Source organism: Eucalyptus grandis, chromosome 5 (assembly GCF_016545825.1).
Source record: "Eucalyptus grandis isolate ANBG69807.140 chromosome 5, ASM1654582v1, whole genome shotgun sequence".
In the NCBI taxonomy this organism is placed as follows: domain Eukaryota; kingdom Viridiplantae; phylum Streptophyta; class Magnoliopsida; order Myrtales; family Myrtaceae; genus Eucalyptus; species Eucalyptus grandis.
In genome coordinates this window covers 24,520,459-24,583,057 of record NC_052616.1, presented here as the reverse complement: position 1 = coordinate 24,583,057, position 62,599 = coordinate 24,520,459, and the positions used below count along the sequence as shown (strand labels likewise).

Genomic DNA, 62,599 nt, shown 5'->3' with positions numbered 1-62,599 from the left:
GAGGCCGGCAGGCTGGGCTTGCGTCTTTATCTGCTGATAAGCTGAAGGGGAGTGCTAACAAGCTGAATGGTAAGGAACCAGATAGCGAGGAGGGGATAGTGAGGAAGAGGAGGAAAGCGAATCTTCAGATTCTGATGGGACTCGGAGATTGATAGGTTAATTGCCAAACGCGGGGGAAAAAGGTCAGCAGTAAGGCTAGCAAAGAAATTTCATCAAAGAAGAAGAAGAAGAGGGATGATTCAGAAGATGAGGATACCGACAGTGATCCTGGGGAGAGAAAGAAAAGAGGGAGGTCAAAGAAGAGAAAGAGTGGAAGGAGAAGAAGTAGTCTCTGAGGATGAGGATGAGGATGAAGTAAGAAAGAAGAGGAGGAAGGGAGAGAGAGAAGGAAGAGGGATGAGTCATCAGATGAGAGGAGCATAGATGAAGGCGCAGGAAGAGTAAAAAGGAGAAAAAGGGAGGAGGAAGAGCCATAGATATTCAGATGACTCCGACTCTGACGAATCAGGTGATTCCTGGTAGGAGGCACAGGGCCGAAGAGCCAGAGGAGGGTAGCCGCATCTCCTCATTCTGGAGCGAGTAGCCTTGATGACTCACGTGTTGGTAGGGATGCAAAGCGATCTGGGAAGAGTAGCAGAAGGTATCGTCATAAAGAGGATGGGTCTAGCTAAGACAGGTAATAACATGCACTTGGCTATTTAGTTTAATTGTTATAATGCCACTGTTATTCCGAGAATCTGATGCTAAGAACAAGTCCATGCAGTAGAATGTCTTTTTTATAATAGAACGTGATCAAAGTGTTACTATGACGCGTTTGGTAATATTTCCGTTTAAAAATTATTCCAGAAAACAAGAAATAGAAAGTGTTTGCTCCGGGAACCTGCTCGGAATAATTTTTGAACAAAAACGGGTTTGATAAACTTATTCCGTGAATAAAATGGCAAGAGAAACACGTTGGTAAATTTGTATAATTTTTTTTTAATATTTTTAATTTTCTTTCCTATTTTTCCTATTTATTTTTCCTTATTTTTGCTTTTTATTTTTCCTTTTGTTTTCCTTCTTTGGCTCTGCCGCTCCGGCCATGGTCGGCGACCGCCGACGAGGGCTGGCGGCCTCGCCCAACCACGACGAGGCTTGCCGCCCGCGAGGCTCGGCCCGCCTACCGGGCAAGCCCGAGCTCACCCGCATCCTAAGTGAGGCCGAACTTGCCTGGGGCCAAGCGAGGCTCATGTCGCCAGCCACCTAGTACGCCGACTGGCGGTGGCCCAACGAGGTCGAGCCTCGCCGCTGTTGGGTGAGCTCGGCCTTGCTCTGATCCGGGCGAGATCGAGCTCGCCTAGCCCGGCGTGAGGTCGCCTAGCCAAGGCGAGGCCGAAGCCGTGGGCCGGCGACGCCGGCCTGGGGCCAGCGATGCTCCGGTGAGGCTGCCGCCCTCGATGGCCGGTTGCTAAGCTCCCCGCCGAGGCCGGCGACCGGCCAAAGAAAAAAGAAAGAAAAAAGAAGAGGGAAAGAAGAAGAAAAGAAGAAGAAAAGAAAGTGTTTCTAAATTTTGTTTCAAAAACAAGAAACAACTTTTTTTTTTTTTGTTTCTTGTTTATGTTCCAAATGTGTTTTGGGAACAAAAATAATTTTGGAACAAAATGCACACAACATGCTTCTGTTCCCTTTTGTTTCCAGGAAAAAAACAAAAGTTGTTTAAAAACAGAAAAAAAGAAATGCAAACAAACGCAGCCTAAGTGTTTTCTGCCAATGAAACATGGTAAAGTTATTTCACCTTTAGAAATCCACCTTCTCTTTGGATACTGTACTATAAAAGCTTTAGTTCAAGATCTCCTTATCAATTGTGTCCTCACTTTAACAATATAGTGCTAGGCTGTGCAGTTTATTGCCTAACTAGCAGTTTTTTCCTCTGAACATGCACGGGTTGGTTTAATCTTATTCCTTTTAAAGGGTGATCATAATGTTCATTTGTAAAGCCACAGTGGCGATTCTCGTCTCCTTAACATGAATTTGATTGTTGCATTTTGAATGTAAAGTACAGCTGTAAGGATTCTCAGTATGGCAAATGAATATAATGATGGCTATTACTCCTCAGATAGTCTGTAGAGACTCCTTTTAATCTGAAGAATGCGGTCATTGGGGTTAATAAGTCACTTGGCTTGGCGTACAGAAGCCAAAACTTAGTCTTGCTTTGTGATGGGTAGCTTGGGGTGTAATAATTGGGATTAGTCCTTTCTCTTGATTCTTAGGCACCCCATCAAGCATTAAGACATTCTGGAACTCGTAGTCTCAGGGCATGTATTCCAATTAGAGAGAGTCCACAGAGTTTGCACTTTTTTTAGGAGCCACACTTTTGTAGTACATAGCAATATTTAACATAACAGCTTCTTGCTGTTGCCAAGAAAATCATAATAGCATCTTGCCTAATGATACTGAAAATTTCATATCTCCATGCAATTGAATCATTTGCTTATGTTGCTTGATAAAGATAAAAGAAATCATGCAGTGGATTCAGTTTAAGGCCCGAAAGACTTGGACTCCTCGTTGAATCTTAGAAATCAATGCAGCATCACGTCTCACTAAGTCTGAACATATGATATTCTAGTGGATCCTGTAGAATTCTGGTAAGACAATTGCAAGAAAAATGAATATCTATTCTTCTTTTTCTAGGCGTGTGAGCAATTTCAACTCTCAGTGTTTAACTAAATTTTTGAAAGATGTTATTCAATTCTAATAATCTCCAATGGCATACTTAAAGGTCATAATATGTGTTGTATTAATGTTATGTTGTGCCATTTGTATAAGATAATAGCTTGCAACTTACAAATGAATGTATTGCCTTTTAGATAAGCTAAGTGAATGAAATTGTTTTATTCATGATGAATATACGACAAATGGGATAAAAAAAATTAAGATTGGGACAACCAGAATATAACCTATTTCAAAGCTAGCTCTGCCTGAATTAGCTAGACATTAATGTTTATGTACTTGATTCATAAAGTTGTCCTAGTTTTGGATATGTTTTGGACATTATGGTTCAGTACATTCACCAGTTTTGATCAATCAGTGAAGCTCTGGACATGAACCAATCAACTACGTAAACACTGTATTTGAGACATACAGGGCAGTATAGTTATACACCTTTTTAACTTAAATTCTTTACTGTGTTGGCATCTAAACTTGCTGCTAATTTTATTTATAATGTGATTTTCGACAAAGGTTTGGAACCTTTGGAATTATTCTTTTTGATACCTGCAATTCTATGTTTGCCTATGATAATGGAACCACAAGATCATCATATCTGATACTATAATCGAGTTTATTATATGCTGCAGGGCATTAGAAAGCTTTGTTGTGAACTCTTGGAACTCAAAGATGCAGTCGAAAACTTATGCGATAACGTGCGCACAAAGTACCTGGCTTTCTTAAGGCAAGAGTTGTGGTTTTTTGCCTTTTCCCCGCTTTGCAACTATTTAGAGACTTTGTTCTGAGATTCTTTTTTCTAGTTTTTTCTCTCTCATTCCTCCTTTTAGTATTTTTTGTAATCATCCCATTGACCTTTCAAAGTTGATTTGAAATGCATGTGTTTCTTGAAAGAATTAGGCCACCACTGACGTCTGCCTAAAAGTTTATTTCTTGCAAAGAGCTAACTCGGTTTATGTATGGCTTAAAGAATGTCTACTATCTAGCTAGAGCTATCTTGGTGCTTTATATAACATGTTAGCTAAGTTGAACTTGGAAGGAAAGCTGTATGTTGCATCTACCTTTTCATCTCCATTCTAAAAGAGGTAAACCTGGCCTTATAAATTCAGTTTTTTTTTTTTTTTGGTCAAACTTATAAATTCAGTTAAATGTGTAAGTGATGTGATGAAGCATTCAATTTTGTCCTATTTGGAAATGCCATTAAGTATAAGCAATCAAACATATCAAAATCCTAAGGATTCCCAGTGAACTAGGAGAGTTTTTCTTTTAGTTTGTGATTTCATATTAAGCTTGTTTTGTTCAGGTTTTGCGAAATACTTACCTTATTTGTAAATTCCATTGCTTTATTGTACTTAAGTTTTCACTGATCTTTTAAAATGTAATTGCAGAATTTCAGAGGAAGTTGTGGAGATGAAGCATGAACTAACTGAGATGCAGAAACACATATCTTCCCAAGGTCTGCTTGTGCAGGATTTGGTGACTGGTGTCTGTAGTGAATTGGAAGATTGGAATAAATCTTGCGGCCTGAATGATGTTGCTGAGGAAAACCCTCAGGTTTCTGAAGAGCAAGATTTGACACTAAGTGAATTACATAACCAGAGGATGATACTCTTGGACAACATTGATGTTCTCCTGGCTGAGCACAAAGTGGAGGAAGCAATGGAGGCTCTAGTTGCAGAATAGAGAATATCCAGAGTTAAAGGGCTCTGCTGACAGTTTATCTGAGGAGGCAAACTCATATAGATTAGCTTTCTTGGAAAGAAAGGCAATGGCTGAGGGTCAACTGGTTGAACTTGTGGAGCAACCTTTAGTTAATATAGCTGAACGTAGAAGAGCACTTTCTTGTTTGATTAAACTTGGGAAAGGTCCTTCTGCTCATCAGCTGTTGCTGAAATCCTTTGGAGACCATCTCCAGAAGAGCATTGACGTTTTTCTTCCTTCATCTTCTTTCTACCCAAGAATATTTTCAGCCACACTAGCTAAACTAGTATTCTCCAGCATCTCTGCCACAATTAAAGAATCAGGTTTGATATTTGGCGAAAATCCTGCTTATACCAACAGAGTTGTTCAATGGGCAGAATGGGAAATTGAGTTTTTCATCTGTCTGGTTAAAGAAAATGCGCCATCCTCTGAAACAGTCTCTGCATTACATGCCGCATGCGTCTGCATACAGGCAAGTCTTAGTTACTGCTCGTTGTTGGAATCACAAGGCCTTAAACTGTCAAAGTTACTCCTGGTGCTCTTGCGCCCGTATATTGAGGAAGTATTGGAGCTGAATTATAGACGGGCTAGGAAAGCAGTTCTTAACTTGGTAGAAAGCGAAGAGAACTTGACAGTGTCACCTCGCTTTGTCTCTCCACTGTCTGCCTTTGCAACATCATCTGATGATGCCCTCATTGACAATGGATTGAGATTTATGTACATCATTGATGTAAGTAATTTAGTTTGTCCCTCCTCCATTTGTTTTTTAGGACTATTTCTATCTTCATTCAAAACTCACAGAAGTTGTCATAAGTCTGTAATTGTTAAAGCTCATAAAAACAACAATCAAAACAGAAAAATTTCTGTTGTTTGAGAGAGAGAAGATAAAAAATAGAGCATAACACTTCATATGTCTTGTGCAAAGAAAAAAACTGTCAAGTACAACAACTAAATACAAAGTAGAAACTGCTAATACAAAGTAGAAACTGCTCATGTACGTGCAACTCATAACTGCACACAAACGTGCTATTAATTTCCTAGAAAATAGCAAAAACACTAAATGCATAACTAAATGAACTTGGTTGTTTTTTAATAAAAAAAACAGAGGAAAACAAAGGAAAACATGACAGAAAACAGCAGCTGAACAATTCCAACAAACCCCTCATTGGATCAATTGCTGCTGCAGATTCCTATTTTCTCTCTTAACATCTTAAATCTTCCAAATGAAGTGCTTTTGTGAACATATCTCAAACCGGGATCTTGATTTGCAATAGACCAACTTAATTTTGCTACTTTGTTGCACCTCATGCGAAAGAAAAATTGACTTTGAAATGCTTGGTTTTGCCATGGAAAACTGGATTATGAGATATTGTTAAAGCAGCCCGATTATCCACATTAACTTCAATGCACCAGTAGAATTCAACCACAATCCTTCATTATTTTTTCAGCCACAAAGCTTGATTTGCGGTTGTAGTAGCTGCTATAAACGCAGCCTCTGCTGTGGACTGAGCTACAATCTCTTGCTTTTGGGAACACCAGGAGAAACAAGTAGAACCAAGATTGAAACAATACCCAGATGTACTTTTCATATCATCCACTGAACCAGCCCAGTCAATTTTAGAAAATCCTTGTAAATTAAATTTCTGACATTTCTTAAACTTCACACCAAAGAACAATGTTCCTTTGAGATATCTCAAGACCATTTTTTGCTGCAATCAAATGTAACTCACTAGGACTACTCATAAACCTGGATAAAACACTCACAAAGAAATAGAATATCCGGTCCGTTGCTATAAGATACATGAGACACCCAATAAGACTTCGTACATAGAAGCATCTACCGATTTGTTCCATCATTCTTCAACTTCTCTTTAGCAGCCATAGGAGTGCTTACACTTCGACAATCTTCCATCCGAAACCTCTTTATAATTTCCTTCATGTATTTTTTTTTTACAGATGAAGATTTCATATGAAGCATGTTTGACTTCCAAATCCAAAAAATAAGCCATCTTTCCCAAGTCTGACATCTCAAAAACTGCAAATAGATCTTGCTTCACCTTCTATCAATTCCATATCATTCCCGTCACTAATAGATCATCTACATAAAGTGACAGAATTACAATACCGTGATTCACCTTCTTGACATAAAGAGTGAACTCACTTAAGCTTTTACAAAGCCAAAATCCCGCAAATATCGATCTATCTTCCCATACCAAGCTCTTGGAGCCCGTTCGATCCATATAGAGATTTCTTTAATTTGTATACACTCTTTTCTTGCCCTTTGATACGAAACCTTCAGTTGTTCAACAAAAATCTCCTCCTCAAGCTCTCCATTCAAATGCGGACTTGACATCTAACTGAAATATAGGCCACCCCTTCTCTCGTTGCGATAGCTAACGGTAACCTTATTGTATTAAGTCGTGCAATAGAGCAAATGTTTCAGAATAGTCTACTCTCCATATTTGTGCATAGCCTTTCACCACTAGTCTAGTTTTGTGTTTATTGTGAACCATCGGATTAAGTTTTTTTCTAAACACCCACTTTAATCCCAATCACATTCTTCTCAGATGGTTTGTCAACAAGCTCCCATGTGTGGTTTTTCTGGATCATTGCAATCTCCTCCTGCATTGCTGCAATCCACCTTTGATTCTCCTTAGCTTCCACAAAGTTAGATGGTTTGAGCATTGCTACATTGCTTCTTTCATAGATTTCAGCAAGTGATCTTGTGCCTCTCACTGGTAAATCATCCACACTATCTTCCAATCCATCTATAACTTCATCAACCTCTACATCCGTTTGCGGTTTTTTTTTCGAACTCTTTTGCTTTTGCACTCTTTCCTTCCATCCAATTCCACTCATCTTCCCTAGAAAAATAACATCTTTGCTTACAAATCACCTTCCCCCGTCATAGGTGAAAAATTCTCGTAAGCCTTTGATTGGAGATTGTACCCAATGAAGATTCCAAGCTCTGATTTCTTATCCAACTTGTCCCTCTTGACCTTAGGAACATGAGTGTAACATAAACACCCAAAAACCTTCAAATTTTTCACAGAAGGTTTAACACCATACTAGACTTCAAAAGGTGTTGACCTCTCTAAGGCCTTTGTGGGCAATCACTCAACAGAACATTGCGGATATTAGCCGCTTCAGCCCATAACTTCTTATCCTTCTTATCATACATCTAGCCATCTCCATAATGCTTATGTTTTCCTCTCACCGACTCCATTCTATTGAGGTAAATAGGGAGCAAGAACTGCTGCACAATTCGCTTGCTCACAATTCAACTTAAACTTGTGAGTAGTATACTCGAACCATTATCGACATGAGCATTTTAATTTTCTTTCCACTCCGATTCTCAACTAAGGCTTTAAACTTCACAAACACATCAGCAACTTCAGACTTGGCTTGCAGAAAATAAATCCAACTCATTCTAGTCATATCATCAGTGAAGGTAATGAAATACCTGCTACCATTGAGAGAAGACTTAGACATAGGTCCACATAGATCTGTGTGGACTAATTGCAACTTCTCACATGCTCTTCAGCCTCCTCCTTTGAAAGGAAATCTGGCTTGCTTGTCAAGAAGACAAGTTCTGCACTGTGGAAATTCCTCCTCCAAACTTGGCAAGTCATCTGTCAAGCTATTTCTCTGCATAAACGACATGCTCTTCCTGTGAACATGCCCAAGTCTTTTATGCTATAGCTCTGCATTTTCTTCTTTGCACTTTAAAGCCATTTGTTGCATCTCTTGTGGCTTGAACATGAAACTCTTGTCCTCATTGGGATTCTTAGCACTTCTTTGCTATCTCGCATTATTAATAAGACATTCATTCCCTCCGAACTTCACTTTATAGCCCTTCTCAACTAATTGACCAACACTTAATGATTCTCGGTCAATGTTTGGCACAAAAGAACATCACCGATCAGCTTCACCTCATGATTTCCTTCAATAGCCACTGTACCATTCCCTTGCACTTTGATATACTGTCCGTTGCCAATTCTGACTCTAGACCTAACTGACCTGTCTAGACTCCTAAACAGCTTCGAATTACCAGTCATATGATTGGTACAGCCACTATCCACCAGCCATGCATCATTCCCAACAGAAGATTCAGAAAAAGAACTACAAACAAGTGCTCTTCCTAAGTTTCATTCACTACTACCTGTGCTTTTCCTGCTTGCTGGTAATTTTTTTCTTTGCAGATGGCTTCCATGTGACCCAACTTGTGACATCTTCTACATCTAGCATCAGGCTTTCTCCAACATCTAAAAAACTAATGATTAGTTCCACCACAGTATTGACAAGGCTTTTTGTTCATCTTCCATTTACTAGACCCACCAGAATTTCCTTCTTTTGCTATAAACTTGGAGTCACCAGCATTTTCTCTGGACTGAATCCATTTCTTCCTTTTGCCTCCACCATTTGACTTCACTTTAGCTTGTAGTGCACCCTTTACAAACTCTTCTCTTCTCATCGCCTTCAGGTGCTCCCATGCTGCAGAGCATTTAACAATTCTGCAAGCTTTATATTAGCTAAGTCTCTTGTATTTTCCAGAGAAGCTATGGTGGCTTCGAACTTCTCTGGAAGAGACACCGGGATCTTCTGAACAAGCCTTTCATCCTTCAAGTCAGTCCTTAAACTTTGATTTTTTCAGCTATCCCAACCAACCTATCGAGTACTCCTTCACCGACTCGAATCCTTCATCTCGTTGTCTTTCAAACTCCCTCAAGAGATTCAGCACCTTCATGCCTCTTATCTTCTCATCTCCCTCGTATTCATCCTTCAAGAAATCCCATATTGCCTTTGCAGAATCACATCTCATGATCCTTGTGAAGATAGTGGGTGAAACAACAAAGATACATGCAAGACTTTGCCTTGGCCTTCCTTGTGATTATCTCTTTATGGTACTTTATCTGATTCAAGGTCGGATTGTCTGGAAGTGGAGCAACCTCATAATCATTCTTCATAGCCTCCCATAAATCATGACCCTCCAAGAATGCCGTCATCTTGACAGCTCAAGCCTGATAATTTCCCCCGGTAAAGACTGGAGCAGCTATTGTAGAGAATCCACTTGATCCTGCCTCCATCAGCTTTTTCTTTGTAGATTGGAAGCAATCCTCACTCACTTACCCTCACTTCACAGTCCCTTAAGATCCCACAAACGCTCTGATACCAATGTTAAAGCTCATAAAAACAACAATCAAAACAAAAAAAAATTCTGTTGTTTGAGAGAGAGAAGATAAAAAACAGAGCATAACACTTCATATGTCTTGTGCAAAGAAAAAAACTGTCGAGTACAACAATTAAATACAAAGTAGAAACTGCTCACGTACGTGCAACATATAACTGCACACAAACGTGCTATTAACTTCCTAGAAAATAGCAAAAACACTAAATGCATAACTAAATGAACTTGGCTGTTTTTTAATTAAAAAACAGAGGAAAACAGAGGAAAACATGACATAAAATAGCAGCTGAACAATTCCAATAGTAATTGCCACATAAGTACCCAATCGTCGAACAATCCTCTTTCTTCTTTTATTGGTCAAAATGAGTCATACTAAACTACATTGTTATTAAGTTCTTTTTGAAAAGTAATTTTCTTGCATTATGGTTGCTACTTTACTCCTGCTCATGGATTGTTCTTTTGCAGGAGACACTAGGACAGCTGACTCCACTTGCTGTCGTGCATTTTGGAGGAAACGTTTTAAATAGAATCTCACAACTATTTGATAAATATGTCGACGCTATAAACAAAGCCTTACCAGGTCCATCCGATGATGACAATCTTGCGGAACTCAAGGAGCTGTTACCCTTTAGAGCTGAGACGGATTGAGAGCGGCTTGCACTCCTGGGAATGGCTTACACTATAGCTGATGAACTGTTGCCAGATGCCATCATTAGCCTCTGGAAATCACATAATGAAAGCAAGGAGCAAAGGGCTGGAGCCATGGAAAGTACTTCTCCTAGTACAGCCATCCCGGTGGAAGTAAAGGAGTGGAAGCACCACCTACAACTTTCGTTTGACAAGCTTAGAGATCATTTCTGCAGGCAATATGTCTTGAGTTTCATCTATTCAAGAGAAGATGAAACACAATTGCGTGCACAAATTTATTTGAGTGAGAATAGGGAAGATCAATATTGGGATTCTGATCCCCTGCCATCACTTCCATTCCGGGTACTTTTACTTCCAAATAGATGTCCTTGGTTGTCTGCTTGAAAGAGAAAGTTGTCTCTTCTTACATGTGTAACCAATCTATTGCAATTTATTCATGGTGGCTTGTGCTTCTGTCTGTGTTGTCTTTATTTCTTTATGCTCACGTTTGGATGATGCTTGGTAACTACAACTTTCAAGAGAGAACTTTTAGCATGGCCTAAATCATAAACATCATGGTGAAAAAAAACAAAATATCTTGATGATGCTAAAACAAAATATGGCATTTTTTTTTAACCTTATTTTCTTTTCTGATGCTCAAACTATATATCTTGATGATGTTGCTGCAGGCTTTATTTGCTAAGTTGCAGCAGTTAGCTACTGTAGCTGGAGATGTTTTACTTGGAAAAGATAAAATACAAAAGATATTGTTCGCCAGGCTTACAGAAACAGTGGTGATGTGGTTGTCTGAAGAGCAGGAATTCTGGAGTGCATTTGAAGATGATTCATCTGCTATTCAGCCACTTGGTTTGCAACAGGTATCTGATTCATAAATTTTTTTCCTTTTTATTATAAAAAGGATTGCCAAAATGCGAGATGTATTTTAGTCATTCGGGCATATATCTTCTTAGTTTGTGATCTTTGTGGAATAAAAAGAAAAGTATTCCCTGTGTACATGAGTCTTCCTCGAAGATACATGTAATGCCATGGATGTTTGGGGAGAATTGGGACATCTTGTGCCCTCTTATCTTTATAACAGTGGATGGACTTAAAGCGTGCTGAGATGAGCTGCTTGAGAAAAATTGCTGAAGGTCACTATTTAGATATTTTTGCTTCTGTCACCAGAATAACTCCTGCACAAGGATTAGCGTTGTCCTTGATTTCCATCCTTTTGCTGGTGGCACACCTATGGACATTGAATTTACCTCTTGTCTGAAGCCTCAACATAATATTGTTACTTCTGTTTTTGTAACTGATACTGCTATAGTACTAGCATGGCGAAAGCTTATCATTAGGATGTTGGCCAGCTATTATTCTCCACTTAAATACTAGTTTTAACGATCATAAGACTAGCTGCAACGTTGGATAGCTGAGAACTCGTGTTATGTCCAGATGACTGGGAAATTTGATGGCTTCATTCTGTTCATCTGCTGAGCAGCTGATATTCTGATCATGGATCTATTAGATCCCAAATTTTATACTTTCAAACATGTACTGGTCTGTCTCTCTTGTTCTAAATAGGTGATGCAAACTATTTGTTTCTGCTATCTGTTGTTCAAATAGAGCAAAGTCCTTTGCTATTTTGTTGTCATATGTTATTTCCTCTTAAACCTGATTGGTTGACATCCTGACAGTTTCTTTTGATGTTTATGGTTATCTGAAGGTATTATTGTCGTTTCTTATTACCCACTTGGTTCAGATTATTTGGGTTTGAAGATAACGCGATACTAATCTGCTCTGGTCATGTGGTCGATTGGATGCAGTTGATTCACGATATGCACTTCACTGTTGAAATAGCGCGCTTTGCTGGTTATCCGTCTCGGCATGTGCACCAGATTGCATCAGCCATCATTGCTCGCGCAATCAGGACGTTTTCTGCTAGAGGCGTAGACCCTCAGAGGTATCATTCAATGCTTCAAACCTCTCTCTCTCTCTCTCTCTCTCATATTACTTAAAAAAACTAAATAATGCTTCCTCCCCTTCTCCTGCTTTTGTAGTACGCTCCCGGAGGACGAATGGTTTGTTGGAACTGCAAAATTGGCAATAAACAAGCTTCTAGGACCATCAGGTTTAAAACCGGCTCAACAAATCTCAGCCCAAATTGAGATTTGTTATTGAGTTGGGTTGAGCTTGCTTCACGGGCCTCAAGAGGACTTGACTGGCGTGGCCTTTTGTTGGGCTTGGTGGAGATGGGCTGCTGATTTAGCTAGGCTGAGAAAAACGTTTCGTGGGCTGCTGAAGCTGAATTCGTGGAGATGGGCTCGGTGGTGATGAGCCCACGTCGAAGAAGCTAAAGGCGGTCTGCGGGGGCGAGATCCGTGAAGCGCAGGTGGAGAAGCAGCGTAGCTATGCTGAGCTGATCTTCAACGTGGAGAGGGACCAGCGGAGCAGATTTGCTGGTGGAGCCTGCCCTCGGTTGACGACGCTGGGCGAGTGGAGGCTTCACGGTCAACAAATCCACTGAGGGGTTGGCAGGTTGACTGAAACGCGGGGCAGAGGAGAAATCGATGGTCTTCGAATGAGTGGCAGAGAGAGGGAAAGAAGTGAAATTGCAGAGAAATAAAAGATGGCGTGGGGCTGCTGTTTGAGTGAAATGGGAAAGATGGCAAAACCGAAGGAAATGAAAGGAAAGCCACGCGAAGAGATAGGGACGGCGATGGCGTGCTTGATAGCTTGGGAAAGAAAACTGCAAAGTCAACAAGCCTAATCCAAAAACTTAAATGCTTGGTCCCCCTTTGGTCTTCAAGCATATCTTAATGTCCCTTAATACTTTCTTGCTTAGAAATCCATAAATAGTCGAATGTAAATGTAAAAAATGCAGCCCTCAAGCCTAGGTCCGAATTTTACTCAACTTTGGCTTCAATTTCATCCTCAATTTCTCCAATTCAAAGTCAACTTTTGATGAAGAAAAAGCCCACACAATTTTCTGTAAGTCTCCAACACTCAAAGGCTCAACTTGGAAGTCCAAATTTCCTTTAATTTGGCCCATCCAAATTTCCGTTAATTTTCCCACAACGTTCGAATCAATTTTCCATAAAAATCCCGGAATTTCTGAAAATTCTTCGGAGGATGAGCCGATGTTCCTAAAATAGATCGTGACACGACAGAACTTTCAATTTCTGAAATCGGGTTCAAATTCACGGTTAATTTCAATCGGGCGCGATTTTAGCGTGACTTAGTCTACCGGGTAGCTTTTAGAAATTTTTAGTGCAATTGACTCGTGATCGATTCATCTCGAGTCACTATGTACATCTTCGACATATTAGCGACCTCGGTTGTCGTGAAAATCTCGAGGTTTCAATTACGGGCACATGGTACCAAAACGTTAAAAAAATCAATTAAGTGCTGATCGATGAGAATTTTGCAATTTAGTGGATTCATCCACGTTTAGCCACATATCTCAATCAAACCGACCTATCTCTGATTTTTAATCGATCTTACTGTGTCGTAATAATCTCGGCAGATGAGACAATGAGATCGAGCCGATTCTTTGGTCGAATTCTTAAGTCTAATGCACTAAAATCTCCTAATGACTTCCCCAGATAATCTAGTTATCTCACAGTGATCGGTTATGAGAATAGCACTATAGGCGTGTCGATGAAAGGCCCGATTTATTCAATTGAAAACAAAATAAAAAATCCAGGATGTCACACCCACTGGATCTTGTCTTTAGCTTTTAGCTAACGTGACCATAAGCCAATTGCTATATCACAAGGTAGATCGATCAAGATCCCTTGAGTTCTGAAACTTGAGACTGGCATTCATCGCCAGGAATGGTGAAGCAGATTGAAATTCGTGAAGGATTCTATAGGATTTTAGAGTAGAAGTTGGTGCTCGGTATAGTGCTGAATTCCTGGTGATTCGACGGCTGAGCGGATAGCGTATCTAGGCACTGTTTTACTACTTTCACTACTCGTTACTGTCGAATAGCGCAGCCTCTCGCTCTATCTAATAACGATACGGAATTATATAATGATACGGTCCTTTCCATTCTTTCTCCATACAGAAATGCGGTAATTCGTTTGTAGAAGGAAGGAATATCAGCAAAAGACGTGAGTGCAGCGGCTTGCTTGCAACTCGATCGATATTGGAATCCTCGTGATGGTCCGACATTAGTTAGAATCATTCTTCAGAGTGGTTTTCTTTTTTTGATACTTTGCCTTAAACATAATTTTTTGTTAATCGAAAGTTAGTTCCTCAAGTTGCGATGCTGCCGTGTTCCGCCCTCATTCTAGCAATAGTACATAACATTTCATCCATTCCTACGACTTGCCAATCGCAGAATTTCAAGAACCTGGGGAGAGATTTGCAGAAAGGCCCTGCTTTAGTAGAACCTTTTCTTCAAGGCCAATCAAGGAACATGGACTTTTTCTCCCCCTGAAGATGTGCTAAAGATGGAAAACAAAAAATGCGTTTATTCCCTTTCAAATTCATCCGCAAGAAGGGAATAAAATCTACTAAAATTCATTTTCTTTTTAAAAACTTTCTCATCACAACAATATGCTATATATGTTACGGTGGAGCAAGAGGGAGTTTTGCGGTATATCGTAGAGAAGATGGAAGCAGGGTTGTCCCAAGAAGATGGCACGGAGAGAGAGATCATAATTGGAGAGAATTCCCAACCAGAGAGACAATCAGAAGCCAAACAAGAAGAGGGCCATCCACATCAGCACCAATCCATTTTGGGCATGACTCATGCACCACCACCAATTCATGATGAGCTCTCTACTGGTGTATTCTTGAACAATAGGACCATGGTAAGTCCACTCCACTTCATATTCTTCCTACCCCTTATTCCTATTATTGATATATAAATCTCCGTGTGTGTATGTATGTATGCACACATGTATAATTATATCTTACATCATTTACACATACACCGAGAATTCACTTCTTACAATAAGATAGTGATTGTGAATAGTAAATGAACGTGGAGAATCTCTTGATTAACTCCCTACCAATCTATAGCCTTCACCTATATATATATATATATTGCAAAAAAATAAAAGGTATTTTCTTTGATCAAATCCATGTCGAAAGACAGGTGATCGTTAGAAGTGAGAATACTAAGCCACTTTCTCAAATAAGGGATTTCTTATATGAAATAGAAATACCTAGATTTTGGAAAAAACTGTTGCTGCCGGAAAAACTTCATGTTTACCATTGTCACGGATCTCGATACAACGGTTTTGCAACCTAATTTGCTTGCGTTTTGTGTATGAAATTTCAAAAATTAAAGTTCACTACTTGGATGGTGAATTGATTCTTCGAATTAACTTTTGATTTGCAATTAGATAGGAGAAGTAGGTGAGCATATTCGATGTGTAATGTCGTCCTGATAATTCAATATTATGGCAGAAACAGTGGGTGGAAAAGGAATCGAACAAGGATTCCTTCATGAAATATGCACGAGGCCTCTCCATCACATGGGCTGAGAACAACTCTTACTGGCAATGGTTGACCCAAAAGGATGCACCCAGGTGAAAAAGCATAAATAAATTTCACCAATACTAAAGAACTCATGTCGTTCCATGCTCCGCTTAATCACGTCAAAATTTTTGTAGCGACGACGCCCCGGTGGAAATGGCCGAGCTCCTCAAAGTGTGCTGGCTGGATGTGCATGGTAGGTTCGACGTGTCGAACTTGTCCCTGGGGACGACATACGAGGTAGCCTTCGTGATCTTGATCAGATCATCGGGTGATGGGTGGCAAATTCCGGTGAACATCCGGTTGACATTGTCGGACGGGACCAAGCAAGAGCACAAGGAGAATCTTATGGAGAAGCCGAGGGGGGATTGGATAGAGATCAAAGTAGGAGAACTGAGCACAACAAAGCATAAGGAGGGAGAGATGGAGGTGTCCATGTTTGAGCACGGTGGGCATTGGAAGAGTGGGCTTGTCGTCAAAGGAGTTCTCATTAGACCCAAGAAGAGGACCGTGGTAAGTCCACTCCACTTCATATTCTTCCCACCCTTTATTCTTGTTACTGATATATATATATCTGTGTGTGTATGTATGTATGTTCACACACATGTATAATTATATCTTACATCATTCACACGTGCACTGAGAATTCACTTCTTACAACCGTTTTGTAACCTAATTTGCTTGCTTTTTGTGTATGAAGTTTCGATAATTAAAGTGCATTATGTGGATGGTGAATTGATTCTTTGAATTAACTTTTGATTTACAATTAGATAGGAGAAGTAGGTGAGTAGATTTGATGTGTAATGTCGTCCTGATAATTCAATATTGTGGCAGAAACACTGGGTGGAAAAAGAATCGAAGAAGAATTGCTTCATGATATATGCACGAGGCGTCTCCATCACATGGGCTGAGAACAACTCTTACTGGCAATGGTTGACCCAGAAGGATGCAGCCAGGTGAAAAAGCACAAATAAATTTCACCAATACTAATGAACTTATGTTGTTCAATGCTCTGCTTAATCACGTCAAAATTTTCGCAGCGACGACGCCCTGGTGGAAATGGCTGAGCTCTTCAACGTGTGCTGGCTGGATGTGCATGGTAGGTTCGATGTGTCGAAGCTATCCCTAGGGACAACATACGAGGTAGCCTTCGTGATCTTGATGAGATCATCGGGCGAGGGGTGGCAAATTCCGGTGAACATCCGATTGACATTGCCGGACGGGACCAAACAAGAGCACACGGAGAATCTTATGGAGAAGCCGAGGGGGGATTGGATAGAGATCAAAGCAGGAGAACTAAGCACAACAAAGCATAAGGAGGGAGAGATGGAGGTGTCCATGTTTGAGCATGGTGGGCATTGGAAGGGGGGGCTTGTCGTCAAAGGAGTTCTAATTAGACCCAAGGATAGGACCATGGTAAGTCCACTCCACTTCATATTCTTCATACTCTTTATTCCTGTTACTGATATATATACATATAAATATGTGTGTGTGTGTGTGTTCACACACATATATAATTATATCTTACATCATTTCCACGTGCACTGAGAATTCGCTTCTTACAGCGGTTTTGCATCCTAATTTGCTTGCTGTTTGTGTATGAAGTTTCGATAATTGAAGTGCATTACGTGGATGGTGAATTGATTCTTCGAATTAACTTTTGATTTGCAATAAGATAGGAGAAGTAGACGAACAGATTCACTGTGTAATGTCGTCCTGATAATTCAATATTGTGGCAGAAAGACTGGGTGGAAAAGGAATCGAAGAAGAATTGCTTCATGATATATGCACGAGGCGTCTCCATCACATGGGCTGAGAACAACTCTTACTGGCAATGGTTGACCGAAAAGGATGCACCTAGGTGAAAAAATGCATATAAATTTCACCAATACTTATGAACTTATGTCGTTCAATGCTCCGCTTAATCACACGTCAAAATTTTCGCAGCGACGACGCCCCGGTGGAAATGGCCGAGCTCCTCAACGTGTGCTGGCTGGATGTGCATGGTAGGTTCGACGTGTCGAAGCTATCCTTGGGGACGACATACGAGGTAGCCTTCGTGATCTTGATGAGATCATCGGGCGATGGGTGGCAAATTCCGGTGAACATCCAATTGACATTGCCGGACGGGACCAAGCAAGAGCACACTGAGAATCTTATGGAGAAGCCGAGGGGGGATTGGATAGAGATCAAAGCAGGAGAACTGAGCACAACAAAGCATAAGGAGGGAGAGATGGAGGTGTCCATGTTTGAGCATGGTGGGCATTGGAAGAGCGGGCTTGTCGTCAAAGGAGTTCTCATTAGACCCAAGAATAGGACCGTGGTAAGTCCACTCCACTTCATATCCTTCCTACCCTTTATTCCTGTTACCGATGTAGATATATATCTGTGTGCGTATGTATGTATGTTCACACGCATGTATAATTATATCTTACATCATTTACATGTGCACTGAGAAATCACTTCTTACAACGGTTTTGCATCCTAATTTACTTGCTTTTTGTGTATGAAGTTTCGATAATTAAAGTGCATTACGTGGATGGTGAATTGATTCTTCGAATTAACTTTTGATTTGCATTAGATAGGAGAAGTAGGCGAGCAGATTCGATGTGTAATGTCGTCCTGATAATTCAATATTGTGGCAGAAAGACTGGGTGGAAAAGGAATCGAAGAAGAATTGCTTCATGATATATGCACGAGGCCTCTCCATCACATGGGCTGAGAACAACTCTTACTGGCAATGGTTGACCGAAAAGGATGCACCTAGGTGAAAAAACACATAAATTTCACCAATACTTATGAACTTATGTCGTTCAATGCTCCGCTTAATCACGTCAAAATTTTCGCAGCGACGACGCCCCGGTGGAAATGGCCGAGCTCCTCAACGTGTGCTGGCTGGATGTGAATGGTAGGTTCGACGTGTCGAAGCTGTCCCTGGGGACGACATACGAGGTAGCCTTCGTGATCTTGATGAGATTATCGGGCGATGGGTGGCAAATTCCGGTGAACATCCAATTGACATTGCCGGACGGGACCAAGCAAGAGCACATGGAGAATCTTATGGAGAAGCCAAGGGGGGATTGGATAGAGATCAAAGTAGGAGAACTGAGCACAACAAAGCATAAGGAGGGAGAGATGGAGGTGTCCATGTTTGAGCATGGTGGGCATTGGAAGAGCGGGCTTGTCGTCAAAGGAGTTCTCATTAGACCCAAGAATAGGACCGTGGTAAGTCCACTCCACTTCATATCCTTCCTACCCTTTATTCCTGTCACAGATATATATATGTGTGTGTGTGTGTGTATGTATGTATGTTCACACGCATGTATAATTATATCTTACATCATTTCCACGTGCACTGAGAATTCGCTTCTTACAGCGGTTTTGCATCCTAATTTGCTTGCTGTTTGTGTATGAAGTTTCGATAATTGAAGTGCATTACGTGGATGGTGAATTGATTCTTCGAATTAACTTTTGATTTGCAATAAGATAGGAGAAGTAGACGAACAGATTCACTGTGTAATGTCGTCCTGATAATTCAATATTGTGGCAGAAAGACTGGGTGGAAAAGGAATCGAAGAAGAATTGTTTCATGATATATGCACGAGGCGTCTCCATCACATGGGCTGAGAACAACTCTTACTGGCAATGGTTGACCGAAAAGGATGCACCTAGGTGAAAAAACGCATATAAATTTCACCAATACTTATGAACTTATGTCGTTCAATGCTCCGCTTAATCACGTCAAAATTTTCGCAGCGACGACGCCCCGGTGGAAATGGCCGAGCTCCTCAACGTGTGCTGGCTGGATGTGCATGGTAGGTTCGACGTGTCGAAGCTGTCCCTGGGGACGACATACGAGGTAGCCTTCGTGATCTTGATGAGATCATCGGGCGATGGGTGGCAAATTCCGGTGAACATCCAATTGACATTGCCGGACGGGACCAAGCAAGAGCACACTGAGAATCTTATGGAGAAGCCGAGGGGGGATTGGATAGAGATCAAAGTAGGAGAACTGAGCACAACAAAGCATAAGGAGGGAGAGATGGAGGTGTCCATGTTTGAGCATGGTGGGCATTGGAAGAGCGGGCTTGTCGTCAAAGGAGTTCTCATTAGACCCAAGAATAGGACCGTGGTAAGTCCACTCCACTTCATATCCTTCCTACCCTTTAGTCCTGTTACTGATATATATATATATATATGTGTGTGTGTGTGTGTATGTATGTATGTTCACACCCATGTATAATTATATCTTACATCATTTACACGTGCACTGAGAATTCACTTCTTACAACGGTTTTGCAACCTAATTTACTTGCTTTTTGTGTATGAAGTTTCGATAATTAAAGTGCCTTACGTGGATGGTGAATTGATTCGTCGAATTAACTTTTGATTTGCAATTAGATAGGAGAAGTAGGTGAGCAGATTTGATGTGTAATGTCATCCTGATAGTTCAATATTATGGCAGAAACACTGGTTGGAAAAGGAATCGAAGAAGAATTGCTTCATGATATATGCACGAGGCGTCTCCATCACATGGGCTGAGAACAACTCTTACTGGCAATGGTTGACCCAAAAGGATGCACCCAGGTGAAAAAGCACAAATAAATTTCACCAATACTAATGAACTCATGTCGTTCAATGCTCCGCTTAATCACATTGAAATTTTCACAGCGACGACGCCCCGGTGGAAATGGCTGAGCTCCTCAACGTGTGTTGGCTGGATGTGCATGGTAGGTTCGACGTGTCGAAACTGTCCCTGGGGACGACATACGAGGTAGCCTTCGTGATCTTGATGAGATCATCGGGCGATGGGTGGCAAATTCCGGTGAACATCCGGTTGACCTTGCCGGACGGGACCAAGCAAGAGCACAAGGAGAATCTTATGGAGAAGCCGAGGGGGATTGGATAGAGATCAAAGCAGGAGAACTGAGCACATCAAAGCATAAGGAGGGAGAGATGGAGGTGTCCATGTTTGAGCATGGTGGGCATTGGAAGAGAGGGCTTGTCATCAAAGGAGTGCTCATTAGACCCAAGAATTAATTAAATTAATCAATCAACTTATAAGATTATGTAGAAGTGCTTTTTCTGGTATATATTTCTTATTCATTTCATTAATAATAAGTTGTCTCTTTGGGTTAAATGTTAGTAAGAATAAATTTCTTATTCATCTCATTAATAATAAGTGGTCTCTTTACTGTTTTCTTTTCTCGTGTCTACTGCTTTCTGGATTCGTGTATCTTTAATGTGTGCACGGAGCTGTGATGGTGTGATGGTCTTGCTTCGATTTCTTCAGCGGGTTCTTCCTTTGATGCTTCCTCTTTTTTTCTTGTCCCTGTTTAGCCCGATTTCCATGAACCTTTTCACCTTCTGGGTACTTGCGTCTGTTTGTGTCTGTCTCTGCTTGCTGTTCTTCTTCTCGAGGTTTAGCTTAGCTAAAGATCCCATTTTCATTGCAAGATATGGTCGAGGTTTCAGTTTGCTTTCACGAGTGCTGTTTCTGCACTCAAGGTATCTTGTTCCACTCGCAGGACGATTGTATGCTTTACTTTATAATCAACATTAACAGAACGCTGAGGTTACCGAGGATATTCGACATCTAATGCCGAAATGCAGCAACTGGATGTGCAGACCGTGCGGTTCCTCTACGAAGGCAATAGCATTACCGGCGATCGAACCCTCGTGGAGTAAGTATCGATCATCCTTCGCTTTTCTCCAACAGAACTGCACGAGGATAATCGATACTGAACTAACAAGAGATGAAAGGATGAGAGTAAAGAAGTCCTGGCCCCTGACCATGATGCCCATTTGGTCCGCCCTGATGTCGGTTTCAGAGGTGGCATTTTCGTGTGGGGGAGAGAGAGATTTGAACAAAAGAGGGAGAAGAAGAGGAAATTGGCCTGTAATTTTCAACTTTTTTCTTTGTTTCATGTCATTGCCAGTTACTTTAGAATCTGAGAATATTATTATGCCTGTGAACCAGTTGATCCATTCTTGAAAGAGCCATTGAAGACTGCAAGGAGTAAGGAATATAGATTTGAAATTTGTTAATCGTGTGAAATCCTTCCGTCATGCCTCTTACTCTTGAACTTACAAATGAAGTGCTTTTGTTCATGTATTTTTCTTGTGGATGGGCGGAACAAGGATAAAAGCTGGATTAAACAAAATCCACTTGAAGGTTGGAATGGTGAACCTGTCCTAATGTCAAAGCTACTTTACGGGAACCCTACCATCTCCTTCTCCTTAGCTTTCTCGTTCACTCACCATAGCGGCGAAGAAATGATTTTCATGTAGTCCGCAGCTTCACAAACCACGTTGAGGCGAGAGAGTCGAAGCTTATCTGCCAATCTCTACTCGGATATGCAAAGGCGAATGGTCGTACTTTCTCTCATCTTCTATGGATATGATTCCTCGCATTTCACACAGCTCTAATTAGCCTAATCTGCATCCATGTTATATTCGTGCTCACTCTTCGACTAGATATGTCATTCTCCGGCTATTCTATATTGTTATAGTTGATTCTATCGTTCTCAAATGCTGCAACAATTTCCTTTGCTGCTTAAGATTTAGCCCTTCAAATTGTTGACTAAGGTCATGCTACTTTTACTACTTAGTTGGTATTGGGAGTTCGTTTCTTTGGGTGAGAGAGGTGAGAACAAGTCTGCAATGAGCTCCTTTGCTCATTTTTCTTTTCCTTTTTTCCTTGATTTGCACAGTATAATCATGATGAACATTTCCACTTGTATTCATGATGATTTCAGAGTGGTCATTCTTCTCTATTTCCAAATTGGGTTTCTCTTCCGTGCTGTCTATGCAATATGAATATTATTCATATCAGACAGGTGACATTCATGCTCTCTCATTTTAATACAGTTCTTTTGTGCTTACGTTGATCTGTTCCTGTTTTTTAATCAAATGTTGAATAAATTGCTAGTGACTTTAGTGATTTTCACCTCATTTCTTGGAATAAATAGGACATGAATGGTTATGGTCAGACCATTGTCATACTTTGTTGAACACTCTTGAATCCTTTGCTTCACACAAACATGTCCCGTTTTGAAGATTTTTCACTGGACTTAAAATGACATATCTCTTGTAGCTATCTACCACATCTAATGAGAAGAACATGCCATATATTCATTTTTTTTGTTTTTTTGCTTTTTTGTGTAGTTGTGAATTACGTAATTCATTCATCATAGAATTTATCCAGGTAGTCTACTATACTGCAAAAGTATGTGATGTAATTGGCCAACTTGTAAGGTATGAGAACCTAATTTTTTCACTCTGCATCATGTGGAATGCAGCCATATGTTGAGCAGTATCATAGTATTGTCTGGTTGCCTTTTCTCCTACTGGAAAATTTACAATTGTTATGCAGGTTGATGGTTTTATATGAGATGTGCTTAAGGCCCGTCCGCCCATGTTGGGCCTAAAAGTCCGGCCCACAGGAATAGGGCCCGTGGATGGAGGGTCGTATAAAAGGGAGGAGAGAGAGGGAGAACGCACCTTTTGGCATTAACGTACGTACGTCTCCCTCTCTTTCCAACGTTCTCTCTCTCTCATCCAAAAAGAACAGTAAGCAAAAAGAGGCGACGCCGTCTTCCCTTCAAGCGAATTGGCGTCATCGGATTGAACATGGCCAATTTCTCTTCCTCACTTCAGCATTGGTGTTTAATCTGTGGCTAACAAGGTACGCTCGAATCTGTGGTGTGCTTTAGGATCGGTGATATGTGATTTTCCCGGGCTTCGTCTTCCGCATTCGTTTTAGGGGTTCGATTTAGCGTCGAATCTGGTTTTTGGGGATCCGTTAATCCTAACATTGGTATAAGAGCCAGGTTCATGTTTTCCCGACCTTTTTCATGTTTTTTGATTGAATTTTCGCGAAAGTAATCGGCCGGTACGAATCGAGGCGAGAAATCCTGACACTCGAGCGCTGTTCGTCCATTTTTTCAAGTTTCTATAAGTCAAAATCGATTTCTGAAAGCATAGGGTGAAAGGGTTCGTCGAGACGAGTCTGGCGACATGTCATGCGCCGCCAGGCGACGCTGCACGCGCCCACATGCGTGGCTAGAAGCCGCTGCGCGTGGGCGCCACGCGCCGGAAGCATTGGCTCGGCCAGTGCGTGCGCCACACGCGCTGGTCGGCGAACCGGCACGTGCACGCCGCCGGCCGGCGAACCGGCACGCGCCGGTCGGCGGACCGACGCGTGCTAACGTCAGCATGACATCACCCAACGGTCGGTAACCGCTGGGATGACGTCATCGATGACGTCAGTGCCGACGACGGTTGGCGGGGCGGTCACCGGCCGGCGACCCAACCCAACCTCGACCCGCGAACGCCTGGCACGCGCGGGGCACGTGCCGGCTGACGTCTGCGTGACGTCAGCCTGCGCACGCGCACGGCACGTGCGGTCGGTTCGTCCGACCCGGCCCAACCGGCCCGACGTCCGACGACCGGTGACCGTTGACCGGCGTTGACCGACGACCGTTGACCATTGACCGTTAACCATTGATCGAAAAAAAAGAAAAAAAGAATTTGTTTCTTTTTCAATTATGTCTGTGTGGGTTAGATGTAATCTATTTTTTATTCTGTATTTGTTGCATGAATCATGGAAAATTATGTATTTTCCATTTTGTTTATTGTGGATTATAAGTGATCCATTTATTGGTTCTACATTTGTTACATGAACTATGATGCGTTATGCACGGATACCTGCAATCCCGAGAACGGACGAAGGAAGAGCTAGATTGAAAAGGCTGATGAAAGAGTTATCTGATTATCGGTGGCTTGATGGTGATTTAGTATCACACATGGTTAGGGTCAATCAGATGATACAGGAAATCATCTGGAATGGTTATCTTATGCCGGATTTTGAGAATGTGCCGGCTTTGATAAACACTCTTCCACATGAATGGCAAGCAGTGTTAGATCAATTATGGGAGGTCAACGTGGTCTCAGGTTATAGGAGACCAGTGGAAGTTTTTGTAAGAGAGTATTATAGGATTGAGTTGGCTAAAGCTTCAACCCTTAGATTGAACGCCACATGGCGCAGAGTGAATGCGCCTTGGAGGCAACATGAGAGCTCTCCAAAAGTTTTTCCATGGTTGGCAAATGTGCCTTCAAATTTCTCAGATATTTTGACTGATAGATTAGAAGGGACTTTCCCTATTTATTTCTTAGATTAGTTTGAGATGTTTTTTGAGTGTTAAATATCTCTTTCTATGTTGATATTTTTCTTTGTATATATTACTTAGTGTAATGGATTGTTGTATTAGTTGAAAGCATTATTATTTTATTAGATGTCAATTATCTGTTGCTTTCTGTTATTGCTGGTTGCTGTGGGTAGTTATAGAAGTTTTTATAACTTCATAGAATTTATTTTGCATAAGACAATTATATTAATGATAGTTTTAAGTTAGGATTTTTTGGAGGATGATTAGAAACGTAGTGACCTTTTGATTCTGAAACCTTACTTGAAATTATTCATTGATATGATGGGTCTGTGCAAAGTGGATGCATAAATGATAGGCATTAATTATTCGTGCATATTTGTCTGATGTGTTCAGATTGATGGTTTCAGCAACTAAGAACGTAATTGCTGAAATGAACGGCAACAATTGTGAAATATTGAAAATGAAGATTCAATATATGCTGGAAAAGCAAGAAGCACTAGAAGCTCTTGACCATGTTATGGAAGATATTGAGGATGCTGTGCGCCACCTTGAGCTGGTAGAGGACCGCTTGACGGCATGTGAGCCGAAAATATATATTTGCAATGCTGGTTCTAGCTCAGAAAGGGCTTTGAGCTCTAAACGCAAGCGTATTGATTCGTTCAATATGTGGGAATGCAAATGATCAAGTCCTTATTGCAAGAGATCAAGAGTTAACCAACACAAGAGAGGAAAACGTCCTCAAGTGAAGAAAATGTCAAGGGTGAGGTGTTACAATTGTGACAAGAATGGTCACTATGCTCGCGACTGTCGTGAGCCAAAGAAAGTAAACACCTCTTGTACATTTGAGAACTTTGCATATGTGTCAAGTTCTGTATTATTGGCTGAATCAAATCCTTTGTGGACTGTAGATTCAGGAGTAACAGACCATGTAGCGAAGGATAGAGGATCCTTCGTGGAATTCCGACGAATACCAACTGGAACTAAGTGGATCTATGTGGGAAACAACTCCAGAGCTGAAGTTAAAGGGATTGACACCTGCCAACTGAACATGTGTGGTGGGCGCACCTTGTTACTACATGACGTTCTATATGCTCTGGAGATTCGTCAAAATTTAAGTGTCTGTTTTGATATTGGTTAAGCTTGGTTTTAGTGTGAACTTCCGTAATAACGGTGTAGATTTATATTTGGATACAAACTACTATGATTGTGGTCACTTTATGTATGATTTTATTGTACTAAATGTTGATTGTGGTGATGTCAATATTTGTTATTCCCTTGTTTCACGTCTTCTACTTTATATGATAATGATGTGATTAGGGATAAGTACACTAATGGTGCCAAAAGTTGTGTACGGCGCTCACTTTGGTGCCAAAAGTTTCCGTCGGATCACTTAAGTGCCAAAAAATTTGAAAAACGCTCACTTTGGTGCCAACTCCGACGAAATTGGCCGGAAATCCGATGTGGCCTTTTTTTATTAATTTTTGACGCCGACGTGGCTCATCGGAGAGCTAAGTCAGCATCCAAACACCAAAACGACGCCGTTTGGTGTCTCCCCCAATTCAAAACCCTAATCTCCGGCTGTCGCCGTACTCGACGGTCCTTGCGCTCGGCGGCCACGGCTTCGACCCCGACCTCGACCCCAACCGCGACGATGGCCACTCAACGGCAGCGGCTCCGACCTCGACCCCGACCCCGACCCCAACGATGGCCACTCGGCGGCCGTAGCTCCGACCTCGACCTCGACCCCGACCGTGACGATGGCCACTCGATGGCCGCGGCTCAAACCCCGACCCCGACCCGACGATGGCCACTCGACGGCCGTAGCTTCGACCCCGACCTCGACCCCGACCTCGATGATGGCCACTCGGCGGCCGCAACTTCAACCCCGACGACGGCCACGGCTTCGACCTCGCCGAAACCCTAATTTCTTCCCCATGTGAGCTAAACGGCGTCGTTTCCATGAAGCCATCCACGTAGGACGGCAAACGACGTCGTTTTCTTAAGGAGGACCGAAACGACGTCATTTAAAGGCTTATCAATTTTTTTTTTTTATTTTAAAAATCATTTTGGCCGGAATCTTTCGCCGGAGGCCGGAATCTTTAGCGGTGGCACCAAAGTGAGCATTTTTCCTCCGATTTGGCACTTAAGTGATCCGACAGAAACTTTTGGCACCAAAGTGAGCGCTGTACACAACTTTTGGCACCATTAGTGTACTTATCCCGATGTGATTATGTGGCATGCTAGACTTGGCCATATTTGCCAACATCGTATGAATAGACTAGCCAAAGAGAGCTTGTTGGGCAACATTGAAAATGTTGATTTGCCCATATGTGAGCATTGTCTAGTAGGGAAAACGACAAGGAAACCATTTGGAAAAGATAAAAGAGCTGAATTTCCTCTGCATTTAATCTATTCTGACGTCTGTGGTTCAATGAATGTGAGAGGAAGGCATGGGGCTGTTTATTTCATCACTTTTATAGATGATTATACTCGATTCGGATATGTCTATTTGATTTCTCATAAATCTGAAGTAATAAGTTGTTTCAAAAGATTTAATGAACTTGGTAGAAAATCAATTAGACAAGAAAATAAAAGCATTGAGATCCGATCGAGGTCGAGAATATTTATCTGATGAGTTCAGAAAATAATGTGATGAAAAGGAATAGAAATACAGTTGTCTATTCCATATACTCCTCAACAAAATGGTGTTGCAGAGAGAAGAAACATAACTCTACTGGAAATGGTTAGGTCCATGATGGCGCATGCTAACTTACATATCACTTTTTGGAGTGATGCGTTGTTAACTGCTACCTATATACTTAACCGGGTGCCCTCCAAATCAGTTAGTTCCACTCCATATGAGTTATGGACAGGTAAAAAACCGGACTTAAGTTTACTTAAGCCATGAGGTTATGCTGCCTATACTCATATGTTCTCTCACAAGTTTGGGAAATTGGGTCCCGAAGGAAAGTAGAGTATTTTAATGAAATACTTCGAACACTCGAAAGGGTATATGTTCATAGGTGAGCAGGAAAGTAGGAGTATAACTGAATTTGAATCACGGGATATCACATCCTTAGTGGATGAATTTCCTAAGAGGGGTGAAATAGGGGAAGATTACTTCCTATTTGAAACCTTGGATCAAGATAATGATATTAGTGGAGTTCGTCCAAGTGGAAGTAATATGATAAGTGATGAATTGAATTCAACTCATTCTTAATTACAACCATATGATGAGACGATGTCATCATTATCTAATCCTAGTGGGAGCATTATGGGGAATGATGTGCTAAGTGTATAATCTCCCATACGGTGAACAAGTCGCCAAAGTATTCCCCGTCGAAGTTTTGACATTGAAGAGGAAACTTTTATGATTGCTCCACAAGATGAGGATGAACCAAGAAATATTAATGAGGCTCTAAATTGCCCTAATAAGGAAAAATTGATTCATGCAATGAAAGAGGAAATTGAGTCAATGAAATCAAACCAAGTTTGAGTTGATCTTCCAAAAGGACGCAAAGCTATTGGGAACAAGTGGGTTCTCAAAATAAAGCGAAAGGCTGATGGCTCGATAGAAAGGCATAAGGCTCACCTTGTGGCGAAGGGGTATAATCAACAGGAAGGAATTGATTATGAAGATACGTTTTCTCCTGTAGTGAGATTTACCTCGATTCGCATTATTCTGGCAATAGTGGCTAGTATGGATCTTGAGTTACATCAAATGGATATAAATACTACTTTCCTCAATGGAGAATTAGAGGAATGAAAATATATGGAACAACATGCTGGTTTCATAGTGAAAAGCCAAGAAGAAAAGGTATGTCGACTTTTGAAGTCGATATATGGGCTTAAGCAGTCGTCAAGACAATGGTATATACGATTTCATAATGCCATAATGGCATATGATTTTACAATGATAGATGAGGATCATTGTATATATATATATCAAAAGATCCAATGATCAATTTGTGATCATATCATTATATGTTGATGATATACTAATTGCCGGAAGCAATATGGAGCTTGTCAATACTGTCAAAAGTTGGTTGTTTTCCAATTTTGAATTGAATGATATGGGATTGTAAACCTAAAGACACTCTTATTGCAAAAGGTGAAGGATTGAGCCATAGACTGTGTCCAAGGATTCCACAAGAGAAGGAACAAATGAAACATGTTCCTTATGCTAGTTCTGTTGGGAGCTTAATGTACGCTATGATGTGTACAAGACCTGACATATGTTATGCAGTTGGAATGATGAGTAGATACCAATCCAACCCAGGTCAAGCACGTTGGAAAGCCGTTAAATGAATACTGAGGTATCTAAAGAGGACTGCTGATTATACGTTGAGTTATTATGGAAAGGATCTACAACTCAAAGGCTATTCTAATGCTGATTGGAGAGGAGATTTAGATGAAAGAAAATCTACCTCTAGGTTTGTTTTCTTACCGAATAATGGCACCATATGTTGGAGCAGTAAGAAACAAATGTGTATAGCCTTGTCCACGATGGAAAATGAGTTCATGGCATTATCAGCAGCAATAAAAGAAGATGTTTGGCTTAAGAGATTATTGGATCATTTAGGTGTTATTTGAAGTGCTGCAGATTCATTATTGGTTAACTGTGATAGCCAAGCAGCAAAAGTGTACACCAAATATCCAAAATATCATGGCAAGACCAAACATATAGATACCAAGTATAATTTTGTCAATAATATGATTGCACGAAAATATGTGAACTTACAGTACATGTTACGCATAGAATGGTAGCAGATCCTATGACAAGCCAAAACCTAGAGATGTGTTTTGTGGCCATGTAAAATCTCTAGGATTGCGTAGAGTCTGATGTACTGGATTGTAATTTCCCTGAAGTTGTTCACATTGATGAATTTGTGTTTTTCATCATTAATGCCTATGAATTTTTGTTTGATCTTTATGCATCTTAATGCTTAGTGTATTATTTTAAGTTGAGAAAGTATGTCGGACAGATATAAGATTAGCTCACTCACACGGGTAATCGCTTCTATTTACTGTGTGATAAATAGAGATAAGACTGTTTTTAAACTTATTATCTAGGTGATAATCGAGAGCTCAAGCTTAAAATACATATGTCGCCTTAACTGGGTGTTAAGATGAGGACATAATACTTACTATGTCCAAAAGTAAAATACCCCACATATTTTACTTTATCTGTTTATGATGCCAGATGTGAGTTCTGATGAATTTTGTGAATGAGTAGATACGTGAACTCAAGTTAGACATTAGGTATGTCTAAACTATCATCTGTACGGTATTGAAAGGTGTAGACATACGCTCCATGGGAAATGAGTTAATACCGTAATACGTATTTCATACTACGTATGCATGAAACGACCAATAAGAGTGGCAAAAGTTTGATCTCAACTTTTATGTCGTGTGAGACTCTTGAGGAAAAGAGTTCCTCAATTTTTAGTCCCCTCATGACTCTTACTTATTCTCAAGATTTATATTTAGTGTTTGTTATCTTAGGATGTTGCCAATGGTCATGAGTTGATTCGATCTAATGGGACATTTCTAGAAAATTAAGCTAAACTGAAATTAAGAGTTTGAAGGAAAGAGGAAGATCAATTTTGGAGAATCACATTATAGTTTTGTATTCACCGGTTAACCAATTATGACTGTTTTTGGGATAATCATAATTGTGAATACAATATATAGATATATAGATATATATATATATATATATATATATATATATATATATATCATTGTTTGAAAGAGATCAAGAGAGATATAAATGTGATCGATTGATCTAGGGTACGCATACTAAATCTACTCGGAGTGTGATGCCCATTATGAGCTGCTATATATTCCTAACAAATGTATGGCAACGAGCTCTCAAAGTATGCTGGTCGCACGGATTATTCACCGGTATGAATGTTGAAGAGAAGTAAAGAGAATTCTGTTCAGCCCACCATGTGCGAGTGGGAGATGATGGTTTTATATGAGATGGGCTTAAGGCCCGTCCGCCCATGTTGGGCCTAAAAGCCCGGCCCACGGGAATAGGGCCCGTGGATGGAGGGTCGTATAAAAGGGAGGAGAGAGAGGGAGAACGCACATTTTGGCATTAACGTACGTACGTCTCCCTCTCTTTCCAACGTTCTCTCTCTCTCATCCAAAAAGAACAGTAAGCAAAAAGAGGCGACGCCGTCTTCCCTTCAAGTGAATTGGCGTCATCGGATCGAATAGTGCCAATTTCTCTTCCTCACTTCAGCATTGGTGTTTAATCTGTGGCTAACAAGGTACGCTCGAATCCGTGGTGTGCTTTAGGATCGGTGATACGTGATTTTCCCGGGCTTCATCTTCCGCATTCGTTTTAGGGGTTCGATTTAGTGTCGAATCCGGTTTTTTGGGATCCGTTAATCCCAACACAGGTAAAGTTCGATCTTCACCTGCTAAAGTGCCCATGCATAAGTTGGTCCATTTTGCTTCAAACAGATGAAAACACAGTTTAGTATTTTGAATAAGCTGCCAACTCGAGATAGATTGGAGAAGAGGAATTGTTCTTCGAATGATGTCTGCATTCTCAAGACTTCTTGTGTCAATGTGAGTACAGGCTGACTGAGGATGTAATTTATAAGACCGCACAGGTAGGGAACGCTGGAAGAGCAAGCTCATAACACTAGCATAGCTGCAAAAGAGCACATTCACATGAGAGATAGCATCTCTGTGCGAAAGACAAGTGACCTAAACATTAACTGGTATTTGAGAACTCTGCATTGATATGACTGACCCTCATTGTCTCCCATGCAGAAAAAGTTACTCGTGAACCACAACTTATATTTGAGCATTCTTTTAAGTTTCCTTCCTAACTTTCGCTATTAGAAGGTCTGAAAATTTGGAAATGACCGAGCTGCTCGACGTGTGCTGGCTAGAGGCACGTGGCAAGTTCGACGTGTTGAAGCTGTCTCCGGTGAACTTCCAGGCACCGTGGCCGGACGGGACGAAGCAAGAGCACGATGAGAACCTAAGGGAGAAGCCTAGGGGGGGATTGGATAGAGATCATAGCAGGAGAAGTGAGCACATTAGAGTGTTAGGAGGGAGAGATGGGGGTGTCCATGTTTGAGTATGAAGGTGTGCAATGGAAGAGTGGGCCAGTACTCAAGGGCGTTCTCATTAGACCCAAGAATTAATTAAATTAATTAAATTAATCAAATTATAAGATTATGTAGAATTGCCTAGAAGAATTGTTAAATTTGTTATGAGCATTTCAGTTGGTGGAGTCACTGTCGTTAGTGCTCTTACTAGTATAAATTCTTATGTTCATTTTATTAATAATAAGTGGTGTGTTTGGGTTAAATGCTAGTAAGAATATATTTTGCATCTACACAAGAGAAAATAAAGGCATGTGACGACCGAAATAATATCCGTGATGTTAATACCACTATGCATGTGCTTTCGCATATAAATATAACTTTTTTATTTTCACTCTACCCACTTGTTTCATACATCGAGAACCAAAATTCTCCAAGATGTTCGCCGAATACACATGAGAATAAAATACTCATGTGTAATGACCCGATCCGGCCTATGTGGATCAAGCCTTTGAACAAGATACTTTAAGTAATCATACTACACGGTGACAATTTGGGTAGATCTCACTTACTGATAACATAATGAGATCTTATTGATGTCAATTTTAATTTCCAGACTCAAATACAAATACTAGGTGAAAAATTAATGTTTAGAAGATGTCCCTTTTTTCCCTCTTTCTTTGATACAAAAATATTAACATTATATATAGCCAATCCTTGCATGGTCTTTCTATTCAACCAAAAATTGAAACTAATCTCCTTATTGGACCTGATCAACGAACGGACGTCTCACAAGCCTGGTAAAAAAATTTAGGCTTGGTCAGTGGGTGCCGAACTTGGGCACGGGGCCTCGAGGCCCTGCCCGCTTGCCCATATGATAAAAGAGATTATGCTTTATGTTGTATTGGTAGTTTCAATTTGATATGTAATATTTATAGATACTATAAGCCCAAATTTCTGATATGGTAGAGAAAAATAATGTAAAATATATAGGTAAAGTCCAAATCAAATCGCTTTCTCTTTGACTTTATCATTTTATATTCATTGCATTCCATTACATTGCTTCAAGTGTGGTAAATCAATCAAAAGCTCCTTTATTTTTGGAAAAATTTCAAATAATGGCCCCGAGTGTCTTTATTTTTTCAAATAAAGTTTAAATAAGAGTCTAAAGTGCCATCATTTTCTCAAATAAAAGTCTAAAATAACTATGTTTGTTTTAAATAAGGGCTCGACTAATGAAAGGTATTTTAGTCATTTACCTTTCTTTGACTTTTTTTCATTTTTTTTTTCCTTTTTCTAGTTTTTCTTCCTTCTTCATTGGTGGCAAGTCAACTAGTCATTGACGATGTCGGAAAGGGCATGGGCGAGGGTCACCCTCCCCGGCTATTGGCAAGGAACAAGCTCACCCCTAGGAGGCCACCCTCGTAGCCATCGACAAGGTCGGTCCTCGCCAGATCTAGGCTAGGGTCACCTTGCCAACAGTCGACAAGGGCTAGCAAGCCCTAGCCAGCCCTTACCATCGGTTGGTGAGGGCGGCCAAGCTCTCACCAGCCCTTACCGACAGGGCAGCTAGTGAGGGTTGTCAAGCCATTGTTGATGGCTGCTAGCCCTTGTTGGAAAGGAAATGTATAAAAGAATAAAAAATAATTTAAAATTAAAATTGTAATTGGACAAAAACGCCCATGACTTATTGGAAATTTTAGTTGTTTGGCAATTGGTGATATCAAATCCTTATTTGGTTACTTTAGGCCTTTATTTAAATTAATCATAGCCACTTCATGCTCTTATTTGATACAAGGTTCACTTTGAGCCTTTATTTCAAAAATGATGGTACTTCATATAATTATTTGGAATTTTCCCTTTACTTTTTTAATCATTTTGCTAAAAAATGTTTTATATTTGAATTTTGTTAGTATTGCACATTGTTAATTCCTCTTCTTTTATTCTAGCAAAAGCTTGTTTGGGGGAATTATTTTTCCTTAATTTCTAATTTGCGCTTACGACTTCTTTCATCTAAAGTTTAATTGTGAAAAAAGTCTTAATTTTTCAATATTAGTAAATATTTTAAGTTATCTTATAACTTCTGCACGCAGCATTTAAATGTTTGAAAGGATTTCCATATATATATATATTGCATTAGAATAGAAGTCGAATTGCTATTGTAAAAAGATACGACAAAGAAGAAGACAATTGCTCATGTCTCCTACAAAAATCAATAAACGAAATAGATTTTTATCATTCACAAAAATATGTGGACATAAAGTATCTTTGGTAATAAAATATTTTTCATTAATTAATTATTTCAATCCACACAAGCGAATATTTTTTTATTTTTCATTTCAATCATTCATTTCCCTCGAAATTAACGAAACCAAAAGATAAGGGCCGCGTGGGCCTACAAGAAATATTTTCCATAGGGCCAAAACGGGAACCGGATCCAATATTGGGCCGACCGACCGACCTGACCCGACCCGAAACATGTCGGTCGCATCAAATCGAAAGATTATCCCCCCCACCCCCTTCTCTCTTTCGGTTCAGAAACTACTGGGAGCGAAGAAGGATTTGAAAAAAACTCGCTTCGTCTCCCCTGGAGTTTCTCTCTCTCTCTCTCTCTCTAGCGCCCGTCATCTCCCGATCCCATCTCCCGATCCATCCGAAGCTGTCGGCGCACAGGTAAATCCGCACTAACCCATGATGATGTTTCGATGCATCATCGATTGTTTCGAATTTCGATGTTTCTCGGGGGCGGGTCGGATGTAAGAATCTTGATGTGGGTGTCAGCGAAAGCCGATCGAATTCTTCGCATTTCTTCCCCCGCCTTCACGTTCGATGTTAACGGACCTTAATCGAGAAAGCTCTCGCCCGGGTTGTCTCCAAGTTAGGGTTTTTGCATGTTCTGCAGCTGGTTTCTTGGTTAGGGTATAATTTGGTTGTTTTTGAAATCCCGTTTTCTTGTTTGTTCGGGTGTATTGGTTGGATGCGGGAGAAATTGGATGATGGGTATTGATAAAGTTTTGATTTTTTGTCTGTTTGGGTTCTCTCTTTTTGTAGGGCTTGATCTGCTTTAAAGATGCCGGCCACCGCGGGGAGGGTTCGCATGCCCGCGAACAACAGGGTTCACAGCAGTGCGGCCCTTCAGACCCATGGTATATGGCAGAGCGCGATCGGGTACGATCCCTACGCCCCCAACAAGGATGATTCGAAGAGTTCGGCGCCCAGTAAGATGGCTGTTGCGGAGCCTGAGGGGGAGAACGCGTATGCAAGCTTCCAGGGTCTGCTGGCTCTCGCCCGTATTACCGGGTCGAATGCCGATGAGGCCCGCGGCTCATGCAAGAAGTGCGGCCGTGTCGGGCACCTGACGTTTCAGTGTAGGAACTTCCTGAGCATGAAGGATGATACGGAAAAGGACCTGGAGGCCGGGCAGGCTGGGCTTGCGTCTTTATCTGGGTTGGATAAGCTGAAGGGGAGTGCTAACAAGCTGAATGGTAAGGGTGAACCAGATAGCGAGGAGGATAGTGAGGAAGAGGAGGAAAGCGAGTCTTCAGATTCTGATGTGGACTCGGAGATTGAGAGGTTAATTGCCAAACGCGGGGGAAAAAGGTCAGCAGTAAGGCTAGCAAAGAAATTTCATCAAAGAAGAAGAAGAAGAGGGATGATTCAGAAGATGAGGATACCGACAGTGATCCTGGGGAGAGAAAGAAAAGAGGGAGGTCAAAGAAGAGAAAGAGTGGAAGGAGAAGAAGTAGTCTCTCTGAGGATGAGGATGAGGATGAAGTAAGAAAGAAGAGGAGGAAGGAGAGGAGAAGGAAGAGGGATGAGTCATCAGATGAGGAGGAGCATAGACGAAGGTGCAGGAAGAGTAAGAAGGAGAAAAGGAGGAGGAAGAGTCATAAATATTCAGATGACTCCGACTCTGACGAATCAGGTGATTCTGGCAGGAGGCACAGGCCGAAGAGCCGGAGGAGGGTAGCTGCATCTCCTCATTCTGGAGCGAGTAGCTCAGATGACTTGCGTGTTGGTAGGGATGCAAAGCGATCTGGGAAGAGTAGCAGAAGGCACCGTCATAAAGAGGATGAGTCTAGCTAAGACAGGTAATAACGTGCACTTGGCTATTTAGTTTAATTGTTATAATGCCTCTGTCTATTCTGAGAATCTGATGCTAAGAACACTTTTATGCAGTAGAATGTCTTTTCTATAATAGAATGTGATCAAAGTGCTACTAAGTGTTTTCTGCCAATGAAACATGGTAGAGTTATTTCATCTTTAGAAATCCACCGTCTCTTTGGATACTGTACTATAAAAGCTTTAGTTCAAGATCTCCTTGTCACCATCCTTACTTTAACAATATAGTGCTAGTCTGTGCAGTTTATTGCCTGACTAGCAGTTTTTTCCTCTCAACATGCACGGGTTGTTTAGTCTTATTCCTTTAAAAGGGTGATCATAATGTTCATTTGTAAAGCTACAGTGGCGATTCTCGTCTCCTTAACATGAATTTGATTGTTGCATTTTGAATGTAAAGTACAGCTGTAAGGATTTTCAGTGTGGCAAATGAATATAATGATGACTATTACTCCTCAGATAGTCTGTAGAGACTCCTTTTAATCTGAAGAATGCGGTCATTGGGGTTAATAAGTCACTTGGCTTGGCACAGAAGCCAAAACTTAGTCTTGCTTTGTGATGGGTAGCTTGGGGTGTAATAATTGCATGAGATGTATGTTATCTGATGTGGGTCTCTGATGCTGATGATATCTATTGAACCTGCAGATTCGGAGGTTGAGGACATGGTGTTTTCTGCAGAAATCATTATAGCTGATGCGGAGGATGGCGATTGAGTGACCTGTATGTGCGTATTGTTGAGAAAGTGGAACAGAAAGAAGTGTGCAAGTGTGTGAATTTATGTTCTTGCTTCTCCTTTGTATTTGTTGCACTCTACATCTGTCATCAGTGTGCTAATGGCAGGGTTATTGTATCTACATATCCATGACTAATGGATTGTTGGACAGTATGTTTGGTACCTGTAGTTCATGAATAATGTCAGCTCTTGAGATTTCTTTGACTTGGGCCTCTTCTTGGAGGAGCTAGAGCTAGAAATTTGGTGGTCATTGAAAGGGAAAAGCTTTGTGAAGTTCCTTTGCAGTTGACTTGGCTGGAGTCTCAGCATCATACTATCTGCTGTCTTAGATAATGGGATTTGCTAGTACTTCCTCTTGTTGTCTGATCCTGAAAAAACTAAAAATTTCCTTCTGCTGGGTCCTTGAAAGGCAAAATCCTCTCCAAGCAGTGCTCTTAGTAGAATCAGCAAAGGCATATATCACCATTCTCCAAGAGAAATTTGACCTAGAGCTAGCGACTTTGACATATTTTCCTCTTCATGGTATCAACTACTGTTGTTGGTATTTGTCATTAGCTTAATCAATGTTTGGGTTGTATATATAAGCATTGAAAGATGCAATTTATCTGCAGATAATCCTGTGGAAGACGATGATGTTAGGGAAATTAATGCTCGTCTACTAAATTAGTTAACCAAATGACGGTGGCACTCTTTTAGTGATTATTTCAGGTAGTAAATCCTGTTTAAGCGCCCAATTAATGTCACTTCTAGTAAATGTGTTAATATATGTAGCAATGCTCCTCCCAATTATAAAGACAAAGAAAGACTTCAAAAGAACATAGAAGCATGCTCTCACCAGAGAGGGAGGGAGAGAGACGTGATTGCAAACTGACATGGGTCGTAGGGCTTTATCATTCTTCAATAAATTGGTCGAATGAATAATTTACAATCAAGACATGCATGTTGTCCACCTGCCTCCTTTAGTCTACTACTCAAGAACTGAATGACCCGGCAAAGATTATTAAGAAATGAAAAGGCGCTTGGAGCGAGACCCTTTCCTGGTGGAGATGACCGTATCTTCAGCAGCTCATAAGTCGGTCTGATAATTGTCAGGCTTGTACCACAACGAAAAGTCAATTCCTTTGGCCTTCAGTTTCTCAGTAGCAGGCGCGATTCTGTCCAGAAGCTGCATTCAGAAGCTCATCAGTAAGCATGTTTTGTGTTTCTAGATAAGCGCATGCATATATGCTGATAAAATCAAGGGACTTCCTAGTTCCCCGCGCTTGTGCTTGTTTTTACCGACAGACGAGAAGACTCGCGACATTCACATCCACCTAATAAGTACATACGCAACGAACTTACGTTCTCAAAGGTAGTCATGCTGAAAAGCAGATGTACTCATGGAGAGTTTATGGTATATGAAAACTCTTAGAGATAGGGCATGAGCAGACTGGCGGAGATTGTGACCCCTCATGCCTTCCTAATGAAACTGCGAAACCTGTACATGTAAATGCGCTGTGCTTTTCTGGCCGTTCAACAATCTAACATCATCAGTCACATGTCAAGTTGACTTTGTTAATATCTCTTAATGAAATTTAGTCCAGCAAATAGACAATATCACAAAATCCAAGCCCACGATGCTGCTTTTTCTTTCCCCATATTCATGGGAATGAGCAGAACAGTTTCCAGATGACTTCAAACCCATGATTTTAATCTTTCTTCAACTGTTTTATTTCTCATACATAACCTTATTTTGGGAGTTTATTGCTTTTGAACCCTGTCAAATTTCTAAGGCCAGCCACTCAATTCTGTACTTGATATTGTAGGAAGGTCATTGTCTTTTAATACCATTATCCTATATTAACTAATTAAAAGTATATTAACCCAAATGGTCAAATCTCTTTGGTATAGTTTTGCAATTCAATTGATTGTCCACAATCAAAGAGATATCTCTACCCCTGAAATGGTGAGACCCATCCCATTTATTATTCCACATTCAAGAAATACATTTTCCCATCTAGCAACAAGCCAAAGGTCAGAGTTCACTGTTGGTGCCGTCAATTATACATAAGATGGAAAGTTTGGACTAGATGCAATCACTCTATGAGACGCATTATTGCATCAAAGGATGCAGAGAACCTCATTCAGCATAATAACATATCATATTCCCAAAAGCAAATAACTCTATGGTGCCTTTGTGGCCTTCAAAGTCGAAGGTTATATTCACATTGCTAAGTAGGGAAAAAATACTGACCTTGCCATGCACAGCACCATTTGACACCAAAAGAGATCTATCAAAAACACAAAACTTTCCCCCATCCATGCGAGTAACAGCCCCACCTGCTTCTTCGACTATCTGCTCAGAGAGGAACGGACATTAAATAACATAGACATCGATTGGTTGGATATATAAGGTGAGTAGAGAGCCAAGGACAGAAGATATATGAGACTTAGAGGGATAAAACTAAAATAGTATATGAGGGCATTCTCATAATTTTCTTTATTTCTTTATCTGTCTCTTTGAGACAGAAGCTTTAATTTGGTTCAGTCAGTCAAACAGTATAGTGAACATTTACCTGAAATCAGAGGCTTAGGCTGCTAATATAATTGATAGACAGCACTAGTACCATTCAAGAGAAAAAAGAAAGTGATACTAAATTTACCCTCTTATCCAATAGCACCACATAAGTAAACAATGTTAATCTCACAAAATGTAAGGGGAAATTTTTTTTGTAATTCAACAAAAAGCAAACTTGTCATTTGGAGGACGTTACCAAAACTCCAGCAGCCATGTCCCATGGCTTCAGACGGTACTCCCAGTATGCTTCCGCGATTCCTAGAGCTACATGGCACATGTCAACAGCAGCTGCTCCGAGCCTTCTCACTCCCTAAATAATACAATGTATTGATAGATTAAAAAATAATGATATGTTGGCGACAACTAAATGGGGTAGGCAGACATTCCGATGGTAATAAGAAGGGAAAAGAAAACAAAAACAGACACCACTGAGAGAGAGAGAGAGATTATTCCTCATAGAAATAATAGCTGTGATATAAAAACATATACCCGGCTAATATCAGTAAAATCTTTAAATAACTCCATGTTGGTAGCCCACGGATCATCATGCTCGTAACCAAATCCAGTCACTAGAAGAGATTGCTCCACCTGTATGGGAAAAAAGACTTGTCTAAATCTTCAAGCCACACAAATTGCTCATTCCCTTCTAGAATTGAAGTAGAGAATCAATGCAAGGGAAACTTCCAACAATTATTATTGATTGTAAATTTGTTCTGATAAACTAGAAAACAAATGTCAAAGAGTTGTATGTAGCAATGCAAAACAAAAGAACTTATTATCAGCCTGCCCCTTCAATACCAATTTATGATCAAACTACTCACCAGATCCGTTTTGCTTGACTGAATTTTTTGCCCATTACAGAATGCTCCTCCACCTAAAATATGAGAGTAACTTATCCCAATTGAAAGTAATGAATAAGGATAGTTGGGTTCGTACATAAGAGTAAGACAGTTACCTGCTGTGGCAGAAAACATGCGGGTATTCCAGCACATAGGGCCTCCAACGAACTCCACCTAGATATATTATCACATTCTCAGAGTTCCTCAACGTGCGAGCTGGTCTAAGAACCCATAACTTCCACATGAATTTGGGGGAAGCAATTTCCTAGCAGACTCAGGGACAAGTAAGAGGCATTTTACACATTGGAATTGACCGATGCTGCCATGCTTAAGGACTGATTTTATATCTCCATTCAAAGACAGGACAAGTGTTTCTGGAATTCACAAGTGACTTTGAAGTTGATTCGACTTCAATGATTTTAGCAGCAACGTAAAAGAATATAATGGCTGAGTTAGCAATAAAGATACTGTTTGAACCATGGTAACATCTTACCAAAAGGAGAAAAGAAAAACTTCAGAAGAAACCGGCAGCTTTACCTTGTTTGTTCAAAGTTACATGTCCATATAAGTCGAGTTCTTTCTCATTCAATCAATACTTGACTCTGGAACTGCTATAAGTCTATAATTCATGCAAGTTCAGTCATTTACGGGCTTGAATAGTCCTACAATCAATACTAAAACTATGCGCAATAATAACATGAGCTACATAGACATACCACTGCTGCAGCAGCAGGATTTCCTTGGAAAAGAACTCCAACAGAAACTGCAAAGCTAGGGTAACCATGGGCAAAGTTTGTCGTCCCATCTAGAAACACATGAAATTTCAGGATGATTGTTGTCCAGGACAAGTGGTTCCATGAGAGAGAGAGAGAGAGAGAGAGAGAGAGAGAGCTAATTAATGAAATAATAAAGAGAAATACATTTGCATTACATATGCTTGAAAGGTCCGAAATGTTTTCAAACTTTATGCAATATGCTCATCTCAGAAATCCTGCGTAATATTTTTAAGTGATAATAGCAGATAACTGTTTCTGCTTTCCAACATCATGCAATATCATTTGTAAAGCAGAGGAGTGGTGCCAAACAAATATAGCAACAAAAACTCACCTCAACTGGTGAGCTTGAGAGAAATCAAACAGAAATCAAACAATTAGGCATACAATCAAGAACGTTGAGAGGACATATGAAGAACGTTAAGAAATACAGTCTAATGAGGCTAATATGAGATATTTACGCAGGGGGTGGGGCAACTTCTATATTATCTATGGAATTCGAACAATTTTTGAGGGAAGCAAAAAGGAAACAAGTATGCTATGGCAATTCCACCCAGAGGGAAATGGGAATCAGTGATATATGTTCTTACTGTGCTTGAAATGGGCTAAATTTGTAAAGGTTGGGGAAAATTTACAAATAATCGGGCTTTTTTTGGCGATTTGGCCAATATACCAACCAAGCAACCAGAGACTGCTAACGGATTAGCATCATATTAGGGAAGCAATCTTGCTCTTCAAATATAACTACAGTACAGTGGACAACAATGCAAATAGAGGTTCCAGCAGCAGAACAAGATGATTTCATAGGTCTAGTATGCTTTAGCATCCTCAAGTGGAGGAAAAAATCTAGCCATTGTGCGTAGTGTCTTGTACCAGACAGACCAAAATTGCAGGATTTCACTTACATTAGCAAACACAGAAATCATCAGATGAAGATGAGTAAAAGGTGAAGAAGAACAGTTTATCATGAAGGAGAACCTTCAGATATTCACATCAACCAGTTTTAAAGGAAGTTGCAAACAATGGCTTCTCACAGTTCAAGACAATGAGATTCATGAAACAAATGGACGACTAGAGAGTGATGCTATGGATGAAAATGAGATAAGGGCATTCAAATCTAGGAATATGATTATAAGATAAGCTCCATTGTCCTTTCATCGATAAATAGAAAGTGAAAAAAAGATAGACTCTGTCAAGAATACAACTTTGAAGTTCAGACATTTTTATACTGCCAATTGAACAAAAACTCAAAAAAGAAGGAAAATCAAGAGAATATCGGATTCATGGGTTTCCACAAGTACATACCTAATGGATCAATGCACCAAAGATAACCAGATGATGAATCTCCAATTATTCCTCCTTCCTCCCCCAGAATTAGATGATCTGGAAAATTCTTCCTTACAACATCTAATATTGCAGCCTCACTCATTTTGTCTGTTCTGCAAGTACATTTCCAAAGCTCAGAAACGAGAATTTGTTGAGTTCTCTCACCAGAATGCTGTGCTTGACCCTATGGACAGGGTCAGTCGTAAGGTCATTACAGTTTGCAAGCATTTAATTATTGTGTGGAATCTCCTATAGATAGATTGCCACAATTTGCATACTCACAGGCATAACCTAAATCTTAACTGGCCAAATTTTAAGGCTTGTGCCATCCTATGCTGCATTAATGTACTTTTAACAACAAAATGCAGAAGGCAAGTATAAAAGCATAAAAATTGCATTAACTCAGCATCAAATTATCGTTCTTTAAGGCATATGCAACCACAATACCATGAAATTTCAGTCTTCTTTTTTCTACTCTTTCAAGAAAGATATTAGGCAGGATGAAATTGACCAAGTGCAGAGGTTATCTGAAAGGAGAGCTCAAGAACTCACTTTCAAATGATAATCAAACAGTATAGATCGAAGAGGAAGGATCAATCAGCTGCTCAACTACATTATGTTCACTGGTAATATGGAATCAGCTATGCAACAAGTTGAGACATGGACAAACATAATATTCTTTAACCCCGCATAATGACTAACTTTAGTACAGGCAAAGAAGGACATCAGAAGAACAACATCTCAAGTCAAATGAAAATACGTTAAAAGAGCATTCAGAGCTTTTCCGCTGAAAAAGAGCATTTCAAGCCACCATTTGCAGAATTTGGCTGTCTAGCACAGTGGATGTTTACATTATGACAAGAGCAGAGTTACATAGTAAGCATCATCCAGAGGTCTACGCAACAAAGTAAAAAGCCTATCATAGCTATGGCAAGCTATTGCCCTTAACTCATATTCAGTAGGAAAAAGAATCTTACTCGGTCACCAAATCAGTTAGTCCTTTGTAGAAAATATTCCTGGGCTTATTAACAGCATCCATAACAACCTGAAAGAAATAGTAGTGACAGAATCAAGATATGCCAGAAAGTTACAAAAGAGCATTTTCCAGGACAAACAGGATAGAAAAGGGAAAGCATCTCCACACAAGTTAATATTCCTCATCATCTTTTTCCCTATATTGAACATTCATATTAGCTGCAATTCTACAGCAGTTAGGCATTGTTTGCATTAGAATCAATCATGTGCGAGCACAATGCCCTGCTGTTTTCTCCTCTCAAGAAAGGAAGACCCCAATATTGATTTTTCTTTTTCCCATTTTCCCTCTTTTTCTCCTCATTCCTGCAAGAATCAAGGGTATCATAGAAAAAATCCCAATTCCATCTTTAGCTTGCATTGCTGCATAAAACTGATCATTTCTACCTAAGGGGAGATACCCATTTGATTGCTACCCAAATGTTGTCATAACTGATTCATTCTCAATAAAGTCCGTTGATTGGGATAAACTTCGATCACAAAACCTCCCTTTTCTCTTTCCCATTTCCATTTATGGAGTACGAGATAGCTTGCAACATCTCCACTCCTGACTCAACCTCAAACACGACACTCCTCTCTCTCTTCAAGAAAACAAAAGAACAAGCGCTCATAAACTGAACGGGCACGAGAGACCTGAGCACCGGTCTTGGCGGCAGTCTCGACGACTTCGGCGAGTTGACTACCAGGGATTGGTCCAGTCGACGTAGCACCCACTTTCGGGTACGAGGTGTCGGAAGACACGACGGCCCTCACGCTGAGCGTCCGCCCTTGATTTGCGCTGAAGGACGGAAATTTCAAGAACCCACCAAGAGAAACTTGACGGGTCGTGCGGGGGAACGACTGGCGAAGCTTCTGACCGAGGGGCGGAACCCAGTTGAGTTCTCGAGAGAATTTGACAGGGGCGCTGGCCAAGAAGACGAGAGACCTGCCCATGTTTCTGTGCCGGCTGCGTCGAGCAGTTGTCGTCGAATGTAGTTGGTGACTTCGATCGTCTTCTTACGGTGGTTGGAGGCCTGGCTATGGCTGGAATCTAGGACTGCGCACTTGCGCCACAGATTCCTTCAGTACGCATTTCGGATTTGAACGCTGTTTTCGACTGCTTGATGCCCAAAAGGTATGATTTTTCGTTTCCTAGTATGACAAAGTTTGCTCCTTTAACATGATATGGTTTCTCTATCTGAACTCACTGAACATTCTTGTTACATGCATTGGATTTATACAGGGTAACAAGATATAGAATATTACTTTATAATCAATAGAGGTAATCCCAATAAGTTTAGCAAAAGAGAAAAAAAAAAAAAACTGTGCGCCAGATGGTAATTCCGACCTTAATTTATTTCCCCCAAAAAAATGCCATGAAAAACTCATGCGTACAAAGAAGTGGCGATGGGTTGGACCGGGGCAGGGTAGGCCGAAGATCGGGTGTTCCTCGTCCCATCTCCCCCAACACCTCGTCGCCATACTCTAACTTCCCCATTCCTGCCCCTAATAACCATGTGGGGTGATTTGGCCGCTCCATTGGCCTCCGGTTTTTATAAGAGATAATCAATTTATTCAATGCAAAATCTTGTGCAATAAAAAACTCTAAACAAAAATTAATGATTCGATAATAGTATTAACATCAATGTAATATAAAATCTAAGACCATTTACTATTTTGACGAAAATTAACTAGAAGTAACATAAAAACTTGGCTTGTGAGTACTTTTGAGATAAGTAACACTATAATATTATTAGTAGGGACATAAATTTAAATAAATTATCTGAATTTAGGATAATCAAGATAATTATTATGTAATCCAAGAAAATTCCATCTTTTGGGTTTACAGCGATGTAAGTTTATATTTTGAGATGAAAACTGTGGATATTATATTACACCTGATAAATTTATTTATTTTTATTATTTTCCTTTACCCACAGCATCGATGCCATTTTTTACTAGCATAATGAATGAGACAAGACATCAAAGATATAGGAGATGATAGGACCTCATTGGGCTCAGCCTTACAAACCAACCCACATATGAAAATTGATCAATAGTATCACAACGTAATTATTTGCCTACATAGTTTTGTACTTCTTCCCATCTTTTGACATAATTTATTAAGCTGTAAGCATAAGTTATTGGCCTCCCAATTACTACAGTGAGTTGGGTGTCGGGGACTTTGAATTGAGGAATCGAAGGTCATATGTCCAAAATCATACCAACTGCAAATAAATTGCTCTTGGTTAGATCAATTGTACAGGTGAGAAGCTCAGAGTTAATTAATTCGTAGGGCTTTACAGGGCGTCTCAAGGGTCTCTATATTTTTTTTTTTTGGTCGAAGGTCTCTAGAAATGAACATGGCTTATTTTAGTACATTGAGTAGAGGTGGATATGGTTTTAGGGTAGAATTGGGCATTGGATCGGTTCTCACTAGTCCTATTCCATATTCTAGGTTATAAAAGGTAGGTTTTAAATTCCAAAAATTAAAGAACAAGTTTCGATGGTTAGGTTTAAGGTTTCATTAGAACCTTGAATAAGTCTATGTGTTTTTTCTTTTTTTGTTCTATATCTTCGCTTGATCCTATAGTATTCCATGATAGAATGTGTATTCTAGAACCACTAGTTTGAGTACATGTATATGATGGAAAGATAAAAAGTATGACCTGCACCTATCATGCATGACCCGGTAAAGTTCATTTTACTTTTACTAGCAAATATGCATCATACCAATTGACGTTTTAGAATTCTTTGAATTATTAAGTAATGGAATATAATTATTCATAATAATATACAAAATTTTAATTCAATTATAACTTTTCAATTTTGCTAATTTAGTCTTAAAACTTTGCATGAAAGTTCAATATAGTCTTTTCAGTCAATTTTTGCTTAAAATCATTGACCGTGTAGGATGGCCATCGATGATTGGTCCACCACTGCGTAGTGATTTCTAGTGAATAATTGGCCAAAAGGACTATATTGAAATTACGCACAAAGGTTTAGGACTATGTTGACAATTGAAAACTTTATGGATGAATCGACGTCCGTACCAAAGGTTTAAGATTGATGGAGTAATTTGCCATGGACACGATATGCAAAATAAGTAATAGAGTATTTGGGGAAAAAAAAACAGTTAGATGGAGACTCTTTTTCTAAAAGTACTACAGAGAGACTGCATTAGAGCATGCAGGCAAAGTAATTATATTTCCTAAATGGGAAGCAAATAATTCAAGAAACTGTAAATTAAGGAATCTACTACGTCTCCCAGAAAAGGCAGCCAGCGGCAACATATCTCCCAACAAGAGAAACAAAATCAGTTTATCCAGCTAAGACACGCTTGAGTGGATGATTTTTCCTTGCATTTCACATTCTTTGCGTGATCTGGTCCAGAGAATCTTCATGAACTGGGGACTTTTATATGACTAGGTTCATCTCCTATTCATCCCCATTCTTCATGCAGCAAGAGCTTCTTGACAAGACAGAGAGAGAGATGCTGGGTTTTGGAGAAAAGGTGGTAATGATCGTGGCCGTGCTAGTGATGTTAGGGGTGAGAGGTTCAGGGGCCGAAGGGAGAAAACCAGTGCTCCATAGGGTTGGAGGAGGACAGAACACATGGACACCGAGCGTTAACTTCACCAACTGGTCAAGTCATGAGCAGTTTTATGTGGGTGATTGGCTCTGTAAGTTACGCTTTCTTTCAATGTTTAAAGCAGCGGTTCTGTGGTCTGCTAGAAAGTCTTGCAGATGTGTTTGGTCTCCTTTGTCATGCAATTTAGTGTTTTGCCTTGTGGTTCACCTGCATCATGGAGATTCACAACCGAGTTATGTGGTGAATGATGCGAATTCAGCATCCTCGACTATGTTTTTGTTTCTTCTAAGATAATACCAATGAAGATGAAATCGAAAATTACTTCACAAGTCAAAAAACCAGATTGTTTATATGTATTGGTTTGTGATGATGCAAAACCAAGTTGGTTTGTAGACGAGCTTTACCAATTTGAACAGATAGTTCATCTGATTCACTGGATGACTTATTCTAACTTTTCAAGTTCTTTGTCACGTTTTATCATTCCAAAGACTTTGGATTCGACAAGACTCAATACAACGTCCTAGAGGTGAACGAGACGAGCTATGACAAGTGCATCGACACAGACTTCATCACAAACGTTACCAAGGGCGGTCGCGACGTGTTCAATCTCATTGACGCAAAGCCTTACTACTTCATCTGCGGCAGAGGTTACTGCTTCAACGGGATGAAGGTCGCCGTCAATGTCACAGTGGCCCCGCCCCTGCCCCCGCCCCGAAGAAAGGCGGTTCTCCTAGTTCAGTTGGCGGTGTGAGTCAAAGGATGATCCTTCTCTCGCTGCTTGCTGCTACATTCCTGCTCTGCTCATGACAAGCTCAGAGCCGATAGAGTTTATTCAATTAAATATCTAGTCACTGACTGTAATTTATGAGTTGCGTTTAACAAAGCTTGTGTCTAGCCAGTGCATGTGTTAAGCTCATGGCTTTCGTATAGCTACTGAAAATGGTGTCACGGATGATCCGACTTCAGTTTATTTAGGTTTGAATTGTGATATAGATACTCGTCACAATCACTCTTGTCGTAAAACCATGGCAATTTTTTCTAGCATCTGTGTTCCAAGTACTGTTTCATCTGATGTCGATAGCTACCAATCAAGGGTCAATCTCTAGTCTCATCTTGCTTTGGCCTGCATTCTTATAAGCTAATCTATTCAATTGACCTCCATTTTATATGGTCCAGGGCATCCTCTTTGGTTGAAACCTGAAAGATGTCAAAAAGTTTGATCACGTTCTCTCTTCAAATGGCAACTGCAGTGCATTAACGGGGAGGATTTTCTCATGGCCGATGCCTCGACCCAAGATGCTTCGTGAAATTGGTATTCTAAATGACATGGCATGATCTAAGTAGATGCCTGAAGGAAGTGAGTTCGAAGCACCGGACAGAAAGATTCGTTTAAATATCTAATATGAACACGACGCCTCATCTGGTTCGTCAGTTCCCATCAATTATCTTCATACACCTAGGTTGTTCTTTTGCTCGCGTGTGCACTGTGTACATGTGTACAGGGTATTTGTACAAGGGCCAAACCAGTTCCTGGCAAGTTCCAACTTGTAGGGGGTCAAGAGAAATTTCCTGGAACTGATCCTGTCAAACCATCTAGAAGCAGCAAAGGTCATGAGATAAAGTAAGGCCAACCGTTTGAAAATCTCGGCACTTTGGAACATTCTAATGATAAGAACATGCATGTTTGACCCGTCCCGGTAGCTTTTTTTCCTTGGCCTTTTTCATGGCCAATTGCTCTCCTACAATGATAGTTGATTTCACACCACAACGCGATTCTTGCAGCCGCCAACTGTGGACTTCATCTGCACAGGCCTGAGTTGAAACACTCCACCGTATTTGACCCTCACAAACGTTAGAAAAGCTTTAAGATAAGAGCTTCAAGCCTGTCTCTCCCTGCTTCACCTTTTCCCTTTTGCCATTTTCGAGAGAGAGAGAGAGAGAGAGAGATTGAGTTCGATTCTGTTACCTGAAAAATCCTAGGAGAACAGAGCTGAGATGGGTCAAGACTCGCACTACGGACCTCCAGGTATAAGTCCCTTCTTTCAGGATGCTCCGAGCTGCTCTAAATTGACTAAATGCGCGTTGAGAAACAGATCTCTTGATCAAATCCATCCCCGTAAATTCCACCGGTCTAATTTCCAATGTTAAGTGCAGCTAAATATCGCTGATCTGTCATAGTTTTCGCTTTAGTCCCCTTTATGGGGCATCAGGCACAAGTCGGTCTTTCCAATGTGTCCTGAGGCTAGGAAACTGGAAACCCGACACAATCCTCAATCCAATGTTAAATTTTGATTTCTTTTTTGAAAGAATGACTCCTGACCATAGGATAGTTTGTAAATTCTTTAGCGTGTCCCACTGATGCATAGTGTCTGACTATGGGGTTGGAACTTGAATATAATACAGGGATGTATCCTTCTCTGCCCCCTTCAAGTCCTCCCCATCCGCTCCTGAACTGCCGCTGGGCCACACTTATCCTCCGCCGCCGCAGGTCGATCCTCCACAGGCTACAGTACATGTGTACCCTCCGCCACCTCAGATGTATCCGAAGGTGTCGACCCCGTCGTATTCATATCCACCCCCCATCCAAGTGTATCCTCCGGCACCACCACAGTCTTATTCATATCCACCGCCGCAGCAGCCATCGGGTCATGGCTACCCTCAAGGCCCTTACGTGGTTCCGCCACCAGTTGCTTACCCTTCGAAGGATGGCCTGCAGGGCTCCCAGCAAGCGCCACCACCGCGGAAGGCGAAAACTAAGAAAAGGGGAGATGGGTTCTGGAGTGGATTGTACGTGCTTTCTCTCTCTCTCTCTCTAACACTCACACGCACACGTAAACCGTGTATTATGATTTCCAATGCCAAAAATGACTAAACATCATGAAATTAAGTTTCATTTTTTGAAAAACAATTAAACTTAATTAAGTTAGTGATATCACATAAGCATGTCAGGGTGACATAATAGTCGTATAATACGCACCGGCATGTACACATGGTCTCTTTCTTTCTCTCTTCATATGTTGATTATTCTTCGATTAATCAAGATCCGTTTGTCTACATGTGCAGCTGTGCTGGGATGTGCTGCTGCTGCTGCTTGGATATATGCTGTTGAATAATGCCTTCCATGGTGCGGCTTCCTCCTATTGATGTGGACCTCTTTGCTCTGCCAAACAGAAACAGAATTTTCTTTTTGTTTCTTTGCATGGATCTCGTGTCTCATTTTTTGCTTATTCATCTCTTTATCGTTTCTGTCGATGAATTAGAAGGGTTGCTGTACTATCTGTAAGAGAGGTTATGACAGAGCATATAGAGTGAAACTAAGCTGGACTGAAGATCCAGACTGCTTTGTGGAGATGTCATGTCACATTATCTTCTTGTTATTATATGGTGTGACCGTGTGAACAGTTATAGCATACAAGAATCTAAGAATCGATGTTTCACATTGCCATGTTATCCTTCCATTCTTATAGTCGGGACGCGTTCATTTGTTTTAATTTCCGGGTGCAGTGAGAGTCAAACAAGCTTGGCCTAAGCACTCGTGGAAAAGAGCAAGGCCATTGAGAGTCTGCCACCGAGTAACCCCATCAATCGATGATAAGAGAAATCGAGAGGAAATCATAACTCGAGAAAATACGAACTTCGTTTGGATGATAAAGAGAGGACGAAGACGGACAAATAAAGAGCGAATCGATTCTCGTTAGACTCGTCTATTCCTCCTCTCCAGTTGGGTATTAACCCTCAATTTCGTTCAGAACATATAGAGCCAAGTACCACTGAATCACTGTCGAAACGATACCATTCATTTCCCTCATGCCCCAAAAAAACTGTCAAGCTGTATTCAGTCACCGACCCCATGCATCGTTTGATACCAAAACAGCTCGTAACTTGGGAACGACCGTTCTAGCTGCCATCCATAAGTTACCAACCTTCCTGGAAAATGGACTTCTGATAGCACATGTACATTTGATCTCCATGAATAGATGATGGGTCTTCCATTACAAAACCCAGAACGATCTTCCAATGTTATGTTTCATCAAGGCAATTGCCACCAGTGATCCTTATATTTACAATACGCACATTTTGTACACGACCAACATACTACTATATACACAGCACTGCCCCAATTGCGGGCTTTTCTTTCACACAGCGTGAGTAACTAAATTTAGGCATCGACAGATACACTCAAGGCATTGAGCTCAACCTGTTGCTTGCCCTCATTTTGGGGGTGCACGATCACAGTGGCACAAGCCTCGGCCCGATAAGATTGGTGACCTCCATCTTGGGAAACAGATATGGTGCTTACTGAGGGCATTATGGTAACCTCTCCTTGGTCATCATTGGCATCTTTGGAAATGATTTCCCACTCCTCTTTGAGTGAAGTCACCTCCATGCCCTTCTCGTGGTGTCTTTCCATCTCAAACGTGGCGGGTAGAATCACATAGTCGTTAAGCGGGTTGTAGTATGGGTCCGAATCTGCCTTTAGCCAGTGCTTCAGAATGCGGAAAACATGATGATCACACAGAATTCCCCGGTGCTCCCCGGGTACTCCAACTCTTGCAACCGCTTCAAGCCCATCTGCCTGAATATGAAGAGACCAAGACCATTTGTAAGTGGAGAATCTACAGCAACTTAAGGCATGTTTCTTAGCCTAGATAAACATTATCCAAATCAAGTCCAGATAGAACCCCAGACAAGTTATCTGAGCACTAGGGTGTCTACAGACTGTCCCGCTCAGATTGTGTAGAAAAGAAATGAAAGAGGTTATATGAAAAGAACAAAAGAACAGCACTCCTGACAATGAGCCAGCGGCACCCCAGGGGCATTGCTATGAACAACTGCACTGTGATCGTTCCTCCTCGATCACCTCTTCTCTCTAGGGTCTCAAACCACTGATGAGACCACCATAATGGTATTTGCAGTCAACTCACACCAAGGACTACTCTCTCTCTGGTGACCAACGCGACAAACATGACCAATGTGGTGGGCGCCTACTGCAGCCAACTAGGTTCAACTGCTGTTGCCCTCAATTAGATTAGACCTTTGTGGCTATTATTATTAGAATAACTTGTTATTTAATATTTTCTAAGTATTATTAAATCTTTCGACCCACTAGCTCCACCCAAACACCAAATAGGCAAGGATATGTCTAGATATGCTTTCATATCTGGTGTGTCCTATCCAAACTTTTTTCTTAGAAACCAAATAGAGCTCTTTATATGGAAGAAAAACTTTATTGACACACTCATTACATAGTTGTAGATCCTAATATAAGAGACACAATCACAAACTCTTATCTGGTCTTATAAGAGATAGTCATAGCCCAAAATCAGCCGGTAGCTCCATGAGAATTTTGCCAAAGTCAAATAAAGAAGGAAAAGCAGATGAGTAATACAGGTTGCATGAGCTATAGTCAAGCCCTCCACTAACTGGTCTAGCAGTTCAAACTAACAGGTCCAGCAGATTGTAAGTTCCATACCTTAGCTGATTCAGTCGGAACTGTTCCATCACCATCAACACATATATAATCAGGCTGAAATTCAGAAAGCAGGAATCAGCTTCTCAACTTCTAAAGAGAAAACAGGTACCAGACATGAAATTCACGATGAGGACATGTTAAGGAAAAACCAAAATAGCATGCATCCTTCTGGACTCTAGCTATAGAAAAAGAGATTTGCATATGTTAGCTCCACTCAAATAGACCAAAGAGTTATGTTCACATCCCCTTTTCACTGACCAGGTAAAATTGAAGTTCTTGCAAATCCGTAACAGGCATGTCCTCACTGCCATAGCTGCACAGAACACAACACCCCTAAGATGAGGAAAGTTTATCTGAAACATGTATGTATTTTATAGACAATGTCCAATCTCACATAAAAGAGATTTTCTAAAAAATATGTAAGTTATAGAATTGGCATAGAGAAAGTAGAAATGAAGCACTTCAGCCAAACATTACCAAACACTGTGTGGTGTCTCCAGATTGGTCGCATATATATTGTAGAATTTCACCCCGGGCGGAACTTTAGCACAAGATAAAATCCTACGGGTCTCATGAGCCCATTTCAGGATTTCCTGGTTAAATGGTAAGGAAATGCTCTCACCATCATAATCAACCTGTTATTGAGTCCGAATAATTCATTAGTTAACAAACAAAATGAAGTAGATGGTAGCTCATGTTGGACAAAAAATATTGAATAATATTAGGCCTAAAGTACTATCTATGTGGAAAATGACGTGTCATTAGAAAAAGAGAACCCTCCTTTTATTAAAAGTGAACCTAACACGGTGTCCAGGCTCAACTCAGTAAGGGTTCTAGTCAACTGATAGGTAGGCCATAACGAACTAAAGTTCATAATGGGGATAAAATGAATTAAAAACCAAATGGACCTATAGCAGGGAAAAACTGCAAAATATATCTTGCATAACTGCAATCTACGAAAATATATTGCGGATATCAAAGGAAGGAATTGCAGAAAGGGTTCTTTAGACAAATGAAATATTAACACTCACTTATGTTTAGCAGCATCTGGATAGAAGATACACTAAAATTTCAAAGTTGAAAAGCTAAAAATGAGATCTCGGATATCTTACTAGTTCAGTACACACATTGTTTTAAGACTTTAGCCCTTCATAAACAAAATTCACTTTACTTCAAGCGGGACGGCTCCGAAGATAGAATTGGCAGTTTTTCGTCCAGACAGAATAAGAAATGCATAACTTACCGTATTACTTGAAAGTGCTTCAGCGAATATATTTACACTCTCAGAAGGGGTGTAAGACTCAAGGATCATACGGGTATCACCACAATCATCAAGCTTCTTCCTCCAGATCTCTAACACTGGGGCATGTTCCCAGGTAAAGTTTGGACATGCCATCAATTCATAGATTGATGGGCATTCAATCAGCTGAGATCAACAGCCACAGCATGTTATTATGTACGTTCCCAGCAATTTCAGGAATACAAACAGGTAAGTGGATAAGGCTACATGATTCTGCTTGCATACAAGTTTTCATGAGCAACCACATGTTCAGACAAAGATGTTCAAATGTGTGAAAAAATAGTGGGTGGGGAAGGAAGGGGTGGGGTTAAGAGAAGAAGAAAGAGAAAGAGGGGGGTTGGATGACGTGGATGACACTGTATGACACTGTAATGTATACAGAAATATGAACCACTAACAAGTCATAGGCAAGTCAAACGCTCATGATCCTCTTTTTACCCTTCCCGCATATAACACAAGTAATCAATGACCCACTATTACGCACTGCCGCCATTACCTAAATAACCAAACAGCAGCTACTTCAACCTAAATCACATATGTACCACTAGTACTTGGTCCAGTCTGTTTCCTCATGGGTATCATAACAAAGTACAACTGAACTATTGTGTGGACTAATGGAATTGTGATGACACCCAGAACATTTGGACTTGTCTGTCAAGAAATCAAAACTAATTTCATTCAGTCAGCAACTTTGAGTAGGCCCCTCCTACTTAGTGATTCCTACTGAATCTAACATTAAGTAACAGTCCTTCACACATTATTGAATCACAACAGGATACACATAGATATCCTTCTATGTATCATAAGTATTCTAAGGATCACTACACAACCCATTAAAGGACCTCAAGATGCTAATCCACAAATGGTGATGCAAGAAATTTGAAATAACTCATTTATGGAATGAAGGCACTCGTGTCAAAAGCAATTAAATTCTTAACTTTTTTTAATTTGCAGCACTCCTTAAAGTTATCAAACAAACTATAAGTCAAGCAGAAAATATTTGATTTCTCATAGTCTGGCTATAAATTAGTAAAAGAAATGCTTTGGCGGTGTTTAAGTCTGCTTTTGTATGTTTATCACTACATATTTGTTAGGCAATTATAAAGTGTCTAAGCTAGCCAATATGCACTTTTCATCTTTCACTCCTAACTTATGAAGTGAAACAAAGAAAAAGAAGGACAGCCATGCACTGATCATACATTTTCAGTTCCATATCAACAACATATACTGTGTTAACCTTCACAAAAGAAGGTCAACAAAACTGAAGTGCTTCACAGATACGTATGCATATAACTGTGAAGATAGCATACCAGCTGATGCATGCTCCACTTTGAAATGAAAAGTTTTGCTCCCAACCATCCACAAATGACATCCCATTCAGAAAGGTAGATGTGACATATCCGGGGGCACCTGGAATATTTAGATTTTCAGTACATTCATAAGATGCCAATTCTAATCTTTATGTACATTTGGATAACAAAGTATACAAAGTATTTTAAGCTTATCTTGATTATGCCAATGAAATCCTAAGTTAGACAATAGGACAAGTAGACACACAACTAATTATTTTAACATGAAAAATCATTTTTACGACAAAAAGAGGGTTCACTAGATACTCTGAACTTTTAATTATCTATCTTAGGAAAAATCTAGAGAATTTTTATAAAATTTACTTGCTTGTTTTCTTATTCACAGTGATAGACAAGCAGTTTTATGGAAAACATAAGAAACTATATATATATATTGGGGTAAGTGTTTTCCACAGGAAATGGGATGAAAGAAAAGGAAGAAAAGTTTTTTCACTAACAAATCTACAGGGGAAATGGATGTATGAGCTTAGTCAAAGAGCAATGAACAAAAAAAGCAGTACAACTGTAAAAGATGATTCTTACCTTGAAAAGGTGCAGCTATAGCAATCCAATTCTTCACATACTTTGCAAAAATCTACAGAAGAGTCAAGTGGCACGTTCTAAGTAATCATTTTTAAATGAAAATAGGTAAAAGAGACAAAAGGGAGAGAAAGGAAAAGAGAGATTCAGATTAAAAATATATCACTGGTAAAAACAAAAATAGATGGCAGCAGTTTTATAAGTTCCTTACATCACTGTGCAGGCACATAAAGCACTTCACTAGAAGACCTCCCATAGAGTGACTGATAATGGTCATCTTCTTCCCTCCCGCAGCATTATATACAGATTCCAACTTTGCAGCCAAACGCTCCATTGTTTCTTGAAACCTAAACATTGAAGAAAGAGTAAAACAACCCAGAAATGCTAGTGGCCGCAATCATCCACACAAACACAGAGAGAGAGAGAGAGAGAGAGAGAGAGAGAGAGAGAGAGAGAGTTAAGCCCATCCTGAAGTTCTAGGTATTAGAGTCCAACCCAAAAGCTAAAGTCATGAAGGGAGAACAATGTATTAGAGTCCAAACCAAAGCTAAGTAATTAGATGAAGGTAGACCACAAGTTTATAGGATAGTGACGAAGGGGGATAGATATAAAATATCGGAGCATAAAGAAATTCAAGCATGATTATGCTAACATGTCAAAAGGTCCAACCCAAAAATTTTGAGCCAGCAGGTGGAGGCAAACAAGTGATGTACTACTTTAACGCTACACACATTGCATAAGTTGCACTACAGATAAAGGGGCAGGATCTATGGCGACATGAAGACAAGAGTCCAAGACATGATTTAAAATAAAAAATATACATGTCGAGTGCAGTTAGCTTGTAAGTCTAACATAAAGGTAAAGAACTGCTATGCATCACATAAATTATCGAGCTAGATATAGTACTCAATATCACAGATAATATTCTCCTAATAGACTTAATTGCATGAACTCGGGCTTCATCATAAGCCCCTAACTATTTTATTTAGCCTCTTCTAAGCCCGATGCCAAATCTACTGGAACAAGATTCAGAGGCTTGAGAACATGACTGGAATATAAATGTCCAAGCGAATCTGTCAAATAGAGTACGCAAAATCACTTTAATTTCTCATCAACATCTGAAAAGTTCATTTGGAGAAAAGGAGAAAAGCATTTTGCCAAAATTCTAACTTGCAGCTCAAACATTAAAGTTGCAACTATTTGGGGGTGGTGATTAGTTGTATTGGAAGTGCTTTAAGGTGTGTTTGCAGATAGAAGGCTAGGCATGGTCCAAATAAAAGTACTGTTATAATTTCTTTTCTCGGTTGGTCACTGACACTATTATAACAGGAGAACTGTGCCATAGCCGTACCTGTTACTTTGCCTGAAGTCATACCCAAAACCGAACAATGTCTTCCCTTCCTGAAAACCCCATTTGATCATTTCGACTATCATGTCATGGAAATAGTATACACAATCACGCCCAAGGACCTGCACGAAAACAAAGTAAGACAGATAGATACTGGTGAATAGTTCAAACTTCATTCGCAAGCCAGTGATAGTCATGATATCTAGCAAAATGAAGAGGAACTCTAATCCTATAAAACACTACTTGCTGTAATCTCATTACAGTAAAATTTTTATCTTAAACTTCAAATCAACGTAAAAGATACATTTCATTAGAGATGATACATACCATATCAGGGTCCAAAACATCAATGGCATACAGTCCATATCTGTCTTCAGGAACCACGATGTTCGTCTTAGGATCTAAGGAAACGGTCTTACCTATTTAAACAACAACATTTTGTTATTACATTAGAAAGATAACCTATGGGGAGGAGAAAATCACAGGCCAATGAGAATGAGTAATTCACTTCAGCTACTTACAGTATCAACTCAACCAATGTCTGAATTAGACAATGCACAATATATGGAACATGCAGCTTACAAACTCTATCAACTATGCAGGAGCAGGCTATAAATGTATAGAAGCCTGAATATTCACATTAAAGACTCGATTTCTCCCGACAAAGATCAAATCCTTTATAGAAGAAGTCGGAGGTAATCTATCCATTCAATTGAATAACCAGAATGAAGTTCTTGCTCCATTTTATTTGGTAATCCCTGCTAGAGAACTACAGGAGCCCAAAAAAAAAAGCACAAGATTTTACAATACTGGAACATAAGCACCTGCCTTCTCAGAGAAATGAAATGTTCTTATTAAGGCATCTATTTGAAAAACAACCAATATAGAAGCTTATGAAAATAACACTCTCCCATAAGTTTCTATTTATAAACCCAGCCACCTTCTCACTGGAATGAAGTGATCTTAAGTCACATGGTCAAAGAACTACCAGAATAGAGACTTACAAAAATGAAGCTCTCCCGTAAGTTTTATATAAAACCCCAGCATTAATCAATGGCTTCTTGATTCTCTAATAAGTACTGACTTTGAAGTTGTCATATTAGTAACAGACCACAAACTAACTCCAAGAAGCTCCATATACGATCTGAAACTTCATATCGGGCTTGCTCATCTAGAAGGGGTAAAATCGACTCATTCTTTCACCATAATGACATTAACATTAAAGCCGCAACTGAAGGCGGTATACGAAGCAGTTTAATGTAATCAATTCATACATCAGTCATCCTCCACTCTTCTTTCCCCAGTCACACTCCAGCCATGGAGAGTAAATTCATCATAAAGCTATGATGATCCGAAAAAAAACACATTTTGCAGCAAAGGAAGTACCAGAGAACTCTGCCTGAACCCAAACGCAACAAGAAACACTAGAACCTACCGACATTCATCATCTCCTTTCCTAATCAACTCAGTCGAACCACTTCAATTAAATGACATCTCAAGCAAGCTCATCCACTAAGCCTAGAAATAAAACAGAAAAATGCAAAGGACAAAAAAAAAGAAGAATCCCGCTATTAAATTTGCGGCGATCGACCCAATCGCGCATCCATAAGAATCAACAGAGCAAAAAAATTACCGACGGCAGGGTCGAAGCGAGACCAGAGCTTGGTGCGGCACTTGTAGTCGGCCCCGAAGATCCGGACCCAGACCCTCTCGCCCTTGCCGTTGCTGCCTTCCACGGCGTGCAGTATCGATCCGGCGACCCCGGGCACGAGGAGGACCGGGTCGAGGTTCGGGTCCACGTAGGGCTGGGGCTTCCTGATCAGCTTCAGCCACTGCTCCACGGACTGCAGGATGTCCTCCAACAGCACCGCCATCCGCCCGCAATCAAAGCCCTAACACACCCGGTCCCGGCGCCGTCGCAATCTCGCCGTCCGCCGCCAAGTCGCCGCTCGTCCGTCCGGGGGGGACTCTCGCTTCGAGGTCGGATTTCCGGGGGGCGATCGGCGGCGGCAGCGGCGGAAGGACGGAGGCGATCGGCGATCGGCGATCGGCGGCGAGGATTTGGGGGAGAATGGTGGGGAATTAGGGCTCGAATTATGGGGAGCGTCGAAGGGGGCGATGGAGATGGAGATGGAGATGGGAGCCTGAGACGTGAAGATAAGACAGGAGTCTAGAGAGAGAGAGAGAGAGAGAGAGAAAACAACGGTTGCTTCTGCTGACCAATCATAGCTTGTTATGCAATACACGCTTACGTGTCTCTAAAATTCAGAAACCTCTGATGAATTTTAAAAGTTAACATTAGGAAGACCGTTAATTTCTATTAAATTTCATTATTAAATTATTAAATTGAATAACACCCACCAATTGATGAATATATCGATTTGAAGTTTTAGTCTCCGATTATTATATGTATACTACTTTTATGATTTTTCATAATATTAATTTAAATTAATGAAAACTAACAAAATGATAAATTTATTACAAATATTTTTTATTATAAAAAAATTAGTTCTAGATAAATTTATTCTGAATGTATTAGTTTAAGTTTTTAGTAGTCAAAAAATTAGTTTATGATCAAATTTGTCACATATGTATAAATTTAAAATTTTTCGTGATATTAACTCAAATGATAACCGCAGAAATCCACTCATTTATCTATTCATCAACAACATAACTCTTGGTGCAAAAATAAGTATTCATCGATCCTTTACTAGTGGTAACTTCAAAGAGAATTGTTTTCTTTTTTGCTCGTAGATTCAAAGAGATCATATGCTAATTTTATTTCTCAAAGAATATTATAAAATAGATCATAAATTCATTTTTTAATCCATATATGGTGGGGCTAAATTATTATATAATTTAGTTATATTCAATATATGGGTCATAAATTATTTATACAACTTAACTTAAACTTAATCTACCTCTATGACTTTTTCTTTATTATTTCTTAACTTTGCTAGACCTTGCACCACTCACTATGCACTTTCAAGTAGAATCAAGACATAACTTTTGCTTATTCGATAACATTAAGGTAAAATAGAGTTAGCTGGGATAAAATAAATCCAAATTTCTAATATGGTTGAGAAACATAGCATAAAACTATAGGTGATGTAATAAAACAAAATAATATAAGTACCTTAAATTATCTTTCATTTATTTAAATTTCCGTTGATTCTATTAGATGAAAAGAAAGATTTGGTAGGTGAGGCTTAGCTTGTCCTTCTTCTTTTTTTTCCATGGACAAGTCTAGGCACTTGCCCATGCTCACAAGTTTCGGCATGGGTGGGACCTTAGGAGGTTTCGGCTTGAGTAGGCCCTGCCAGAGCCCACCCAAGCCTATCTAATGAGCAGGTCTAGTCCCCATTCCACTCTAAATCACTTTTCAATTCCATTATTAGTCATTTTATTTTTATTATATTCTGTTTCATTGTGCCAAGCATAATACATCAACCAAAAGCTACTTTATTTTTATTTCACTGAACGTGTTTTCATATTTGACTTCTTAACAGTAATGCAGATGGCAACTTTTTTTAACTTCTAACTTGTGCTTGCGACTTTTTACTCCAAAATTTAATAATTAAAATAGTCTAACTTTTTAAAAAATGATAAACATTTTAGATTTGCTTCAACTTCTGCTTCCGGCATTTCAATGTTTTCAAAAAATTTCCTGTCTTACGCGTTTGAATAAATATCGAAAGAGTGTAAAAAGTATTTGCAAAAAAGAAAAAAAGTGGAAAGTCGAAGGTTGGGCCAAATGGGTCTTAAAGAGATATATTTTAGATTTTTTTTTATTGAGCTGAAATGGAAGCGAATCATAGATTGGGCCGTGTACGATTCGAAACATTTCAGGCCCAAGAAATCCGATGGCTGTTGTCCCCTTCCTCCCTTTCTTGGCTCAGGTACGGAAGGATGTTGACCCCTCTGCACGTCCTTGTTTTTTTTTTTTTTTTTTTACTTTCTTTTGATTTAAATGTATGTTTATCAAGGACTCTAGCACGTGATGTCCCTTTGTTACGGTTTTCCAACATCTGATTTCTGAATTTTGCAGTTGATATTTTTTGGGTATGTATTGGCTGTTTTGAAATCCGATTTCTCCATCCAATTATCTTCTTTGTTCAGGTCAATACATTATAAGCCGAATAATGTGGATGACAAGTGTTGATAATATATATATTCAAACTTATATATCCTTATTGATTTTCTTTTGATGAGCATATGAGCATACCGTGAAGTTATAGACACGTTTTCAACTATTTAGTAGAGGTGAGCATGCGTTTATGATAGAATTGGGAACTACTAAACTAGCCATAGAAATTGACCTAATTTCAAGTTCCCATCATTACTAGTCTAGTTTCGGTTCCAAAAAAAGTGGAATTGATACTATGTGGTTTTGTTTTCAATTCTTAGATAAGAGCTAGATTAGAAACCAGAAACTGGAACTAACAAAATGGGTCCTAGGATATTTTCAAGTGTCTTACATCATTGCTAGATTAGACAATATAGTACAAAGGCAACACAAACATCACATAATTCTCCATGAAGCAATCATTTGTTGTTGTCCTCACTATATACATAAACTTTTTATAAATTTGTTGAGTGTGAAAACATACAACCATGATGGCACATTAACTTGTTCTAAAGCTCTATTAGAGAGTTCTTAACAAGCATACTTGTGACAATGCTAGCTCTCCATGACTTGAGAGGACAATTCTTTAGCAATCGTCTCTACTCTTCTAACGCTGGCAATAGGGCCTTCTTCTTGTTTGGTTAGCATGTGTTGAAGTGCATGACCAAATTCATGAAAAACGATTTTAACAACACATATATCCTCACAAATGTATAAATGACAGATACCACTCAAAGGATGAAGTTATTTCACAAAAAGATAAATATGGATTTTTGTTGTTATGTCCATTTTCATTTTGCTTAACTAGAAATGAAAAAAAAAAAAAAAAAAAAACAAGTTAGTCGGTTCTCAAGTAGACCATGGAACCGATTAACATTGTAGGTTCCGGGTTTTAGGATATGCATGGTAGGTACTTGTTGATACTTAATTTTTAGCCGACGTGTCATTAAAAAGTAAAAAATCGAGATTTGGGTTTCTCATCGCGATAGAGTCCTGTTTCTTGACTAAACAATGTCGTTTTCATTTATTTCTTTCTTTTGCACTATTGTTTTTAAATAATTTTCAGTTCATTTTTAACAAAAAAAAAAAAATCCAAAAAGTTAAACGGTTGACTTTCGGGTTGACTAAAGTCAACTTCGAGTCAAAAATTGACGTTTTACCCAAAAAGATGTCATTTAGCCTTAATTTCACTTTTGTCGAATTAATTTCTCAAAAATTCAAAGAATTGACAAAAAAAAAATCAACATTTTAGGAAATGTCAACTAAAAGGTTGACTTTTGTTCAAACCTTTGACAAAAAGAATCGAAAAAATAAAAAATCCACAAAAATATTTCTTTTAATGTCAATTAGACCTTTGTGTCGAAAATTTCACAAATTTTGATTAAAAACCTTGAATTCTGATTTTTTCAGTTTTAGGTTCTATATCGACCAAAAATAAAATTACTTTTATTCTAATCATAATTAAGTGCAATTCTTCTTCGACATTTGATTTAGGGACTATCAAAAATTTGCTTGGGCATTCAATTTCGCGATTTACCGAATCAAAATGCAAATTGTCCTTTTAAGC

At 39.9% G+C, this 62,599-nt stretch overlaps 6 protein-coding genes and 1 pseudogene across 6 annotated transcripts; 5 read left to right on the top strand and 2 right to left on the bottom strand.

The window, feature by feature from the left end:
* Positions 1-484: 484 nt before the first annotated feature.
* On the top strand, positions 485-13,130 carry LOC104445875 (annotated as a pseudogene).
* A 1,679-nt stretch (positions 13,131-14,809) lies between these two features.
* Positions 14,810-20,819, top strand: LOC104444650. Its single transcript, XM_039313042.1, is given in 14 exon segments — positions 14,810-15,036; positions 15,638-15,759; positions 15,844-16,219; positions 16,541-16,662; positions 16,747-17,122; positions 17,446-17,567; positions 17,654-18,029; positions 18,352-18,473; positions 18,556-18,931; positions 19,257-19,378; positions 19,463-19,838; positions 20,172-20,293; positions 20,378-20,604; positions 20,607-20,819. Coding segments are annotated over 14 exon segments (3,180 nt in total). The 5' UTR covers positions 14,810-14,835; the 3' UTR covers positions 20,747-20,819.
* A 13,659-nt stretch (positions 20,820-34,478) lies between these two features.
* On the top strand, positions 34,479-37,071 carry LOC104444653 (CAX-interacting protein 4). Its single transcript, XM_010058384.3, is given in 4 exon segments — positions 34,479-34,619; positions 34,981-35,533; positions 35,536-36,037; positions 36,711-37,071. Coding segments are annotated over 2 exon segments (1,014 nt in total). The 5' UTR covers positions 34,479-34,619; positions 34,981-35,016; the 3' UTR covers positions 36,033-36,037; positions 36,711-37,071.
* Positions 37,072-37,655: 584 nt separating this feature from the next.
* LOC104444597 (phosphatase IMPL1, chloroplastic) lies at positions 37,656-44,258 on the bottom strand. The gene is made up of 10 exons (XM_010058303.3): positions 43,959-44,258; positions 43,271-43,338; positions 42,273-42,406; positions 40,911-40,999; positions 40,311-40,368; positions 40,177-40,229; positions 39,845-39,943; positions 39,552-39,665; positions 39,032-39,133; positions 37,656-37,963 (listed from the first exon to the last, which is right to left on the bottom strand). The coding sequence occupies exons 1-10, from the start codon at positions 44,256-44,258 to the stop codon at positions 37,865-37,867; spliced, it is 1,116 nt and encodes a 371-aa protein (XP_010056605.2). The 3' UTR covers positions 37,656-37,864.
* On the top strand, positions 44,245-47,834 carry LOC104444598 (lamin-like protein). The gene is made up of 3 exons (XM_010058305.3): positions 44,245-44,439; positions 46,768-46,987; positions 47,385-47,834. Exons 2-3 carry the CDS (start codon positions 46,798-46,800, stop codon positions 47,645-47,647), a joined length of 453 nt encoding a protein of 150 aa, XP_010056607.2. The 5' UTR covers positions 44,245-44,439; positions 46,768-46,797; the 3' UTR covers positions 47,648-47,834.
* A 912-nt stretch (positions 47,835-48,746) lies between these two features.
* On the top strand, positions 48,747-50,322 carry LOC104444596. The gene is made up of 3 exons (XM_010058302.3): positions 48,747-48,922; positions 49,300-49,683; positions 49,960-50,322. Exons 1-3 carry the CDS (start codon positions 48,892-48,894, stop codon positions 50,007-50,009), a joined length of 465 nt encoding a protein of 154 aa, XP_010056604.2. The 5' UTR covers positions 48,747-48,891; the 3' UTR covers positions 50,010-50,322.
* Positions 50,323-50,842: 520 nt separating this feature from the next.
* LOC120293492 (lecithin-cholesterol acyltransferase-like 4) lies at positions 50,843-59,075 on the bottom strand. The gene is given in 12 exon segments (XM_039312944.1): positions 50,843-51,472; positions 52,370-52,423; positions 52,628-52,682; positions 52,847-53,004; positions 53,613-53,795; positions 54,980-55,011; positions 55,014-55,079; positions 55,562-55,613; positions 55,770-55,905; positions 56,910-57,028; positions 57,234-57,325; positions 58,540-59,075. Coding segments are annotated over 12 exon segments (1,605 nt in total). The 5' UTR covers positions 58,781-59,075; the 3' UTR covers positions 50,843-51,055.
* Positions 59,076-62,599: the final 3,524 nt, after the last annotated feature.

Coding starts and splice junctions, on each gene's coding strand:
- LOC104444598 (XM_010058305.3), top strand. CDS start 46,798: ATGCTGGGTTTTGGAGAAAAGGTGGTAATGATCGTGGCCGTGCTAGTG. Junction 46,988..47,384: donor TTATGTGGGTGATTGGCTCT/GTAAGTTACGCT, acceptor ATCATTCCAAAG/ACTTTGGATTCGACAAGACT.
- LOC104444597 (XM_010058303.3), bottom strand. CDS start 44,258: ATGGGCAGGTCTCTCGTCTTCTTGGCCAGCGCCCCTGTCAAATTCTCT. Junction 40,369..40,910: donor ATCCTGCTGCTGCAGCAGTG/GTATGTCTATGT, acceptor TAATATATCTAG/GTGGAGTTCGTTGGAGGCCC. Junction 39,134..39,551: donor ACATGGCTGCTGGAGTTTTG/GTAACGTCCTCC, acceptor CTCTCTGAGCAG/ATAGTCGAAGAAGCAGGTGG.
- LOC104444596 (XM_010058302.3), top strand. CDS start 48,892: ATGGGTCAAGACTCGCACTACGGACCTCCAG. Junction 48,923..49,299: donor CTCGCACTACGGACCTCCAG/GTATAAGTCCCT, acceptor AATATAATACAG/GGATGTATCCTTCTCTGCCC. Junction 49,684..49,959: donor GATGGGTTCTGGAGTGGATT/GTACGTGCTTTC, acceptor CTACATGTGCAG/CTGTGCTGGGATGTGCTGCT.